General features: G+C 37.1%; 1 protein-coding gene and 2 non-coding genes across 3 annotated transcripts; all 3 read left to right on the top strand.

Annotated features, from left to right (window-relative positions):
- The first annotated feature begins 60,312 nt into the window (after nt 1-60,312).
- On the top strand, nt 60,313-63,492 carry LOC114276392 (zinc finger protein GAI-ASSOCIATED FACTOR 1). Its single transcript, XM_028218186.2, has 3 exons — nt 60,313-60,819; nt 61,386-61,782; nt 62,148-63,492. The coding sequence occupies exons 1-3, from the start codon at nt 60,606-60,608 to the stop codon at nt 63,238-63,240; spliced, it is 1,704 nt and encodes a 567-aa protein (XP_028073987.2). The 5' UTR covers nt 60,313-60,605; the 3' UTR covers nt 63,241-63,492.
- Nucleotides 63,493-65,713: 2,221 nt separating this feature from the next.
- Nucleotides 65,714-65,806, top strand: LOC114276404 (small nucleolar RNA R41). The gene has a single exon (XR_003634201.1). It is a non-coding gene; the product is annotated as a small nucleolar RNA R41 (small nucleolar RNA).
- Nucleotides 65,807-65,882: 76 nt separating this feature from the next.
- LOC114276405 (small nucleolar RNA Z155) lies at nt 65,883-65,963 on the top strand. The gene has a single exon (XR_003634202.1). It is a non-coding gene; the product is annotated as a small nucleolar RNA Z155 (small nucleolar RNA).
- Nucleotides 65,964-72,089: the final 6,126 nt, after the last annotated feature.

Below are 72,089 nucleotides of genomic sequence, written 5' to 3'. Positions count from 1 at the left end.
TATTGAATAAATTGGATGGATTATTATAAATTATAGGTTTATTTTGTTGGATGTTGGTGACTATAATTTGGTTTTATTTTTCTAGTTTTGGCGACCAATTGATCAGTCGGGAAAGATAAGTTATACTTTTGCCGACTAAATAAAGTAGTCGGTGTATCACCAAGCACATTTAGCGACTAAATAATTAGTCGTTAAAATTATTAATTTTGGCAACCAAAAGATTTGGTCGCGAATAGGTCTATTGCTGACTAAAGTTTTAGTTGCGCAAGCATTTCTTTCGGCGACAAACATGTTTGGTCGTGGAATGTGACAATTGGCGACCAAACTAAGAGGTCGTAGAATGTCACAATTGGCGACCAAAATTTTTGGTCGTTGAATGTGATAATTGGCGACCAAATTTTTTAGTCGTGGAATGTGACAATTGACGACTAAGATATATGGTCGGCAAAATATCACTTTTCGCGACCAAAATGTTTTAGCGATAAAATGGATTAGTCGCAGTGATGATATATTTAGTGACCAAAAATTTAGTCGGCAAATTCAACTTTTTCCGACCAATCAAAATTTTGATCACGAATTACTTTTACCGGCTCTCAATTAGCGACCAAAGTTGTGACCAAAAAAATTAATCACGGATAACTTTTACTGCCTAAAAATAAACTTTTAACGATCAATTTTTTAGTCAGCAAAAGCGTTAATCCTTGTAGTGGCTAACGAACTCAGACACACATTCTTGCATGGTTTCTTTAGCTTCTTTGGACACCTTGGCATGGGGAGCCACTATTTGCTTATTGGAAGTAATTGATCTTCTTGCTCCTTGTGGCATTCTCTATTAAAGTTGGAGCCTATATTATCAACCATATTTCCACAAAGAAAGTCAACTGATTTTGACTCTCTCAAAGACAGACACGTTGCTCTCTTGGGCACTAAACATCCTATTTATAGATAAATACAAGCAAGTTTACGCCCGTTTCCATATATGTATGTATGTATGTTTGCAGCATGTGGGAGAGTAAAGTTTGGTTGGCATTACGTGGCATGATCATGTTTGGTGTCGAAAATTATATGATATTACCTATGCAGGACTCCAAATAAATGAAAACTCAAAATATTTAAAGGAGAATAACTTATTTTAAATTAGATGTCAATTCTTCAATCATTTTGAGAAGAGTGAATGAATTATTTTGTCTCGTGATTTTAGTTTAATTTCTATAACGATGTTATCAATTGACCTAAATTGACCAAATGTAAAAATTCAAAAATAAAATTAATGCAATAAAAATTATAAAGATCAAATTAATATAAGAGACAAATTATAGGTACCATAAGTTAAATTTTCCTTTCATTTTTTTTTTTTTTTTGAGAGTTCCTTTCAAAATGTTAGGTGTAGAGTTTCTATTTATTGTTTATGAGTTCAAAATAACTTAAATAAATTGAAAATGTTGATTATTGAAAAATTAGGAAGAGTATGCTTGCTCAAAATAACTAAAATAAAATTTTAAAAACTATTATTAAAAAATTAGAACGTATATTCTTTTAATTTCCAATTTAAAATTACGAATTTTTAACTTCTAAAAAACTGCATCAAATATAAGCAATGTGACAATGCCAACACCCTAGGAAATTTTCCATTGATGGTATGAGTTAGGTATTAAATTTTATTATATATATATATATATTATTTAGGAAAATTTTATGGAGCAAGAAAAAAATTCAAAAATGTCTCAAAGTTTCAAATCTGTACGAGTACGAAATAATATTCTCGTATAATTCCGTTGATTAAGTTTGCGCTCCTCCAAACGTCGCCACTTTATTCCCTGAAAACACAAACGTGAGCTAGCCTGCGGGTGTGTGCTGGATACCTCTCTGATGCCTAAGTCAGCAAAATAGACAAATAAACAAAAGCTCTGTGTCTTCCGAAAATTAAAATTGTGTTACCTCTACATAGGTTATGTTGTGAGCTTTTATAGTTTTTGCCTGACACAATCCTAGTAGGACTCTTATTCCTCCATGTAGAGTCCTTATCAGAATTACACTTCTGAAAGATAATGTTTATCCTTCAACATCCCCCTCACTGCTTAAACCAAGTGAGATGTTTTTACCTTAGTTGGATGACAGTATGACCGAGCTAACACTAGCCCTTTGTCATACTTAATCCAGCATCTTCATATGCAACACATAGCTCGGCTCTTTGTTCACTTGTACCTCAATTTTGTCTGTTGAGACTGAGCTAACTACAGCAAGCTCTGATCGAGCTAACAAGAGCAAGGTCCACTATAAGAAGCCCAAATACCTCGGCTTTGAATTCTATGACCGAGCTAATTATCACCACTCTGACCGTGGTGACTGTAACTATATTTGGATTGAGCTAACACTAAGGTCCACTCGTTAAGCCCTTTCCACCATGGCCCATAGAACGGCCTATTACTACGCCTGGGCCTAGCTCGGCCCTAATGCTCATAAAAACTCCCTCTTAATTGCCCCTTAATTCCATCTGCGTAGCATGATTGGGATTACCTTTTTACCAACCGAGCTAAATTGATACCGGGCTGCCAATTTGTCTGGTCAAAAAATGTCTTTTCAGTCGTTGCATAACTGAATCGCTTACGATTCTTTTGGACACGTGGCAAGCCCTTATTGGTCAAATACAGCTGCCATCGCCACCTTCGTACCTCGCGAAATTTGAACAGTCCCGCCCAAATTCACGCTTTATACAAAAAACCCTACTCTTTGAACAAAACATACCACTACTCATCTTCTCTCTCTTTTTCCTCCGAGCCTCCATTTTCCTAAACACTGCATTTGCAAAGCTTGTGCTTCTACCTGACATCTTCATCGTTTGGAACTTCATCCTCTTCTTCTAAGACTGTAAGTGACTCAAATCCTCACTTTTTCCGTTTATTTTGTGAATATGTATAGTGTAGATGTACATACTCTTATATTTTACAAAACACTCTGTAATTTTGCTGAAATGGATAAGAACAGTTAGTACCTAAAACCGAACCCCCAAACCATAGGCTTGTGCTTAAGAACATACCGCCTGGATTCAGAAAACATGAAGTTTGAATCTAGAATCGTGCTGTAACCGAGCTAAAAACCTATTTAGGCAACTCTAGGCTTCAACACAATCGAACTAGAGAACTCCACCCAATAACCGAGCTAAAATTTTTACACTTCACCTTAAGTTTCAACCGGTCTAAGGATCTTCCGTTTAGTTTAGCCGAGCTAAAGTCCTCCGCTCCAACCGAATTAGGAAAACTCCATCCAATAACCAAGCTAAAAACTCGTGTCCTAACCGTGCTAAGAAAACTCTACCCATAATGCTCATTGGCAGGGCTAAAAACTCGCACTATGACCGAGCTAAAGGTTGAAACCCACTTAGCCGATCTAGAGTTTTTATCATTTGCTAATCCTTCTTATTTAGCCCAGTGTAGTTGTCTGGGCATAACACTTTTTATCTTCACTTTGCAGACTGACTAGGTTTGGCCAGGCACACCTTTGCACGCTCAACCGAGATACTCATCGTAATCTTAACACCGAGCTAAGGCTCCGAGCTAATTTATACATAAGTTAAGCGAAATAGGTAAATACCGGTTTTTAGTAAATTCCCCTAGCGCCATCGCCGAATTCCGTAAGGACTACAACATCCCTGACGACGTCCACCTTTCGTTTCCTTCTCCTTCATATCCATTGTAGAGGCCGGTCTTCGTTTTCCCGTTCAGCCACTTCTTTGTGAATTCCTTAGGCAGACAAGACTTTGCCCCCCCAGCTTTCCACAAATTCATACAGAATAATAAATGGCATCGTCGAGCTAAATCGCCGACTTGGCCTCAACCTCGGTTTAGCCGAGCTATTTCACCAATACTCCCTTGGCCAGAATGAAGACGGTTGGGTATACTATTTAAGAATAAGAAGATGCCAAGAGAAAATAATAAAAAATACATTGGACAAAGACGTCAATGATGATGACTTCTTTTGGGTTTCTGGCAACTTTGAAGACTGAGAAGCCCAAATACCGGGCTACGGTATTAATTAGAATAAGGGAGTAGCCGGTATGAATACCTCGGCTAAGCTTGTTCGTTTTTTACTCTTTTCTGTTTATGAGTTTTGCATCGTGCTAACCGTTGCCTTTTTCTTTATGCAAACTTGAACCATCTAAAGTCACAATACCAATACCCCAACTTAGACGCTCTCCGCGCCGCTCTTCGATATCGCGAACGAGGTTGGGCCGAGCTACTCAATTTTGAACCGACATACAGATACAACAGTAAGAGGAAGACCAGGGTGACAGATTTCCTTCTGGAGCCTTCACCTGAACCAGATCCCATATTACCCTAAATCAATCTCATTCCACTAACAGAAGAACAAGAGGTAGCCAAACGCCGAGCTGTACGAGCATTGATTACCGAAACATCAACTCAACCCAAGGTACAAAAGCTGGCCAAACAAATGAGACGGTGGTGGCCCTTTCGACGGCCCGGGCCTCGTCATCCCGATCGAGCAAGCGTGCTCACACATTTGCAACCGAGCCTCAACAACTCATTGACGAAGATGATGCCGTGCTTCCTCAATCCATCCGACTAAGCCCAGAACCAGTGCGTTCAAACCGAGCTAGTCCTTTAGAATGGGCACCAAGAATGAGTTTCAAGGACCGAGCTATAACCAACATCGACTCAGTGGTTGCAGAGAAAGACCATTCGCTGGCTTTTAACCTTGTTAAGAGCGTATGTCTGCCAGTCGATATGGAGCATCACGACCATCTCACTGAGTTGAAGGCCATCCGCTCGGCAACAAAATCGATGGTGCTGGTAAGTTCTCTCTTTGTCTGTCTTTCTAATTTGTTCATCTGTTTGCACGGTTTTAATAATACTTATCCGCTCCCCTCTTGTAGGCTATGCAGAAGAATCACGTTGCTCACAAGCGCGTGTTAGAGCTGCGTAAGACAAAACGGCTGGCCGTGGCCGAGGCCAACACTAAGACGGCCGAACTAGAAGAAGCCCAACGAAAGACCACCGAGTTACAGACTGAAATCGCCTGACTTACCGGGCTGGTCAAATCGGCGGAAGCTGACAAGCAGAAGGCTTTGGCTGAACGGAAAGACAAATATCTCTACGAGCTGGTCAAGCTCGAGAAAAAGAAAGACGCCGAAATAGCCAAGCTAAAGAAGAACGCGGAAGACGCTGAAGACCGTGGCTATAAGGAGGGGGAAGCCACCTACATCCTGCAGTGCGAGACTGGAAAGGACATATTTTTCAAAAGCGGATGGAAGGTGGCTTTGTCACAGCTCGGTTATGGCCACGAGACCGAGGTCTTCTAGAACCCTCCTCCCCACTTCATTCCGAGCTATATGGCGGACTACGCCAATGTCATTCAACAAAAATTTCTTCAAGTAGGGGAGGAAGAGGAGGCATCTCCAGAGCCCAACAACACCCCAGCTGCCACCAATGATCCCGGTCTCCAAACTGCCCAGTCAGCTCGGGTGGATCCGCCGGCGTCCATTACGGTTGAAGATGTGGTAGTGACCGACCTACTTGCCAACACCAGGCTATCGAGTGGTGAAGCTCGGGTTGACTTGGATGCCGATTTGGATGACCTTTTTGCTTGATTCTGTAATTTCTTCTTTTTACTTTTGAAAAGAATTTGTAACCGGGCTAAAGTCCCACTTCTTGTAACTTTGTTTTTGAATCTTGAATGAAATCTTCTTCTTTCTGCTCGGTTTATTCCATACCTGTATTTATTTTTCAACTATAATTTGCATAAAGTTTAGCATTTTCCATACCTTGTAATCTGTTTGGTCATACCTGCCAACTCTCTTCAGCCTAGATCCTTATTTCGGCTGAAGAGAGATAAATGTTGGTTTTTCCTGCCAACATCTTCAGCCTAGATCCTTATCTCGGCTGAAGAGAAATAAATGTTAGTTATTCTTGCCAACCTCTTCAGCCTAGATCCTGATCTTGGCTAAAGAGAGCTCAATGTTGGTTATTCTTGCCAACCTCTTCAGTTTAGATCCTTATCTCGGCTAAAGAGAGATAAATGTTAGTTATTCCTGCCAACCTCTTCAGCCTAGATCCTGATCTCGGCTGAAGAGAGCTCAATGTTGGTTATTCCTGCCAACCTAGAGCCAAGTATTTGGTTATTCCTGTCAAACTTCTTCAGCCTAGATCCTTATCTCGGCTGAAGAGAGCTCAATGTTGGTTATTCCTGCCAAACTTCTTCAGCTTAGATCCTTATCTTGGCTGAAGAGAGCTCAATGTTGGTTATTCCTGCCAACCAAGAGCCAAGTGTTTGGTTGTTCCTGCCAAACTTCTTCAGTCTAGATCCTGATCTCGGCTGAAGAGAGCTCAAAGTTGGTTATTCCTGCCAACCTAAAGCGAAATGTTGGTTATTCTGGCCAACTCTGCTTTCATTGCTCCTAGCTCACTAAAATAACTCTTACAGAAGAAAAGAATTGTGCTGAAAAAAAAACTACTTGTTTTATTGAAAAAAGAAAAAATTAAAAGTACTTTAATGAAAAGTTAAAAATAAAATAGTTTGAGATTGACAGTGTTCCATGTCCTGGGAATAACCTTGCTATTTCCGTCTTCCAAGTGATATGCCCATTTTTCCGCTAAGCCAACCATAAGCCAAATTATAGGTACCATAAGTTAAATTTTCCTTTCTTTTTTTTTTTTTTTTTTTTTTTTTTTTTTTTGAGAGTTCCTTTCAAAATGTTAGGTGTAGAGTTTCTATTTATTGTTTATGAGTTCAAAATAACTTAAATAAATTGAAAATGTTGATTATTGAAAAATTAGGAAGAGTATGCTTGCTCAAAGTAACTAAAATAAAATTTAAAAAACTATTATTAAAAAATTAGAACGTATATTCTTCTAACTTTCAATTTAAAATTACTAATTTTTAACTTCTAAAAAACTGCATCAAATATAAGCAATGTGACAATGCCAACACCCTAGGAAATTTTCCATTGATGGTATGAGTTAGGTATTAAATTTTATTATATATATATATATATATTTTATTTAGGAAAATTTTATGGATCAAGAAAAAAATTCAATAATGTCTCAAGTTTCAAATCTATAATATATAATTAAAGTTGTTATTGTAGGGTCACATCATCAATAAGGTCAAGTTTGGCAACTCTAAAATAATTTATCTTTTTATTTTTTTATCTTTTTTTTATCACATCACTTCTCTACTTTTTTACACTTCTTTTCGTAAAAAGACAAAAAGTACACTTATTTAAGTCATCCCAAACAATCCCTAAGTCTTTGATTTCAAATTTTAAACTATTTTTGATAAAAAAAATTTTTTTATTGAATTTCTAAAATTTTTATTTTATTCAATATAAACAAGAATGCTTAAGTGTTTGTGAGAGCAATATAAACCCTCAAAAAATTCAAGAAAAGGACTTGCATTTTATATGGTACCCTTTGGTCATTAAACTTTTAATAATCTCAATAACTTTGGCCTTAAGTATGCCCTAAAAAATGTTGTAAATTTTGAAGTTGTGGATTACACAAATACACGTGTCCATGTGGCAGCGTGCCTGCCTGCAATCAAACAAGACCTAAAAAACAAAATAAAATAATTTTAAATGCAAATTGGGGAACCGTAAGCTAGCTAGTGTTGGATTACCTGCTAAGGATTTATCATGAGGATTAGGTTTTCTCTTCTTAAAAAAGTAAACAAAACAAAATAAATACAATGTAGACCTAGCTACCACCAATCTAGTACCCCCATGATCTGTACTCATGTGTATGGTTGACATGTGTCAGCTAGCAATGGCATTGTGATTATGTGTATCAAGTATACTAGCATTAATTAGAGTATTATATGATAAAAAATAATAAAATAAATTTTATTTGTATGTGTCAAGTATTTAAATATTTAGTAAGCGAATGGATATTTTGAAGAACTTTTTTTGGAAATGTTAATGTGTTAATTAGTTAGATTATTATTTTTTGGATTATTAATAAAATTCTCCTCTAAAAAAAAGTTAGATTATTATTATAGGATTGGATGTTGTTCCATTAACTAAAACTCAGAACTTTTTCACACCAAGTGTAGTTATAAGATCATTGGACTATCACCCAAGGTCAATGAAAATGTTAAAATATGTGTTAAATTAGGATGGGTAAAGTCTATACGAGTGTAAAATTTAAAAAATAAAATGTATAAAAACTATGTGAGACTCTCTCTCTCAGCCACTTAGTTGTTAACAACCTCACCACAGTTGATGGATTAATAGGCAAGGTAGCATCCAACACGATTAATGTATGAGTTGACTGTTCCATTGGAGTAATTTTGCACACCAAACACATCAATTGTTTAACGTCTGACACAAGTGCACTTGTTAACGAGTGCATTGTAAATACCCTAATTATTGGTGAAAATTAAATTAGTGATTGGTATTTTTTTTTTCCTCACTAGAGTGTTCAGAGGTTCATTTAGACTAAGGGATTGTTTGGGATAAGTTAAATAAGTGCATTTTTTATTTTTTTACGAAAAGATGTGCAAAAAAATAGAGAGATGATGTGATGAAAAAAAGATAAAAAGATAAAAAGTGTGTACTTATTTAGGATAGCCAAACTTAGCCTAATTCTTTTAGTGCATATAATTTCTCGTGCTATATGTAATTACTGGCCCTCTATACCTTGAAAATGACATTATATATCCTGGACCCAAAGCTTTTCAATTAGGAATTTGAGAGGGTAATTTGTAAGTAAATTGGGCCGAACTAGAAAAGTGTTCTTTGAAAGTTGGGCCGCGCAATGGGCCGAGATAAAAGCTGGTGTAGCTCAGGCCAAGAAGACATCTCATATTACGGATTTGGGCCGAACTATGGGCCGAGGTGTTTGGGCTTCGCAAGTTGGATCTCGTCTTTATTAGTTCGGTCGGAGACTGCTGCAGTTAGTTCGGTCTAAACAGACAAAACCGAGGTATCAGTGAGGAGAGAACCAAGCTAAAGGATAGCTCTGCAGGGCGTCATCTCGGAGTCAAGACCGACAGTGGTGCTTAAAGTATCACCGAGCCGAAATAACTTGGTTGACCGCAATGTCAGCCGAGGTAAAGATGTCAGCCGAGATAAAGGAGGTAACATCAATGGCGAGGGCTGGGTTGTGTATAGCTCGGCAGGGTGGCATTCGATAGATTGACTTTCGATCACACGGTCCGAATGGCAGGGGATAGAGATAAGGCAGTTCGGTCAAAAATGTATAACCGAGGTAAAAGGTTTAGCCATCTCACTTGGCTTGCAGTGATGAGACTCTTAGTAGAACTCTACTAAGGAGAGTTAGAGTCCTACTGGGATTGTGCAAACCATCTCACTTGGTTGGTAGTGAGTAGGAGTATAAATCCTAGAAGGACTCTGCTAAGGAGAGTAGAGTCTTACTAGGATTGTGCAAAACCATCTCACTTGGCTGGTAGTGAGTAGGGTGTGTGATTCCTAGGAGGACTCTCATAGGAAGAGTTGGAATCCTACTACGATTGTGCCAAAGTAAAGTCTATAAAAGCTCATGACCAGACCTATGGACAAGTATCCCAATTCTTACTCTAGAATACACAGAGCTTATTGTCTATTGTCTAGTTGCTGACTTAGGCATCAGAGGGGTTTCCGGCACACACTCGCCGGTTAGCTCACGTTTGTGTTTTCAGGTGGCAAAGCAACGTTGTTTGGAGGAGTGCAAACTTAATCAACAGGATCATACGAGAAGAATTATTTCGTGCTCGTACAATTGGCGCCGTCTGTGGGAATTTCATAAAGAGCAAAACCTCTTGATCAAGTTTTTCTCTCTAGTTGAAAGCGATGGCACACAATGAAGACTTGTCGTAATCTGCTATTGATAGGCAAACACTGGAAGGGGGTGGGAGGCATAAAGATTTAGCTTCTATCCCACCCATGGCAGAATTAGATCCCTAGCAAAGAAATCCGTGGAGAGAAGCAAGAGAAAGACAGGGCTTAAGTCCACACCGCTCTCAAAGCCCTGATAGACAGAGGCAGAAGATGGATCCTCAAGTTCTCGAAGATCGCGTAAGGGAGCAAGACGAAGTAATAAGAAGAATGGCAGCTGACATAGAGTCAATGAAGCACTAGATGAAAGGCAACACACACTCTTGCCACTCAGAAGATCGTGACAGATAAGTCACGCTATCACAAACTGAAAGTAGAAGCCTCAGGTCGAGCGATACACAATCAAAGACTTCCAGGACACACTACTCCAGGCCTGAGAGAATAAAGACTAAAAGGGCTCGAAGGAGAAATGATACTCAAGCTCGCGACCCCCGCAGAGTCTCCGCACTGCAACGATTGGTTCCTAGAACACATGGAAGTGTCGAGGTTGGAATTCTAGAGCCACGCCTTGCCTATAAACTAGCAAACAAAGCGTTAGCAAGGTTACAGAGCTCACTGTTCGTTCCGACAATAGAGAACGCACCATTACCCTCAGCCTTGGTGACCTGGGTTTAACGTGGTTTGAGAGGTTGCTAGAAGGTAGCATAGCTTCGTGGGTGCAAGTAGCAGAGGCATTTGTGACCAGATTCAAAACGAACACCAAGGTGGAGTTCGGCACAAACAGCGATGTCGAACAGAACACCTTCGACAAAAGTTAGCACGGTTGACAAGAAGGATTAACCAAGTAAAAAATCTTTGCCCAACTGGGGGCAAAATGGATTGGCAGGATTGACCAACTCTTTCTAAATAAAATCAGAGTTGACCGGAATAACCAACTTTGAGCTCTCTTCAGCTAAGATTAGGATCTAGGCTGAAGAGGTTAGCTGGAAAAATCAACACTTCTCCTAAGCCGAGGATAAGGATCCAGGCTGCAGGACGTTTGGCTGGAAAAACCAAACACTTCGCTCAGAGTTGGCCGAAATAACCAACTTCGAGCTCTCTTCGGCTAGGATTAGGATCTGGGCTGAAGAAGTTGGCTGGAAAAACCAACACTTCTCCTAAGCCGACGATAAGGATCTAGGCTACAGGACGTTTGGCTGAAAAAACCAAACACTTCGCTCAGAGTTGGCCGGAATAACCAACTTTGAGCTCTCTTCAGCTAGGATTAGGATTTGGGCTGAAGAGGTTGGCTGGAAAAACTAACACTTCTCCTAAGCCGAGGATAAGGATCCAGGCTGCAGGACGTTTGGTTGGAAAAACCAAACACTTCGCTCAGAGTTGGCCGGAATAATCAACTTTGAGCTCTCTTCAGCTAGGATTAGAATCTAGGCTGAAGAAGTTGGCTAGAAAAATCAATACTTCTCCTAAGCCGAGGATAAGGATCCAGGCTGCAGGATGTTTGGTTGGAAAAACCAAACACTTCGCTCAGAGTTGGCCGGAATAACCAACTTTGACCTCTCTTCAGCTAGGATTAGGATCTGGGCTGAAGAGGTTGGCTAGAAAAACCAACATTTCGCCTAAGCCGAGATAAGGATCTAGGCTACAGGAAGTTGGCAGGTTTGACCAACAAGTCTTTGCCCTACTGGGGGGCAATTAAGAAGTTTGGCAGGAATGGCCAAGCATTTAGCTCTTCTTTAAGCCGAGATAAGGATCCGCGCTGAAGAAGTTGGCAGGAATAACCAACATTTAGCTCTCCTAAGCCGAGATGAGGATCTAGGTTACAGGAAGTTGGCAAGTTTGACCAACAAATTTTTGAACCCTTTGGCCGGGATGATGGTTACCTCGGCCAAAGCAGGTTGGCAGGTATGACCAACAAAATTTTTGGAACTCTTTGGCCGGGATGATGGTTACCTCGGCCAAAGCAGGTTGACAGGTATGACCAACAAAATTTTTAGAACTCTTTGGCCGGAATGATGGTTACCTCGGCCAAAACAGGTTAGCAGGTTTGACCAACAAACTTTTGCACTCTTTGACCGGGATGATGGTTACCTCGGCCAAAACAGGTTGGCAGGTTTGATCAACAAATTTTTGAACTCTTTGGCCGGGATGATGGTTACCTCGGCCAAAGCAGGTTGGCAAGTTTGACCAACAAATTTTTTCCTAGACCGAGATGGTTATTTTGGCCAAAGCAGGTTGGCAGGTTTGACCAACAAATTTTTTCCTGGACCGAGATGGTTATCTCGGCCAAAGCAGGTTGGCAGGGTTAGTATAAACCGAGTTAGTCTACTCGGCGAGACACAGAAAGAACGACTCGCCGTACGATTACAAACTCGAAGAATATATACGTTGAAGGCAAAAAAGCAGGGCTATTCAAATTTTTGGTATGACGGCTGTAATAGGAGAACGGGGATAATGGGGGCACGCCACCTGTCCTTGGGATAACGTCGTATCAGACATGCTAGATTAGTGGAATGACGTGCTGAGCAACTGACCAGACTTGTTAGGACTGAACAAGTTGTGAGACTGAACAAACTTCTCTAGTTCGGCAGAGTTGAGGGTTTTTAGCTCGGCTAGAGTAGAGTAATCCCAATCATGCTGCACAGATGGAATTAAGGGGCAATTGAGAGGGTAATTTGTAAGCAAATTGGGCCAAGCTAGAAAAGTGTTCTTTGGAAGTTGGGCTACGCAATGGGCCGAGATAAGGACTGGTGTAGCTCAGGCCAAGAAGACATCTCATATTACGAATTTGGGCCGAACTATGGGCCGAGGTGTTTGGGTTTCGCAAGTTAGACCTCGTCCTTGTTAGTTCGGTCGGAGACTGCTGCAGTTAGCTCGGTCTAAACAAACAAAACCAAGGTATCAGTGGGGGGAGAACCGAGCTAAAGGATAGCTCTGCAGGGCGTCATCTCAGAGTCAAGATCGACAGTGGTGCTTAAAGTATCACCGAGCCGAAATAACTTGGTTGACCGCAATGTCAGCCGAGGTAAAGATGTCAGCCGAGAAAAAGGAGGTAACATTAATGGCGAGAGCCGAGCTGTGTATAACTCGGCAGGGTGGCATTCGATAGATTGGCTTTCGATCACACGGTCCGAATGGTAGGGGACAGAGATAAGGCAGTTCGGTCAGAAATGTATAACCGAGGTAAAGGGTTCAGCCATCTCACTTGGCTTGCAGTGATGAGACTCTTAGTAGGACTCTACTAAGGAGAGTTAGAGTCCTACTGGGATTGTGCAAACCATCTAACTTGGTTGGTAGTGAGTAGGAGAATGACTGCTAGGAGGACTCTGCTAATGAGAGTAGAGTCTTACTAGGATTGTGCAAAACCATCTCACTTGGTTGGTAGTGAGTAGGGTGTGTGATTCCTAGGAGGACTCTCATAGGGAGAGTTGGAATTCTACTAGGATTGTGCCAAAGTAAAGTCTATAAAAGCTCATGACTAGACCTATGGACAAGTATCCCAATTCTTACTCTAGAATACACATAGCTTATTGTCTATTGTCTAGTTGCTGACTTAGGCATCAGAGGGGTTTCCGGCACACACCCGCCGGTTAGCTCACGTTTGTGTTTTCAAGTGGCAAAGCAACGTTGTTTGGAGACGTGCAAACTTGATCAACAGGATCATACCATAAGAATTATTTCGTGCTCGTACAGAATTGTGTTGCTTATGTAAGCCAACCATAATCAGATGCTCATTCTTTAAAATATTATATATATATATAACTACATTTCCATCTTCTTACACAGCAATAAAAGTTCTTGAGGAATATATACTATCCACAATTTTAAATTGATAATCTTCATAAAGTTCCAAGATTAGCGCTAATGGTGAAATGGTCACAACCAAATTGCTTTACCCTTATTGTAATGTTGTATTATTAGTAATATAAGTTTTTTTTTTTTTTTTCCTGATCAAAATTGTACTCCTCAGTGTGAAATCACTGTTTCAATTTTAAGTTGTGCTTAAATTTTGAATTTGTACAAAAATTTAAAAAAGAGAAAAAAAATTGAAAAGAAAAAGTGAATAAAATGCATAATTTTTTTTCACAAATCTTTTTTTTTTCCCCTCTGCAAATTTAAGATCTAAAATTGCCTCAAGAATACCATTTGCAGTCCATGTTGAGTGAACAAATACAACTTTAATAAAAAATAAAAAAAATACTAAGATTGCATTTGAATAAGTATTTAGGAAGAAAAAGAAAAAATGTAAATGAAATGTAAAAAACATATATATATATATATATATATATTGAAATTTTTATCTAAATTCATGACATATATAGACATAAAATAGTAGAAAAAATAATAGAAAAGATAGCTCAGACGTCTCACAAATAAAACTAGTGTTTGTTAGCCGTTACTATAAAAAATTAAGGATTTAGAGACCAAAATTTAGGGATAAAATTATTTTTTTGAGACCACATGGTTTTGTTGCGAAGAGTGTCATTATTTTATTTTTAGTAACAAAAATTGGACATTAGTGATGAATTATTATTCTTTTGGGACCAAATTTTTTGTTTCAAAAAATAAACATTTTGAGACCAAATTATTTTGTCCTTAAAAGTCCATTTATTAGTGACATTTTTAAAATTTTGTCACTAAAAGCCTTATTTTTGGCTTTTCAGGGCGACTTTTTAGCGACTATCTTCATGACGATGGAAATTGATCCCTAAATGTCTTTTGTAACAAAATTTTCACTTTTAAAGATTAAACCATTTGATCTCTAAAACTCTTATATGTTATTTGGAAAATAGAAGTGGATACCTTGGTCATTAGCTATTTTGGAATGGCATGCTATGGTTTGTTGTCTTGGACCAATTGTAGGTAAAGTGATCATTCAAGATTTGGGGTGAGTGGGGATTCCATCACAATTAGGTTATGTGTGTTTGGATCGACATACTTGAGATCAGATTAATAACTTAATAAAATATATAATATGATATTTGTTTTAAAAAATTGAGATTTCAATTAATAATTCATCTAGATATCTTATATGGGGATTATTGAATCCTAAGAGAGAAATGAGATACAAAAAAAGAGAGAAATTTTATTTTTACATACCTACTTATCTCAGTGAACACATTTAATAAAACTTTATTTTAATGACAATTGTACCTTAAAGCAAAATCACTATAATGGACATTAAAACACACCCATAATATTATATCAATATTTTTTCTATACACATTTTTTTAAAATAAAAAATCTCAATGCACAGCTTTTGAGTAAAAAAAAAAAATCTAAACCCTAGTTTTTCTATTGTTTGTCACTTATTTCATTATTTCTCACTTAGTCTCTTATCCATTGCTTGCTACACACTATATAGTCCTTTATTGTTTGCAAATCAATACTCTCATAACAACTCTCATAGGGCTTTACTCTCTAAATTTATACTCCTTTGTTTTTATGTCGTTTTCTCATTAGTATCCACAATTATTCTTGATTTTGTGATGGAAGAATTACAAACCAATGGAAGTTCAAATTCAAATAAAAATGTTTGGTGACAGCAAAAACAGTGATAAAAAAGTTACAAGTTAATTTTTTTTTTTTCCGTTCGCGATTTTAATTCAGCAAACTAGTGTCGAAAAATATTGCTCTTTTCAGATATCAAAGGCCGATAATAATAACTATATTCTAAAATCAACAATTGATTTTATAACTATTATTCGATAATAAACTTCAGAAAGTATGAAAATTATTCGGTTTTAAACTACTGATATTTTTGTTTTTTTTTGGGCTATAAAGTGCTGAACATATATGTTTTATTCGGCTCTGAAGTGTTGACTGAAATTTTTTTTCCTCTTTAGATTGCATGCACTCGAAAAATTGAGGTTCAATCTCATATGATGGTGGATTATACTAGTTATTTTATAGCTAAATAGGTAACCTTTAATAATAATTTCATAACTTAATAATTTTTTATTTGTTAGTGTGATAAAGTGGTTTGGAAATACTCTTTGATCCTGGTAGACACTCTTGATCCTCTGGATGCTGCCTGAAAAAGGAATGAACACTCCAGTCGAGGGTGCCGAAATTAACACTATAATGAACAAGTCAGTATTCTCTCAAGTCTAACTTTTATTTCAAGTTATCTCATTTTCCTTCCTTTTTTTTACATACCTCAGTTTGACTGAAGCTCCTCATTTTTATACTGCACTCCAGGGGCCCACTTTCCCATCATCACCTTTCGCCATCACATCCGTGACCCCCAGATGTGTCAGAAGAATTTTGTAATACTTGGCCTTTAGATAGGTCTGGTCATGCCGAGTTATCCTCTCCAGTGTTCATCTCTCGGCATCCTTTGAGCAGGTCCTAAGCAGTCACTTTAACTCGGCCCCCACAATTACCCCCCAAACATCCGAATTATATATTTATTCGGCATGTTTGGTTTCTCGACTAGCAGATCCGACAATCCTCAAAAGTTAGAGATACGACGGTTGCACTACTTTTCATGCTGATTCGTCAGAGCAAACACGTTAATCATTGCAGCTTCCCACCCCCTTCATATTTGGCATTCATTTAATGCGATTTAAAAATATGTACATCTGTATATTCTTGAAACGGAAAGCCATCCTTTGAGCATTCTTCATTCCAACCTTCTTCAAGATCTCTACAACCCCGCTTCCCACTGTTCATCTTCGTCTTCATCCTGTAAGTGCGCCTCTCTCTTCTCGCTCTATTCTTCATTACAGTTCTCTGCGTGTTTTTGTTTTGTTTTATATTACACTTTGTTTTCATTCCTTCTCGAATGGCGAGGCACTTGAAAGCTCTCCTCTCAAAGGATCGAGTTACAGCCTTTCGTCGTCACTTTTCGATTCCAAACGACGTCCACTTATCCCTTGTCACAGATAATGTGGTAGATATGGAGAGGATTGACATGAACATGATTAATTTACCACTCTTGGCAATCGCTGAGGGTGGAGTCCGATTCCCCCTTCACCATTTCCTTAAGATTATCCTACATTATTAGGGGCTAATTCCCTCCCAACCTAATGTGAACTTTTATCGAATAATCATGGGTGTAGTAGAATTGAACCGCCGACTAGGTCTTAACCTAGGGATCCCAGCTATTCGGCATTGCTATGTCATGGCGAAATCAACCGGTCGATGGGGCCGCTACTTCTTGAGAGCCAAAGACATTGATCACCACTTGGTGACTATACTCGTCAGCTCTGGCAAAAGGGTTGACGACGTTATGGTCGCTGTTCGAGGTAATTGGGAATTCAGCGAGAGAAAAGATCGCCAAAACCCAGTGACAAGGCAAAAAGGCGAGCCAGGTGGCCGACTATTATGTTTTGCATAAACAATTTATTTGGCTTAACTATTAGATGCTGAATTCATTCTGTCTTTGCAGGCAACGACTTAAAACGAACATTGCATCGGCATACGAAACCGTCCTTGAACAAGTGAAGGAGGTTCTTAATTACAAAGGTCGTGCAAGCCTTCAAGTTCAAGGGCGAGCAACCCACGTCTTGCTGAAGTACGATCCTACTTACTCCACTTTCTCAGCCGTAGATAATATCCCCGTGTCGAGAGACGAACGGAAACTTACTGCACTCATATTCCCTAGTTTCAAAAGCCTAAGGGATATTGGTGCCGAGGGTTTCGATGTTGACGCCAGCGAACAAGTCGGCGAAGACGCACAATCAGAAGGACTTGCGGAGGACCAGGAGCTGAACAGGGAAATTGACTTGGCATTTGAGCACATCAACCCTGGTCGTTCTGATCACCCTTATACTTCTGGCCAAGTAGACTTATCCATTCCCGAGGATGATATTTTCACCGGTTTAGAGGATCTACCAAGGGCCGAATCAGAAACCGAAGAGATGGGAGGAGAATCTTTCGCCTAACTCGCTAGAAAACGGAATGTCGAAAGGATAGTAGCCAGGTGACAAGGCGACAGTTTTGGGAGAAGCCAAGTAACTCCAATGCGCGAGGTCCCTCCAGAAGAGATGGCCTACCAAGAGATTGTCGCCGAATTTGCTCCTAAGCCACAAACACAAGTTATTGAAGCCAATCTTCAAGGGCAGAAGCGATCTGTCGAGATTGAACCAGACCCATCTGAGGCGTCGATTGATAAATGGCCTAGGTTAGAGATGTCGTCCGTCACTAATAGTTTATCCGAGCCATTCATCATTTAACCATGAATAAAGAATGTGTTGGCTCCATCTAGTGGGTCGGTCATCAAAGATCTGGCTGTGGCCCTTAGTGTGGCTTCGGCTCTCTCGCTTCCAATAGATAGGGCAACTTTTCATGCCAAACCAGATGTAATTATGATTGCTCTGGCAGCGTAGTGGGCCACACTGGTAAGTTTTGATAAAATGTCAGACTTTGTGAAATTTCTTTTTTGAATTTGACTAAAGTCTTGACTTTATTGATGTCACATCAGACGGCGGAAAGGCTTGCCAAGATCAGTCGGCGGCATTACGATGCTGTAGAGCGACTCGGTATACTTGAAGGCCAGTTTGAAGCTGAAAAAGACAAGGCCGTTGCAGCAACGGTCGATTTGTCCGTGGCGATAGCTAAGGTAGAAGAAGAGCAAACGAAGGTCGTTGCTACTAAGAAAAAAGTGCAGCACGCCAACTTGCTTCGTAGGGCGCTGAAGAAAGGGAAAATTTTATAGACAGTTCCCTGAAATCAACTCAAGAGGAAATATCAAAACCAAAGGCCGAACTTGAGGTCGAGAGAAAGGCGATGGAGCTTGATGTGGTAGATACGGCTAAGGCTTTTGATGCCGGAGAGACTAAGGAAAAGGAATTATATGTTGACGAAGCCGTGAAGTTCGAGAATCGCGGTTTTAAGCACGGATGGCTCAAAGTTTTGGCAGCCGCCAACGTGACTCTCGATCAGTCGATTTCCTATGAGCAGTTGGAAGTTGAATCGCTGGAATCAGATCCAGAGGAATTTGACTTCTGAGATGCCATTTTTGTAATAGATATTTTTGTTTTCAACTATTTACTTTGATCGGTTGTTTTTGTAATAGATGCGTTAAATGATTTAGGCTTTGTACTAGGGCTATTGTCATGTATAAAGTGTCAAATGTATCAGTGCAGTTTATTAATGAAAATGTCTATTTTACTTATAAATTTGTGAGTATGCCTTGTTTGGTTAGTGATAATAGGGATAATAAAAATGAGAAAATTACCAAGTGGGGCAATTGTACTAATTCGGAAAAACTAATAGAGAGCCGAATAAATCTGCCCTTGCCCCAGCTAACCACTGAGCGTAACTGCCGAATACAGTCTGCAAGTAGCTCATGGGGTCAGGTGGGGCAACTATCTGAATTTAGAAAAACTAAAGAAGAGCTGAATAGATTAATAAATTTACCATTGCCATAGTTGACCAATAAGCGCAACCGCCGAATATAGTCTGAAAGCAGCTCATGGGGTCAAGTGAGGCACCTGTCCGAATTCAGCAAAACTAAAGGAGAGCTGAATAGATTAATAAGTCTGCCCTTGCCCCAGCTGATCACTGAGCATAATCGCCGAATACAGTCTAAAAGAAGCTCATAGGGTTAGGTGGGGCACCTGTCCAAATTCGGCAAAACTAAAGGAGAGCCGAATAGATTCATAAATCTTCCCTTGCCCCAGCTGACTACTGAGTATAATCACTGAATACATAAGTAGGCAAAGACAGCGAGTGCTTCATAATCGTACCCGTAATTAATATACAGGGTAGCCAGGTGCATGTGGGGCCTATGGACTCTTTAAATAGACGCTGGTGAGAGTGTGACTCAAAAAAGGAACACTGGTGCAACCTTAGCAGTTACATATGTCTAGCAGAGTATTCTTCAACAGCTGAGGCAAGAGAAAAACACTAGCTGGTCTAGAGGCAGAAATGAACCACAAAACTGATGGAGAATCTTTCCGCATGGAAAAAATGGTATTGGAGGAACAAGAGAGACGTCGGTCCCCCCGTCGTCGAAACATGTCCCCAAGAGGGGGCGAGGTAGAAAAGTCACCCAGTAGGGGGTCCCATGCCTCTAGGACTGGGAGTGCCCTTGCCTCAACACAAAACGAACCACCTAGGCCGCCACGCCTGCTAAGTTTTTCAGTGTTCGTTGGGAACAAACCAATGACCGAAGCAGATTCAATTATCCGTGATCCAAATATGGCGGTAGAGTTTACTCAGTAAATATTTCCATCTGAAGTACAACAATCAATGGTTGGTCGGGCTGATTATGAAATTTTTTGAGAGGGTGTCCATGGAGTGGTCAAAAGACTATATAACTCCTATAAGATCGACATACGCCTTCGCGCTACACGAAGAGAGATCGAACAGAAAGACAACCGCATTCACGACTTGCAGTGCTGCGCAGAAAACACCGAAGGTGAGCTGAGAAAGGCCAAGGCTACAGAGACGCAATCAGCGGGTCAGACGAACCCGATCGTTTTGGATAGAGTAAACCAGCGCTTCCTTGATCATGCCATAGCCGATCGGGATACGGCAAGCATGTTCGCAAAATAGGTGATAAGAATGCGGGCTTATGAGCAAGGCTTTTTCGACGACCGAAAGATCAATATTGAGAAGATCAAGGAAAAGTTGGCGGATGACATTTGCCAATGTGAGAATCGCAGCTTTAAACACGAATGGATTAAGGCTTTGCAAGCCGCAGGTGTCGATTCGGCATCTTCGTTGTACCAAAGTTACAAGTTCCCCTTCGAGGCATATGAGGCCGAAAAGACTGATGATGAAGAAGAAAGTGCCGTCAAGGAATAGGCCTAGATAATCAGAAAGACATTTATCTTTCCCAGTCTATCGATACCCATGTATTTGTATATATTTTTGTAAAGAATAAATATCCTTCATGCTTATTTGTATAAAATTATGGTTGTCCCTGTTAGAAATATGTGTTTGTGGTCTCATGCCATCTTCTTGCTCTTGGTTTATTAATGCATCTTTAGAATTATTTTTTTATTGACCATTGCAGTTTAATTACTAACTTTGGCCTACTTAAGCAAAGCTGATCTAATAAACCTTGCAATGAACGCACCGAATTCGGTGCCGATCGTGATAATAAATGAAAAGTGCTCCGAATTCGGAGTCTTTGGTGTGGCCAATTGTGACATTCACGAAGGGCGCTTCGAATTCGGAGGCTTATTCAGCCTAAATGTGAGCATACACAAAGGGCGCTCCGCATTCGGAGTCTTAGTTATGGCCAATCGTGATATCCACGAAGGGCGTTCCGAATTCGGAGGCTTTTTCGGCCCAAACGTGAGCATGCACGAAGGGTGCTCTGAATTCAGAGCCTTGGTTATGGCCAATCGTGATATCTACGAAGGGCGTTTTGAATTTGGAGGCTTTGTTGGCCCAAATGTGAGCATGCACGAAGAGCACTTCGAATTCGGAGTCTTAGTTATAGCCAATCATGATATCCACGAAGGGCGCTCTGAATTTGGAGACTTTTTCATTATTCAACCATTTTCAATGAGATGGCAATAAAAAAGGCATACTGTATTGCAGAATACGTAGATGCATACATGTTTGTATAACAGTAGAAATCAAAAACGAACTAGTACGTTGTACAAGTTAGCTCAATGATAAAATTTACGCAAGTGGGTTGAATTCCAGGGGTGTGGTAAACTTTTGCTAGCCATGTCTGAAAGCCGATACACCCCCGTTCCAGCAATTGAATCAATATGGTAAGGACCGTCCCAGTTGGAGCCTAATTTACCGTCTACCTTTAGTAGGAGGAAACACTTTCTTGGGGACCAGTTCTCCAAGTGCGTAATGTTGTACTTGCACGCGCTGGTTATACGACTTGGTGAGCTACTGCCGATACCGCGCCATGCACGTAGAAGCACTATCTCGGCATTTTTCAATCAAAGTCAGATCTAAGGCCAACATCATGTCATCATGCCCCATGTCAAAAGCCTTGGATTTCAGTGTGGGCAGGCCGATTTTGAGAGGGATAATAGCCTGCGTCCCAAAGCATAAGGCGAACGTCGTTTCTCTAGTAGACTGCCTTAGAGTGGTGCGATAAGCCCACAATACATTGGGCAACTCTTCAACTCACTTGCCTTTGGCCTTCTTCAATCATTTCTTGATGATGTCCAGGATCACTTTATTGGAGGCCTCAGCCCGATCGTTGTCTTGCGGGTACGTCATTGAGGAAAAATAGGGCCAGATATCGTATGTATTGCATAACTCCCGATAGACGCCACAATCGAATTAGGTGTCGTTGTCTGATAACAGTACTCTCGGTATGCCGAATCGAGTTATAATGTTTTTCTATACAAAGCATTTAACATCGACATCTCGGATATGTGCCAATGCCTCTACTTCGACCCACTTCATGAAATAATCTATTGCAACGATCAGGAATTGTTTGTTTCCCCGAGCTCGCGGTAATGGCTCGACGATGTCAAGTCCCCATTGAGCGAACGGATAATGAAATTAATTATTCGGTAGGCAGATGAGTTAATGGGAAAAACTTTTGGCATTATTCGACATTTCTTCCCTGCGTTACGGCTTGATGAGCTAATGAGCGTCCTCCAGAGTGAGCACCGCAACTACCTTCATGTATCTCGGCCAAGAAGTCCTCAACTTTGTCTGGGTGAACACATTCTAAATACGGCCTAGAGAGATTTTTTGTATAGCTTTCCCTATGGATCTAGGTAATATGGCAGGGCTTTATTTTGCAATTTGTTGGCTTCTTTCTTATCTATTGGGAGCTGCTCTGAGGAAAGAAATGCTGTGTTAGGGTCCATCCAACTCGGTCCTGACTCAATGATGTTAATCTGAACTATTTCAGAATAAGTGATACTCGGCTCTAGGACGAACCCTACTTCGATGGTTCATTTGACTTCTGAGTTAATGGCGGAAGCTAGGCAAGCAAGGGCATCCGCATGTGTGTTTTGATCCCAAGTTATCTGATTCAGCTCGTGGTGGTCGAATTTCATGAGCAAGGAATTCGCCTTTTTCATGTAGGCTGCCATTCGATTATTTTTAGTCGCATATTCCCCTTTCAACTGGTTGATGACTAACTTTGAGTCACAGAAAACATGTAACGGTCGTGCACCAAGATGCAGTGCGTTGCAAAGGCCAGTTAGCAATGCTTCGTATTCGGCCTCGTTATTTGATGCATCGAAACCTAGTTTGACTGCCTGCTCGATTATTGCCCCTTCGGGGGTCATGATTACTATACCTGTCCCGCTGCTACGTTGGTTGGATGATCCATCACAATACATTTTCCAAATGTCTCCAACATATATTCTCCAGTCGGGTTGAGGTTGAAGGGGGACTTGATCAGATTTGAAGTCAGCATGGCATCCTGTGAACTCAGCTACAAAGTCAGCCAGCACCTACCCCTTAATGGCCATTCTGGGCAAAAACTGGATGTTATACTGGCTAAGATCCAAAACCCATTTAGAGACTTGCCCAGTGTTTCCGCACTACGGAGTGCTGCTCAGATAAGATAGTCCGTTAATACCTATATGGTATAAGCCTAGAAATAGTGCATCAGTTTTATGGTAGCCACCACAACAGTTAGGATGAGTTTTTCTAGTGGTAGGTATCGTGTCTTGGCGTCAACGATGGCCTTACTTACATAGTAGATTGGTCGCTGCACCCTAAGTTCTTTCTTCAGTAACATGGAGTTGACCGCCTGGTTGGATATTGCCAGATACAAGATAAGCGGATCGCCTAGCAATGGGGTTACCAAGAGTGGCACTGATCGGAGATAAGTTTTCAAGCCGTCCAGCGCGGCCTGGCACTCCAGTGCCCATTCAAATGCTTTGCCCTACCGAAGTGTGTGAAAAAATGGTCGACAGGGATCTGAGGAATGACTGATAAACCTATTGAGGGAGGCGGCCATTCCCATCAACTTCTGAACTTCTTTGGCTGACTGAGGGGAGCCAAGTTCTAGAATTGCTCTGATCTGCTTTGGGTTGGCCTCTATTCCGTGATGGTTCACAATACAGCTGAGAAACTTACCAGATCTGATGCCGAATGCACACTTTGAGGCATTCAGTTTCATCTTGTACTTTCGAAGAATGCCGAAGGTCTCTGATAAATCGGTTAGATGGGCATGTTTTTTCTTGGATTTCGCCACTATGTCATCAATGTATACTTCCATGGTGCGGCCGAGTTGGTTCTTAAATATAGTGGTAACTAGCCTCTGGTATGTTGCCCCGCATTCTTCAGTCCGAAAGGTATGACCTTGTAATAATCGGTTCCTCTTGGGGTGAGAAATATGATTTTTCTTGATCTTCTAGATGCATGGCAATTTGGTGATAACCCCAGCAGGCATTCAGGAAGCTCATGCGCTAATGATGCGCCGTTGCGTCCATAAGTTGGTCGATTTTGGAAAAAGGAAAGCAATCCTTGGGACAGGCCCTATTCAAGTCCATGAAATCCACACGGACGCACCAAGATCCATTCTTCTTCTTTACAACCACAGTATTAGACAGCCACGTGGGATAAGTTACTTCACGAATTTTCCTGGCATCAAGTAACTTATTAATTTCATCAACAACGGCCGATACATGCTCCGTGGCTGACCGCCGACTTTTCTGAATGATTGGTTTGACTTTTGGGTCGAAGTTTAAACGGTGGGCTACAATTGGATCCACCCCCGGCATTTCATATAGTGTCCATGCAAACACGTCGATGTTGCCAAGTAAGAAGGAAATCAACTTGCGTCTTTCAACTTCATTCAAGGAAGTGCCGATCATTAAAAACTTGTCAGGGTCCCCATTGATTTCAACCCGATCAAGGTCTTCATTGGCTTCTCGCTGGGGATTTTCCCAATGTCCTCGAGACTTTCTCGATCTGGTACTTCAATCAAGTTCACTTCCAATTCCTTTGGCCTTTTTGCAACAGCAATAAGATAGCATGCATGTGCCAATTTCTGAGAGTCCCCGAATCTGCTCTATGCCATATTCAGTTGGAAAGCGGAGTAGATGATGGTAGGTAATTAGCACAGCCTGCACAACATGTAGCCAAGTCTTTCCCATGATAAGATTGTATGGTGATGAGAGTTTTACGACCAAAAATTCTACGTCGACTGATCTGGTACTCGCATGTACTGGTAGTGTGATCTTGCCCAAAATGTACTTGGGATTAGCGTTGAAGCCGAACAATACGTAATCGGCCGGTAACAGATCCGAATCAGTGAAGCTGAGTTTAATGAATGTCTTGTAATACATTATTTCTGAGGTGCTTCCCTGATCGATGAGAACACGCTCGACTGTGAATCTATTTACACGTAGCTTGACGACGAGGGGATTAGCGTAGGGGAGAGTTACCCCGTCTAGGTCGGTGTCGTCGAAGCTAATCTTGCCAGTTGCATGAGGTCGTTTGGCTGGTGTGATTGGCTTGGACGGGCTAGGTTGCAACTGAATTGTATGTATTTGGGCTGACGACGGTAGGCTGTATATCATGTGAATTACACGAAATGGAGGTGAATCCGGCCGTAGAGTTATCGTGTTCGATGGATTATTCTTTCGGATATTTTGCACCAGCCGACCATCTTGCACTAACTCCTCCAGGTGGTTTTTCAGTGCATAGCTGCTGTCAATGTAGTGGCCATGGTGCTTGTGATATTCGCATAACCTATCCCTTCTTCTAGTATCGGGGGCCCCAACATCTTGGACGGCCATTTAAAGAACCGAAGATGCTGGACTTTGGGTAGGATCTTATTAATCGGCTTTACCATTTCTATATACTTCTTATCCGAACGTCTGGTACGCCTGCTATCCACTTGATATTGTTCGTTCGAACAATGCGAACACTACCCGCTTGATCGGCGCGAATCACACCGGTTGTCTAGTTTAGCCCAAATCTGAGGCTCAAGGCTGCTTGGTGGCACAGCGTTTATTGGTTGAACCAAACCAGATGGTGTCGATTTAACGACTTTATGTATGGCCTTGACGCAAAGAGCATCATCTTCCACCTTGCTATACTCCTCAACTTTCTTCATTAGTGCCCTGACTATTTTGGGAGGCCGTCTGGTCAACGAACTTCAGAGAGGACTATCGGGGTGTAATCCTATCTTAAAGACAGTAATGGCCATGGAATCATTGTAGGCATCATCCACCAAGTTGAAACACTCCCAATAATGCGCTGAATACTCACGGAGGGTCTTTTCTAGTTTAATCTGCATTGCCCAGAGAGAGTCAGCTTGTTTTGGTTGGACCTCATTGGTGATGAATCTTGCCCTGAAGGATTTTTGGAGCTGATGAAAACTTTTTATTGACGCCGACTCCAGTTTATAATACCATTTGACGGCCAATGGTCCCAGGCTACTTGAAAACATTCGACACATGAGGGCCTCATCATCGGCATGCAATGTCATCGCTTGTTTGTAATGACGAATGTGGTCCATGGGGTCTGACTTTCCGTCGTGCAGGGTGAATGCCGATGCTTTGAACTTTTTGGGCAGCATAACCCTTGCAATGCGTTGTACGAAAGGGTCGTGCTGTCCTCTTCATCTAAACCATCACTTCCTTTCCCTCACATATGTCGTACATACAGACTGCCCTCGGATGAGCTGGATATATCAACTCGTCCCTTCTTTCTGGGTTCCTGAGATGGCGAATCAAAATTACTGCCACTATCATGTTTCCTATGTCGACGCCGTGATCATTCTTTTTTTTCTCTAGCGATCGACCCCGGTCATGATGTACGGCCTGTTAGGATTTGGCCGCCTCCAGGGCCAATCCCTTACGTAAGCACTCGTTATCGGCCGCCATATCTTCCTGACATTGTTCGTTTCGTTTTGCTTGATCCATGATCGTCTACATAGTCTTTTGCATAGAGGTTGAAGGTGAGGTTTGAGCTACTGGGTCGAAGTTCAGGGCCCTTCACGCGGTGATATTTTCCGGTCCAAGCATGTTTCTTGGAATAACATCATCTTTTGGTGTAACATCGTCAATAAAGAGTGAAGGATCATCTGTTAGGCCTACTATGAATGCACTTGAGTATTCCCATAGACGGCGCCAATTATGGTAAAATGGTTTGAAAATACTCTTTGATCTTGGTAGACGCTCTTGATCCTCTGGTTGCTACCTGAAAAATGAATGAACACTATGGTAGGACAAGTCAATATTCTCTCAGGTCTTACTTCTATTTCAAGTTATCTCATTTTTCTTCTTTTTTTTTACATATCTCAGTTTGACTGAAGCTCCTCCTTTTTATACTGCACTCCAGGGGCCCACTTTCCCATCATCACCTTCCGCCATCACATCCGAGACCCCAGATGTGTTAGAAGAATTTCAGAATACTCAGCCCTCGGATAGATTATATTCGGCCTTCAAATGGGTCTAGTCATGCCGAGTTATCCTCGCCAGTGTTCATCTCCCGGCATCCTCTGAATAGGTCCTGAGCGGTCACTTTTACTCAGCCCCCACAGTTAGTTTGTTCTTATGAAAGTTGTGTGACATTATATATAAGTTTTCGACAAAAAATAATGAATTGCTTACTTGGATACGTGATATTTGAAGGACCAATATGGTTTTATTATTATTATAAAGACGTCAAACTATGGTGGTGACCATAAAAGACTGAAAATTTATTTTGTTTGTGAGAGGAGTGGCCAATATAGATCACGTAACAAGTTGAAAAATAATTCGAAAAACTTGTTAAGATAAACTAACAATTTTAGACTTGTTGAGAGGTTAGGATTCAAACATGTGATGGGATATACCGTCTAAAACAATTAATAATGGCAAGACTAACAACTTTAGAAATAATAATCATCCATTCTATCCAAATAAACATGACCTTAACTTAATGAATGAAAATTTTATACAAATCTCATAAATTAATATTGCTTGTAAATGTGGCTTGCTATCTTGAAGTTTTGACATTTAAAATGAAATTCGTTAAAATAACATGATACAAGCAATTCAACTGTCATCACTATGAACAAAAATTAGTAATGAAATTTGTATATTTAAATGTACGTAAGTGAGTGGGTGGAGAACTAAATTCATATAAGAGACTTGAAAAACCTTTGGAGTTTCTGAAGGTTCCTTTTTTTTTTTTTTTTTTTTGAGGACCTTGAGAAATTTCACATTCTCTGTTTTTTAAATTTCTCTTCTTTGGAGGCCACCTTCCACTTTTGTTGAGATTCCCCCTCACCATCTACTTTAGTGGGCATCACATGTATACAAATAGTATTTTCAATCTAGGGTTTTGGTACAATAGATTTAATTTGGACCAATATGCTAAGAAGTCCAAATGTAGTAGTACATCTATATTAAATTAGATATTGCAATGCTTTTTCTTGTTTATCATTTTTCATTAACTCTATTTATTTATTTATTATGCCTATAGTGTATATCATTCTTCTGTCAATTAAGTCTACAAACATAAAAATCAATCACATTAAAAAATCTATTTCTCCACATCTGGATCATGTAATATATGTATCCATTCCATTATCAAACATCAAAAAATTTAACTTTCGACATCAAGTTTAACTATCATGTAAAACAAGGGAATAACCTTCATATAAGCCACAATATCAACTTTCTATTCATGTTAATAAACATAGTTCGTACGTATAGAAGATTGTTTTTTTGCTGTTTACAACCATTTTGTAAATTGAAGATCATTTTTTTTTCTGGTGTAAATACACTACTCATGTCCCTTGTTATTAATATGTTGGGCCTCACAATCTAAATTGTAGAAGGAATTAATTAGTTTTATTACATAGCCTAAGTAATGCCTCAATCTTGGGAGTTTAAAAAAAAAAAAAAACTAGCTTGAGAATACAGGTTCATCCACCCACTTTTCCTTCGCTGCCTGCAGCCTCTTCTTTATCCCATCCAAGATAACTTTGTTGGATGCTTCTGCTTGTCCATTGCTTTGGGAAAAGCTTGGGGTTGAAAACTAGTTCTTGATTTTGAAGTTTGCACAGAAGTTCTTAATCAGTCTGTTGTCGAATTGTGTTCCGTTGTCGGCAACTATTGCTCTTGGAATTCCAAATCTGGTGATGATGTTCTTCTATATGAAGCTCTTTACATCAACATCTCGGATTTTGGCAAGAGGTTCAGCTTCTATCCATTTGGTGAAGTAGTCTGTCGCCACCAGCAGGTATTTTCTTTGTCTAGTTACTTCGGGTAGTTTCCCAACGAGATCCATGCCCCATTGGGCAAACGGCCAAGGACTGGATACTGGGTTCAGGTCTGCTGCTGGCTGGTGTATCAGAGGTGCAAATCTTTGACATTTTTCACACTTCTTTACATAGGCTTCTGCGTCTTTCTGCATGTAGGGCCACCAATACCCTTGGGTAATGGCCCTATGGGCAAGTGATCTGCCTCCAGAGTGGCTTCTACAAATTTCCTCATGAATTTCATATAAAAAATCTTTAACTTGTGAAGGATGTACACACCTCAAAAGGGGTCCAGTGAAGGATCTTCTGTAGAGGTGTCCCTCTGCTGTCAGACTGAATCTTGCCGACTTCAATCTGATCTTGTGTGCCTCCTTGTGGTCGTCTGGCAGCTTTCCTTCTTTCAGGAATGTAACAATTGCATCCATCCAGCTTGGTCTCATGTCCACATACATCGCTTCACGCTCTGTGGTCAGTGGTTCGATGCTCGGGCCCGACAAGTGATCAACCATTATGGTCCTTGCTTTTCCAGGTTGTACCGAACTAGCTAGGTTGGCCAACGTATCGGCGTGACTGTTATCATCTCGGCTTACCTGAAGTAGTCGGCAGTTCTGAAACAAGGCTGACAACCTGTTGACCTCCTTTGCGTAGGCTGACATTCGTTCATCTCGGGCTGCAAACTCACCTGTTGTCTGGTTAACTATCAGTTGTGAATTACAAAAAACTATTACCTCATCTGCTTGCACTGCTGTTGCCAGCTTCAGCCCTGTAATGAGTGCTTCGTATTCTGCTTCATTGTTTGAGGCCATAAACCCCAAACGAATCGATTGTTCTATTATCTGCCCATCTAGAGATATCAAAACTACTCTTGCCCTGCTTCCTGTAGGTTGGAACTCCCATTAACGAACAGTCGAAAGGAGTCGCCGATGTAAATACTGTAGGGTCTGAGTTTTTCTTCTTTCTTTTGTTCTTTCGCCTTTACCTGGGCTTCTCCTTGCTTGTTTGGACATCGTTCGTCTCGGCTCAACGGAGCCCGATGTGCGATGGATTCTAGTGTGAACTCGGCCACGAAGTCGGCCAAAACTTGGCCTTTGATTGCTTTTCTGGGTCTGTACTCCAAGTCATACTGTCCCAAGGCCACTGCCCATCTGGCTATTCTTCCTGTCAAGTCCCCTTGTTGTAGCAAAGACTTCAAGGGGTGTTCAGTTAGCACCACAATTTTATGGGCCTGAAAGTAATGGTTCAGCTTCTTTGAAGCCATTACTAAAGCCAGTGCCAATTTCTCTAAGGATAGGTACCTTGTTTCTGCATCGGCCAGGGTTTTGCTTACATAGTAAACAGCCCTTTGCTCCCCTTCTTCTTCTCGGATTACCACTGCGCTGACTGCGTGTTCTGAAACTGCTAAGTACAGGAACAGCTCTTCTCCAGGTTCTGGATTTGAGAGGACCGGAACTGTGGTCAAGTACTTCTTCAGGTCAGCCAGAGCGGCCTCGCATTCTTCTGTCCATAAGAAATCTATGGCTTTTTTCACTAAGTTGAAGAAAGGTTTGCATTTGTCTGAGCTTCTGCTTATAAACCTGTTCAGGGCTGCGGCCCTTCCAGTCAACATTTGTACCTATTTTGCCGACGTTGGGCTTTTCAATTCTATGATGGACTTAATCTGATCTGGGCTGGTGTCACGACCCAAACCCGGCCCTATGGGTTTAGCACCGTAACCGGCCAGTAATCCGAGATTACCGAAGGCCTGCTTAACAGAAATACAGTAAAACAGAGTACAGGGCCTGGCGGAAGCCAATACAGTAATTAAACAATGTCCAATGAGCTGTGACAGTCTGTATGCAAAAGATTTTCCATGCATTCATACATAAACGGTACAGAACAGTATGAACAATATTCACATCCATTCAAACTAGGGACTCAACCCTACATAACAGTACAGAAAACATTCCGTCTGTACAAAACAGTACGGTCTATACAAAATTTACAGTCACACAGTACAGGGACCTAATCCCTGTATAACAGTACAGTAAACAGTCAGTCTATACAGAACAGTTAGACAGTACAGAAGACAGGTGGGGGAAACAACCAAAACACCCCCAAGCCATAGCATGGCAACTCGGAACCTCGCAGTGAGGCGCAAAGGCTGGCTTGACAAAACTGGAGTAACCTTGACGCTCCTAGCTCCGATCTGGTGCCTGTACACCTACATATATATATGAGCAGTGAGCTAAAGCCCAGTGAATAACACAATATGTAAAGAGGTTAAGAATGAATGTCCTTACAGTATGAAAACAGTTCATTTCAATCAGTCATTCAGTTGTTCAGTACAGTAAACAGTCATATGTGGTACATCCATTAGCACAACAGTAACAGTAGGTCTTAAAAGACCGAACAGTAATGATGGCCATCAGTCAGTAAACAGTAGTGGTTCCACGAGGGAACCGACAGAAATCTCTGTAACAGTAACAGTAACAGTAAACCGTAGGTACTAAGGATGCCACAGTACAGTTCAGAAATAAAGGACATACATTCATTCAGTAAATAATACCAGTTCAGTAAACAGTTCAGTTCAGTATTCAAAAGATAATCAGTTGAACATATCTTTACACAATTGTTACTCACAGAGTTCTGGGCTACAGTATGCTAGAGCGTGTCTCCCCAGTTGCCAACCCTACACAGTTCACAGGTTGAACACACTAAGCTACACAGTTGGGAAATATCATAACTTAATCCCTAATTTGTCTTGGTGTGTTCTACAACGATATCCTCATCTAAATGTCTTAAACTAGGCCTAAGAATGCCTAGGATGGGATGAGGATGCAAAAATACACTTAGAAAACATTTTGCAAACTTTGCTGAAAATAGGGGCTTCGCTCGAGCGAGACTTTCTCCGCTCGAGCGTAAGTCCAAAATCAAAGGCTTCGCTCGAGCGAGGAGTCCTTCGCTCGAGCGGTCTGCAAAACAGTAAAAGTACTGGATGCTGAAATTTTACGCGCGATCGTCGCTCGATGGTCGCTCGAGCGGAGCCCTGGACAAAGGTGCTCGCTCGAGCGGGGAATCCTTCGCTCGAGCGAGGAAACCAAATCTGGAATTTCCAGATCTGCCTCCCAAGCTCAAACCAAGCATTCAACCACTCCAAACTCAACCTCTTGGGCCCAAATTCTGGAAAACATCATTAAATTCAATGTATAACAAGTTTCAAAGCTCAATTTATGAATTCAAGCCCCAAAGGTGAGTCAATTAAAACCATATTCAAACCCATTTTCAAGAACAACATTCAAACATGTCATGCATGAGTTTCAAACCAAATTAAATCTTCAAAGCTTGTTCAAATGGACTCATTTCTTCAAGAACATGATGAATTCATGGGGTATGACCAAAAGATGGACATGCATGTAACCTTTTGCCATGGAAACAACTCAAATATCTACATTACAAACATGCATGCATGAAATGAGTTCCAAATCAACACAATGAACCAATTCTAGACTTGAATCACTAGAGGCTCAAGAATCTAACATGAATGAGCTCAAACACATTACAAAGAGGGGTTGAATTCCTTACCTAGAGCTTTAGTTACAAGGTGTGGAAGTTAAATTTGCAACCTATGTTCCAATTCCTTCAACTTCCAAGCAATTCACAAGGTAGAACTCAATTTCTCTCCCTCTCCCTCTCTTGGTCGGTTAAGCACAAGAAAATGGCTGAGCAAATGTGTTTTGATTCAAGTATAAGGCTCAAGTGTGTGTATATGAGATAGTGGCAAAATGGTAAATATGGTAAACTCTTTAATTGGCTTATTTTAATCTAATTTAATCATACCTAATCAGTTTTCAGATAAATATACCATAAAATCACATTAATTATGAGGGTCACGGAACATCAATCGGTTTCTAATTCGGCCGCCGATAAGGCCTTCAATTAGCAGTTTAAACATATAAACATGAACAGATAATCAGACAATCAAACAGATAGAATGCAATTAACTAACATATACTCAGTCAATTCAGTTTCAATTTCAGTCAGTCAGTTCAGTATTTCATTCAGTTCGATTATCAGTCAGTTATCAGTTCCGTTTAGCAGTAATCGGTGATTATCGGTAATCGATCAGTCCTTAATCAGTAAACAGTATGAGGGTTGTTACAGCTGGCCTCAATGCCTCTTCTAGTCACCAGGCATCCTAAAAACTTACCAGATCCTACTCCAAATGCACACTTCGCTGCATTGAGTCGGAGCCGATATGTTTTAAGGATGTCAAAGACTGCTTTCAGGTCGGCCAGATGACCTTTAGGTTCCTTGGTCTTCACGACCATGCCATCAATGTAGACTTCCACCGTTCTACCAATCAAGTGTTTGAACATCTTGGTTACCAGTCTTTGGTAAGTTGCTCCTGCGTTTTTCAACTCGAAAGGCATTACTCTGTAGCAGTAAAGCCCTTTGGGAGTGATAAACGCAGTCTTCTCTTCATCTAGGGGGTACATGGTTATCTTATGGTACCCCATGTATGCATCCAGGAAGCTCATCCTTCCATGCCCTGAAATGGCGTCTACCAGCTGGTCAATCTTGGGTAGAGGGAAGCTGTCTTTGGGACAGGCTTTGTTCAGGTTAGTAAAGTCTACGCAGACCCTCCATTTACCATTCTTTTTCTTTACCACTACTGTGTTTGATTGCCATGTCAGGTAATCTATTTCTTGAATGGCCCTGGCCTCGAGAAGTCTATCTACTTCCTCCTCTACTGCTTTGACGTGTATCAACGTCGGTCTTCTTGCTCGTTGGACTATCGGTTTGGCCGATCTGTCAACGTTCAGGTTATGGCAAGTGACCTCAGGGTCAATGCCAGGCATTTCGTAGGGCGTCCATGCGAACACCTCAATATTTGCTCTCAGGAAAGCTTCTATCTCTCTTCTTTCTTCTTCGGCTAGGCTCGAACCGAGAAGAAAGAAGCGTTCTTCATTCCCCTCTTGGACGAGGATTTTCTTCAATGTTTCTATACTCTTTTCGACCGGCTCCTTGCCGACATCCTCTACGACCTCCATGTCCTCGTCTTCGATTTCTGTCTTCTCTGGTTTTCGAATGCTGCAGGTGGATTTCATTGCTGCCATGCAGTAACTCTTTGCCTACAGCTGATCTCCTCTGACTTCCTCAATCCCATACTCTGTTGGGAACCGCAATAGTTGATGCAAAGTTGAGGGAACAGCCCTCATTGTATGCAACCATGGCCTTTCCAAAATGATGTTGTAAGGGGAGGGTGTGTCAATTACGGTGAACTCTGTTGTTATCTTCCTGGTGCCTGCCTGCACCTCCAAGCTGGTTACTCCCAGTGGCCATGTTGGCATTCCATTGAACCTGACCATTGGGCTATTGGATTGCTCCATATCGTCCGGGTGAAGGCCAAGCTCCTTGTAACATCGGACGTACATGATGTCACAAGAGCTGCCTTGGTCAATCAAGATGCGCTTTACTTGACATTCCCCAACCTGGAGGGATACTACCAAGGCATCATTATGTGGATGCTGCACCGTCTCAAGGTCGGCTTCAAAAAAGGACACTACTGGTTCTTGGCACTCCTCTGCCCGATGTCTCTTTTCTTCGACTTGGTAGACATGCTGCAGATGTTTTACCTTCTAGGTCTCCCCCCGAATCTTGTTTTGGTTGACTCTCGAGTGAATTACATTAATTACCCGAGGTCCTCCTGCTTGTGGTTGCTGTGCTGGGGGAGGTGGAGCTGTTGTCGCCTGAGGCAGTCTTGCCTGCTCTTCCCTTATCCTGGCCTCATCAACAAGGTCTCTCAAATGGCCTTGTCTCACCAGGTCTTCCAAGTGTGTTTTCAGGGCTTTGCAGCCCTGGGTCATATGCCCATTTTCATTGTGGTAAGCACAACGCCTACCAAGGTTTCTTCCCATAAATTCTCCTGGATCCCTTGCTGGTGCTCTGAAATAAGGTTGATTCCGAATTTGTTTCAGGACTTTGTGAATTGGGATTCGGAACACAGTTATCACTGCCTGTGCAGCCCTTAGTTCTGTTTCTTGTTTGCTCGATCCATTGTTACCTCGGCCTCGCTTCGGCGAGCCGTTTCTTTTTTCTTGTTTTGCCTCCTTAGTCCCCGATGTATCTTCTTCGGCTCTGGTGTACTTCTCGATTCTCGCCATGAGTTCTTTCATGCTTTTTGGCAATGTCTTTGCCAAGGATTTTCGTAGTGGACAGTTGTCTTTCAGGCCGTTCTTGAAAGATACGACCGCCACCTCTTGATTACACTCTGGTATTCGGTTGAACACCTCATAGTACCTTTTTGCATAGGCCCTAAGGTCTTCTTCCTTATTGATCTTTAGAGCCATCAATGCGTCCACCCTTAATGGCTGCAGCTTGTTTGTCACGAATCTGGCCACAAACATCTCGGCCAGGCCTTCCCAAGTCTCCACGTTTCTCTTTGGTAATTTGTGGAACCAATCTGATGCAATCTCCCCGAAGGATGAGGGGAACACTTTGCAGAGCAACGGCTCGTTCCCACTATACAACGCCATTGAGTTCAAATATAATCCAACGTGGAAGTTGGGGTCTAACTTACCATCGTATATTTGAAACCTCGGCATACTGAATCTCTTCGGTGCCTCAAACCTGTCCAATTCCACCGAGAATGGTGTCCTCGGCTTATCTGGGGAGGTTACCTCGGTGTCGACGTTCTGTTGCTTCCTCTTGAAGTAATCTCTTAAGTCCTCCTTCGTCCGCCCAGGAGCTCGGCTATCTCCTGCTTTCAGTCTTTTTGGTGCACTACTTTCAGCTTCGTGTTGGGTCCTTTTCGACCCTTCTCCATGAGTTGTGTCGAAGCACAGCACCTGCCCCTGAACATTCCGATGTCCTTTGGGGTCTGCCTCCTTTGTGCGATGCGTCTTCCGTGATTCTTCTCTTCTTGACTCTCTTTGTCCGACCTCCCTGGAAGGTCGATGAGAGTATCTTTTACTCCCGTTGTGCTGAGGGGCTACGGGGATTGTCTTCTGCCCTCCCTTCTGGGCATTGGCCGCTGGAATCGGCGTGTCCTGCAGCGGGAATGGTGGCTACATGACATTGTTTTGCATCATGAAATTGACGACCGATTGCAGGTCTACCAATTTGTTTGCCATCTCCTTGACCTCTTCATCCCTCCGCAGGCATCTATCCTTCTATACCTGGAGGTCATCCTCATTGTAGTACCCACTTCGATCTGGATTTTTTGGTGCGTCGCCATCATGGCCGACGTCTTTCTTGCTATGATTCTGGTCATGAGTTTCTGTGTTGCGGTTGTCTCCTTCGACATCAAGGTCGATAGGTCTGCCACTCCCAGCGGGAGTGTCGTCCCTAATCTTTTCCTTCTGTCCGTCACTGGCCATCTATTCTCATATCTTTTCCACAGACGGCGCCAAATTGTGTGAGTGATTTTCCGACCACACTGCCCGACTCAGTAATCAATTGGAGGGCACTGGCAGAATAGATGACACCTGGCTGACCTGCAACAGAAAATGAAGATTCCGGCGGTGGTTCGACCACCCGGGGGCACTCCGACGATTAAGTCAGTATATCTCTCAAAGATAATCAATAGTGCTAAACTCACTATTCATAATATAAATTACATACTTTAAACCCACGGAGGTGCCTCTCTTTTATAGCTAACTCAATCCTTGTCCCAACAGAAGCCTAGCTCTAATGGATTTAGGATTACTATTAATCTTGGACTCCCAGTAGGATTGGGATAAACTCCCTAAGAGTCTTATTCTTTTCCAACTATAGTCTTCCCCCTTTTTAGGACTCTTGTGCCTTATTCGCTTATCTCGGATTCCAATATCTTCGGAGGTAACCTCGGCCTCGCCGAGATAACCTCGGCGTCATGACCAGGACACGTGGCACCTCGGCTGACACGTCGGTGTCACCTTAGTCACGTGTTGGTACTCAGAAAATATATTCTCACACAAATATATATAAACAATTCGAAACCCTCTACTCTTGCAAGTGTATTCACATAGGTAAAACTAATTATAAATAATCATTTAAAATGTTTTTAGGTTCTTGTTGTAAATATCACAAGGTCTCTAAAAAGGTGGTAACAAACGAACGAACAGTGTTTTACCGGTTCGGATTGATTAGGTTTGGTTCTAAATTCATGAGACTCTATCCTTGGTTTACTTCTAAATTGAACCAATTCAAAGCACACTCACCCATAAACGACAACAATTATAATAATAACAATAATGATATAATTACTTCCTGCAGCCTCATATCAAATGATAGGTCTCTCCACATTGCAACCCCAAATAGAATACAAAGAAGCAAAATCTCGAGGCAAATTCACATAATCTCAAGAACTCACCAGAGAGTAAATTGCCTTTTTCAAAAAAAATTGTAATAATTAAGTAAATGGCCCCTAAGCATTAATCATGCTCAGCAATTGTCAAATTAACAATCAGTTATTACTTTTCCTCAAAGCATATATAATATGTATTAATCAAATTAACGCATAAGACTTACAAAACATCACAACGAAGTTTTTTAATACTCCTCAATCAATTCGACCAAACATGAATTAAACCATAAGAAAGACGTGAAAATTTGCAGACCTAATTTTGGTAAGTAGAGTTCGTGGCCCAGCCACTCAAAATAAAACTGCCTTCTTTTCATGGCGCGAAATATTTTGTCATTCAACTGAATTTATTTATTTATTTATTAATATATTTTTTAGTATTTAGTGATTTTTTAAATTTTTTTAATATATATTTATATATTTTAAGTGTATCTAGATTGAGTGAATCTAAAATTTAAAAAAAAAAAAAATTGTATATTTGTTAGAATTTAATAATTTTTAAAAATATTTTTTCATAAATTTTAACATTTTAAGTATATTTAGATTTATTTAAAAATTTGGATAAATTATTGGAAACTCCCATTTTGGAGAATTGTAGTCTACCAAGTCCCATTTTAAAATTAATAGACGTCCAAGTCCTATTTTTTTGGTAATGTGATCCGAAGGATCCCATTATGTAATTATGGAATGATTTTTCTGACTAATGTACCATTTTATTTGTGGTTGAAACGTGTGGGTCATAAATAACGTGGACACCCCTGCATACATTACTAAACTCAAACGTTACATACACCCACATCATAAAAAAGCTATAGTCACTACAACAAAAAGCAGTTTTAGCGACCAAAAATGTAAATTTCGTCGCTGAAAGTAGGACAATTGGCGACTTAAAGACTTTTGGCGACTAAAACAGTTTAGTAGCCAAATGTATATCTATTGGCGACTAAAAATCAGTTTAGTCGCTGATTATATAGGTTTTAGCGACTAAAACAATTTTAGTAGCCAAAAGTGAAGGTTTTGTGACGACTAAAAGAAATTAGTAACCAAAAGCATAGGTTTTGGCGACCAAAAAATGGTTTGGTCGCCGATTGTAGGTGTTTTACCGACAAAAAAAAAAATTGTAGCCAAAAGTAAAGGTTTTTGGCTACTAAAAAAAATTTAGTAGCTAAAAGTGGACAATTGGCGACTAAAATTGAGTTTAGTCGGCAAAAGTGGAGGCTTTGGCGACTAAAAATCAGTTTAGTCGCCGAAAGTGGTTACTTTTAGGCGGAAATTAATTTTTTTAGCGACTAAATTATTGGTAGTAGCCAAAACTAAGGTTTTTGGCGACTTAAAAAAAATTTAGTCGCCAAAAGTGGCTCCTTTTTTTTAAATAAATAATTTATTTTTTACATAAATTATATTGAATAAAAATAATTATGTTTATGTATATAGTTTAATATTAATACGGGTCAATATACTATATAAATAATATATTTTGCATATATATTTATATGGTGTTATTGTGGCATAGTGGAGAGAGTGTGTTGGTAGAGGTTTAGAATGTGGAAGGTTGGTGGTTCAAAATTTAGGAAGAGCAAAGGGTAATTCTTTTTTTTCCCTGACATAAGCTTTTGGCGACTAAAACGGGTGGTTGCCAAAAGCTTCAGTATTGAAGACGAAAAAAATAGTCAGCAAATGTATAAATTAAAAAAAAATAATTCACTATTGGCGACGAAAATTTTAGTCGCTATAGACTTGGTTTTTGGGCGACTAAAAGTTTGTTAGTCGCCAATTCCTTTCACGACAGTTTTCCAACGACCAAGCCGCAACTAAAAAATTTAGTCGGGAAAACTTAAAACCCAACTTTTGGCGACTAAAAATTCACTTTTGGCTAATGTGTTTTTTCTTGTAGTGAGTAAGCTTTTCTCAAGCGTTACATACACCCACATCATAAATGTGCTAGTTTTTTCTAAACGTTACATACACCCACATCATAAAAAGGCTATAGTTAGCTTTTTCCAAACGTTACATACACCCACATCATAAATGTGCTAGCTTTTCCAAAACGTTACATACACCCACATCATAAAAAAGCTATAGTAAGCTTTTCCCAAACGTTACATACACCCACATCATAAATGTGATAGCTTTTCCCAAACGTTACATACACCCACATCATAAAAAAGCTATGGTAAGTTTTTCTCAAACGTTACATACACCCATATCATAAATGTGAGTGCTTTTCCCAAACCTTTACATGCACCCACATCATAAAAAGGCTATAGTAAGTTTTTCCCAAACGTTACACACACCCACATCATTCAAACATAATATCACCAAATCCAAAACAGTAAGTTCATGGGCAAAACTGTCCACTCCTAAATAATGAGACATTTGGGTGTACAAAATTAAATATGAAACTGATTAGATTACAATCCCACCTTTTAGGATTTATGGGTCAATTCCCCTTTTTTGGGGGGATATACTTGTTAGTATTTATTGATTTTTTAAAAGAATTTTTTATAAATTTTACACATTTTTAGATTGAGTGGGTCTAAAAATTAAAAAATATTGATTAAAATATTTAAAAAGTTCAATACAAACAATAAAATACAAATTGCAACTCAAAACTATTTACAAAAACTCCAAATCCAAATAAAATTTTAAAAATTATTTCAAAATCTGAAAACCAAATAAGTTTTAGATTTTCAAATTTCTAAAAACTATTTTAAAAATATACAATTAAACAAATTTTAAATTTTATCAACTCTTTTCAAAAGATTATCTTTTAAAATTGATTCTAAAAATCAAACCAAACGGACCATTGGAGATAGCCATCCTGACAAGTCGGTGAGCAAGCTCGTTTCCATTACGACATCCATGTGGTGGTGTTGGGGAAGTTTGAAACTTGGGGGTTTTTTTATTTTTTTTTACAAGAAGACAAATTTTTTATAAAATTAAAAAAAAAATACATTTAAACAAAATATCACATCAAATCTCATAATTATTTCATTTTTTCTCTCACAAACATCACATCTAATCACAAAAAAATCTAACTACCTTTCCAAACACTAAAATTTTTTTATCTAATAATATTCTACAACTAAAAAAATTTACATAAAAATTCACTTTCCAAACACTCACTTTAAAGGTGCGGAAAGAGCAAAGAACGTACAATCAGCTCCCAAAATGGCCTTGATCATAGTCTGAGAATCTCCCTCCAAATGAATATCAACTAAGCCGAGGTCCTGAGCAAACCGAACAACCTTGAGTGCCGCAATAGCCTTTAGGAAATCAACATCAGTAATTAAGCCCCTCTGTTCTGATAACGAAGCCACTATTATAAATAAATATATCTTTAATGATATTTTATTTTAAAGTGAAAAGTTCACAATAAATTTTTATCATTTTTTGAAAAATATTTGACATGTCTAATTTATCACATTTAAAAATCACTCCTAATGATGTATCTAGCAATTGTCAACATTTGATTTATCAAATATTCTATCATATGGGGTCTAACCCCTAAGTATATGTGGTTTATCTGAGGTTATTCGTTGATCCTGGAGCAACCCAAGTGTGTTCTGATTGGTGGAGAGGGTGGAAACATGATTTTGTGTTGGGTGATTGAGAAATATGAAAGGATATGAGAGTTTGTAATTAGCTAAGGGTATGGCCACGTAGTGTTCCTGAAAAAACCAATTTTTTGTAATTTAGAGATAGTAAATTATAACGTTTAAGTTTTCTGTTTAAGTTTACAAAAATTTTATAAACTGTTTTTGTTTATTTTTAGAAAATATAAACTACAAACGCGCTTGGTTTAAACAAAATGTTTAAAAAATTTTAAAAACATAAACTAAAAAATATATTTATTCAAGCCTAAAATATTTATATTTATTTTTTATTATTTATGACAATGAAATCATACACATTATAATTGGAAAAAAAATTAATTAAAAAAATTAATTGAAAAAAAAATTGTTAGTCAAAATTTTAAATTTCTATTTAAAAACCATCGTAAACTTATTTTTTGAGTTTACGTTTTTTTTTTTTTAATTTATAAACTGAAACAACTATTTATAAACCAAATAAATTATCAAACAAGTTTTTATTGTAATTTTTAAAATTTTTGTAAACTGAAAATTGAAAACGAAATGATTATCAAACAGATCCGTAATAATATTGATCATGATATATGAAAATTATGTACAATTTCTTGGTCAATAAGGAAATGTCAAACTAACTTGAGTAAAGATTCTCTCCTTGGATCCTCTCTTTGGTGGGCTATTGGGCTCATTTTTTGATCTAATTTTGATGATCTGAACCGTTCACATTTTAGAATTTATCATGTATATCATATCTGTAAAAAATTAAATTGATTGGATATTAGAAGAACTAAAAATCGTTTATTAAAAAAAATTTAATAAATAGTTTTATTGTTTAATAAAACTTTTAGTTCACGTAGTTTTCGATATTTCATTGACTTGATTTTTTATAGGTATAATATATATGACAAATTCTAAAATATAAATAATTCAAATCATTAAAATTAGATCTGAAAGTGGGCTTAATAACCCACCAAATAAGAAGTCAAGGTGACGATCCTTGCTCAACTAACTTAGCCCACGCCTAATTAATGTTAATGGATCGAAATTTCAAGGAAGGGTCACAAAATTTACCATCAGGCTGCCTAATCAGGGCCCATGGACCAATCTTGGCCCAGTCCATGGGCAATTCTCTGTGTTCCTAAACATTGCTCTTGAAGGGTTTCCTTCAAACCATACCAAAGGGAGAAACAGAAGGATTTCCGTGGGCATGATATAAATATAGAATACAGAATAAGTGCACAAAAAATGAGTGTGACGTGGGTTATTCTTAAAATAAATCTCATTCACATACTATACTTTTTTTGTGTTTTATTTCTATGATATAGAATTTAGCCTCTGATTGTATTTTTCAATAGTATGGGACTAATTATATGTTTTTTATAAACCTCTGGAAGTATTTTTGAAGGCTCTAATTGTATTTTTCAAAAGTTTTGAAATTGGACTTATATTGGGGCCATAAGTCCAATTTTAAAAAATTTGGTGCAATAGCTTCAAATTCTTTTTTTTTTTTTTTTTTTGGGTCTAAAAGAATAAAATAATTTGAAAAGATTATAGCTGTGTTTGGTGAAACTTTGTAATCATAATTCTATCCCTCCATTTGGATGAAGTTTTGAAAATGTGATTCCATCACACATTTCACAACATATTTCTCTTTCACGTTTGGCATAACTCTCTCTTTCGTCTTCTCAATTCTAAAAAATATAGAAGTTTTTGAATTTTGTGTCTACCCAGTCATATTCCCGAACGTCCCCCGAATGTCTGGCCGGTTGACCAGAATAGTGTAAATTTTTTTTTTCAATTGTCAATCGTCACCTATTATTTGGAGGAAAAAAAATTATATTTGTTTTTGATATTTTTTAAATATAGAATTTATTTTTTTTAGACTAAAATGACAAATTACTTTTTTGAATTGAATGTTAAAAAGAGTTTGGTTATGAATTTTGAATAGAATTTGTAATAGAATTTTGAGTTGTGCGTTTGATTATGAATTATAACTTTTTGAATTAAGTTCTAAAAATTCTTTTCAAAATTCATAACCAAACAAATTTTCTTAATTCATGTGTCACATCAAAAATTCAAAACTTAATTCAAAAATCTTTTCAAAACTCATAACCAAACAAATTTTCTCTTTTCAAATTATAATTCTAAGACTCACGAACTCAAAATACAACTTTATTCTCAAATCATAATTTTAAAACTCTACCAAACGCAACATATATTACTTCTACTTATTTGTCTATTTATCTACTATCTACATTACCTAAGTGTTATCTATTTATTCATATGTCATCCCTTATATTTGTCCACTTATCACCTATCTATTTATTTAATTTGTCTATTTGTGCCAAAAAAAGGTGACCGCACGACATCAAATTGACAAAATTCTTGCTTGTAATGGAACTACAACGCCAAATATCCCTTTCTTTTTCTTCTTTCTCTTGTTTTCATTTTTATTTTTTTTAATTTTAAATTTTTTGCATACAAAGTTACAAACATGTTCAAATCAATTAAATTATAAACAAGAATGAGCAAATAATGCAGTTCTTTTAATCAAAACGAGAATATTAATTATTCATATGGCTGTCTCTTATGTTGGTTTTATCCATAGGGATCCTTTGTTATTGTCCATTAGCGGTTGGACTGGTGTTTTATAAGGGTTTTCTTTTCTTCTTATGACTTCTCTCAAATTGAAATATTAATTGGATCATGCAAAACTTGACATGAGTTTTTTTTTATAATTCAAACTATTTATTTTATGAGATCTTTTGTATATATTATTTATAAAAAAAAATTAGATCGATCCGATAATTATAGCCTCCTCATTTTATGACGTTTGTCTCTGAAAAAATAAATGACAAATGTGTTTTTGAAAATCGATCATCATTTTTTTTTGATAAAATGAAAATGTTTCAATTATTCAATTGATTTAATTTTTTTCATATGAAGAATCTTACAAAATGAACAATTCAAATAATTAAAATGAAACTCATAAATATGATCCAATTGAGATTCTCAACTTGAGAGAACCCATTTTTTTTCATAATATAATCAAGAAAAATATGAGAAAATCATGTTAGAATATGCCTGTCATTTCATTAATTGTTGTTGTGCTATTGTTGTTTCATCAAATTCATCGATATTAATCGATATAAACTATGGTGAACTTTTGTCCCTTTTTAAGTAGCCCGCAATGGGAGAAAATAGAGAAATGTTATTATGTGCATCTCTAAAAACAAATATATTGTAAGAAAATTAAGATTTTTAGTGATAAATATTATGAATTTTGGGGTGTTTTTTTGATAAAAGTTGCAAATGACAAATTTATAATAGATATCCTAAAGTTACAAATCATAATGTTATGCTACTTTGTGATAAAATTTACACTTTTTTGTGGTAAGCAAAAAATTAAATAAATTACACTTTTAACTTTTATAATTTGACTTAAATTTTATTGTTTTAAATTAAACAGTTTGATCCTTACACTTTAAGTCTAATTTCAATTTGATTGTTCCATACAAATTAGAGGTTAAAAATAATGATTTTTTAAGCATATGTTAGTCTCTTAAGATATATACGTAGAAAAAATTAATGAAAAATTGAATAGAATAACCAAATTAAAATTAGACTTAAAGTATAAAGACCAAATTATTAAAAATAAAATAATAGGAATTAAAGTGAAATTGGGGTCAAATCTTAGGATTGAAACTTGTTATTTATCCCAAAAATTTATATTTTTTGTGATAAAACTATAAATTTTACAATGTTATAAAATGCATATTATATGCACACATTTAAGAATAGGAAAAATTAGTGAAACATCCCTCTTTAACTTTGCGTAGTAGGAGAGATTGAAGATGTTTTTTTTTTTATTAGCTAAGATCCCTCAACATTTTTATAGAGAAAACTTGACTTAGAAAAATTTTACCTAATTCAGAGAAATTTCATCTGACTCTGAGAAATTTTGAAATTTCTTTGGTATAATCATAGAAAAATTTCACCTGACTTTGAGAAATTTCAACCCCAATTTAAAGAAATTTCGAAATTTCTCTAGTATGGTCATAGAAAATTTTGAAATTTCTCTGGTATGGTCACAGAAAATTTTTGAAATTTCTCTGAATCGAATTTTCTCTATAAAATGTTAATAAATCTTAACTACTATAAAAATATTATATACCTTTTATTTTAAAAAATCTTAATATTAGAAATATTAAAAAAAAAATCCACTTACAAATACACCTAATAGCTTTTTCATAGAAAATATTTGAAATGTTAGATTCATGGTGGTCTTTTAATAATAATTTTGACCACAATTTTGGAATTTAGTCCACGTTTGATATTCTAATTTATGTCTCCTTGTTTCTGACTTTTGGCCGACTACGGCCTCGTTTAGCATTCAACCAGTTTAGCTTAAAAATTAAAAAAAAATTATAATTTATACGAAAAAGTTAAAGATTTTATTTTTTTTATATTTTTTTGGATATCGTTTCATAAAAAATTATAAGATCATTCTAAACATATTAATTTTTTTACCTTATATTTTAACTAAAAAATTAAAAAAATTCTAAAATACCACATCCCAAACGTCCTGTTTAGGAGTCTACTAATAGGAAAATTTATCAACCGAATTGAACACAATATATGGTGATAGATAAGATATTCTATTTTAAAAAAACATTATCAACAAATCTTATAAAATTTTGTCTATTTATTTATATTTTGTTTCTAAATTTTATGATTAAGTTATGTGTACACTGTTTTTAGTAAACTTGTGGAAGCTTATAATATTCGGAGAGAATAATTTTAAGAAATGAATCCCTTCAGTGTTGTGTTTCATTATATATTATATATTTTTATGATAATGTTCAACAATAAAGACAAAAGAAAGAAAATTCAAATCACAGCACAAACACAAGGGGCTAATTTAATTGTTACACTTGCAAGATGATTAACTGAATTAGAGCATATGCACATGAAGCTAGCTAGACCTAGCAGTGCACAAGAGAACAACAAAATGGAACGAAATTATTTTTAGTCTCTCTATTTAGATTTGATAGGATTGACTATTTTTTTTTATAATGATGAATAATAATTCAAGTTATAATATATTATTCATCATTTTTTTAATAAAACAAACATAGAAATGAACCTTCTAAAACATTTTATTCTTTTTCTATTCCAATAAATTAAATATTACCTTATTATTTTGACCTTTTAATTAAAAAATCATTAGACATTATTACATCATTTAAATTTGAACAAAATTTTTTATAAAAAAAATAAATAAATAAAAAATAATTAAAATAGTCAATCTACAAATGCAGTCCTTTAATCTCGATTAAGTGACACGAATGCTTGATCTAGTAAAGCAGCTACGTAAAATCCATATAGCAAACAAGACCTCCACTTAATTCAACAAATCCAGCTCGGAAATCACAAAAGCCAAAATCATCATCATCATCCTAAGACGGCTACATTCACTTGAGAATTTAAACTTTTTGACAACATTTTCAGGAAGAAAAATGCTAAGTTATCAATATTTTTACTAGATGGGTGTAAATCACACGTTATGCGGACTTTATGTGAGTTTCCTATTTATTTAAAATATTTAATAAAAATATTAATAAAATATTTAAAATTCTTAATATTACTCTTTTCAAAAATATTTACTTAAAATGACATTGAAGGTGTTTTAAATTGATTTCTTTTAACACTTATTATTTAAATTTGAAAAACTAGCGTTTGAAAATTTATTTAATTTTTTTTTTTTTTCCAGTGAAGAAATTAATGTGATGTTTGACATTTTGAACTGGTAACAAATAATTTTTTTGACTTTTTGGTCTATTGACTTTTTAAGCTAAAAAATTAACTTATTTAGTATATCTTAAACATCTTAATTTTATGTCATTACTCGTCAAGAAAAAAGACCTTCTGTGTCGCTACTACTAAATTATACCAAAGGTTAATGTTAGGGAAGTGCTACAGACCCCAGTGAGCCGACCCGCACTGACAACCCCCAATGAGGTGTCGGCTCCCCATTGACTGAAAAAAAAAAAAAAAAAAAAAAGTTTTTTTCTCCCATCAGAGAGGACCCCAGTACCCCCACCGGGGATCCAACGCATTTCCTTAATGTTAAACCAAAGATAATGACTCATTTGGTTTCATTTAATTGTTTAGATCGAATGAGACAAAAGGGTTCGGCACCATTCAACTTGCAAGGCTTATTTTGTTTGTTAAAGATTGAGGGGGAAAATAATAATAATAATTGATTTTCGTGTTTGAATTCAAAGTTATAGTATTATGTAGGAGGCAACTTTTAATGGTATGGATTCTACAAAATGAATATAGACAAGGGTGTCTTGAAGATCATGGAACACTAAGCAATAGTTTCAATTTTATACAAAAGTTCTGGTTATAAGAAATTGATGCTTCTTGTTGCAAACAAAAAAAATTCTTGTATGGATCATAGATCCCAAGGACAAGAAGAAAATTATCATATTCTTTCTTAGATTTTTGTGAAGAGATTAAATATGTGTGTATATATATATAAATAAGGGTTTAATTATTCTTAGCATTCTTGCACTTTCATTATAATTTTACTTCAATCCATTCACTTTTAATTATAACGCACAATTTCTTATATTTTAAATCAAGTTATAATGTCATTTTTCGTCCATATATTATTAGTAAGGCTGATGTAATTTATCATGTAAGCTAAACGTAATTTTTTTTTTTTTTTTTTTTTTTGTCTTACTAGTGCCCCTTTACATTCATCAAAATCTTATTTAGGTTCTTGCATTTTTATTAAAATCCCGCTTTAGTCATTTTATTTTAATTTTTATAAACACATTACCGTAGATCAACAGAAAGGTAATATTACAACTTGACTTAAAGTGTAAGGAGTTAACTGTCATAATTAAAAGTAAAGTGACCAAAGTGAAATTACAGTGACAGTGCAAGAGTGGTAAATGTAAATTGTAATTAACCCATAAACTACCCAAAAAAAAAATTTGAAATTCGTATATATATTTTTATTACAACAATACTACATCCATACAGTTTCTTCTCCCACAATCCCTCCAATAAGCCTCCGTTTGGAAAGTTGGTTTGAAGGCTTTTTTTGCTAAAATAGCCACAAAAAATAAAATAAACTTTTTAGCCCAATAAGACAAAACATCACATCTAATCCATAATCATTACATTCTTTCTCTCACAAAAAAGTCAAAAAAATCAAAAGTCCTTCTCAAATCAAGCTTTTTAACCCCAACTTAAAATAATCAAAAAAGCCAAAAAGCCAACCCACTTTTCAAACGAACTCTAAGGTAACAAGACAAATGTATGTAAAAAGAATTTTGAATTTTATTTGTTTATTTGTTACAAACTTGATAAATTTTTCAAGTTTAGAAATTCATTTCGGAAAATTAACAACTGAACCTTCTCAAACCATTTTCACTTTAAGAACCAAAAGCAAAAATTGTGGCAAAACTGTTGGGGAATTTTCAAAATGGATTTTCAAATTTATTGTCTAATTTTTGGATGTTTTCAAAACCTTCTATGTTTTTCTTTGGAAAGTATGAAATAAGCTTGGGGATTTTGTCTCATATCGGAAAAAGAGGAAAACATTGAGTACTTAATATAAAGTGTTACATAGAATATTCCTTTAAATATGGTATTGTGGGATGGATGATAGTATGTATGCACTCACACCTCAAGAATGATGCTTCGCACCATCCGCACACGCACGCGCGTGGCGTAGGCAGTGTAGCGTTTGATAGCGCACTTGGCACGAATGCATCAGCGCAAGGCCCCATGAGGGCACTTTCCTATTTGTATCGGACAAGTTGGAGCGATGACGTGGATCCAACGTGGCATGGGTGACGTGGAATACAGTCAGCTCCACATGGCAGTGATGTGGCGTCCGTTGGTAATGAGTCAGCCAACTGATAGAAAACAATTGCGTGTCCAATCTGGAGCAGTTTGATCATAGCCGTTGATTGGAAAATGTGCGTGATTGTGCAAATACGATGGCACTCGATCGTGATCAAGTATGATCAGTTAATGCATCTGTTCGGTGTATGAATGATCTGCACCATAAATCGTCGATTCAACGGTCAGATCTGATCGAAGGCGATCAAGGGACATGACCATTCGATCAGATGCATCAAGGCTTATAAATAACCTGCGAAATCATCTATTTCAATCCATCCCAAATTCAGAAAGCATTCCTGCAAATTCTCTCTCCCTCTTAATTTAGATTTTTCGATCAAGACTTTCTTAAGCAAGTTTCTGCTTTTCTTACTAGTAGTTAAATTCTGCAGACTTGATTATTAGTGTCTTGGTTTTCTTGATTATATCAAGAGTATTCTGATCTACTGTCGCCAGTGCAGACATTGATAGACTTGATTTTTAGATCAGGCTTTATTGTATCCCGGAGGCGAATTTGTTGTAACCCTCTGCACACCTTTTGGTGGGTGTAAATATTATCTTTAAAAAAGTGACTAGGTAACGCGACTTGAAGCATCAAATTTCTGTTCTACATAGACAATATCATCGCCAAGTTTTGAAAACCTAAAGACCACCAACAGAAGAATTCAAGAAGATGGATTGTTCCAACAATCTAAAGACAATATTTAGATATGGCAATGTCTATTCAGAAAATGACTCAAGATTTCATGAAGCTTGACCGATTTCATGAAGGAAATTTTCGACGCTGGCAAAAGAAAATGCACTTTTTGCTCACCACTCTCAAAATGGTCTATGTGCTGACTATCCCCTATCCGATGGAGCAAAAAGACGAGACTATGGAGCAAACCCGTACCAGAACAAAATGGGAGAATGACGACTACATTTACCGAGGAGATATTCTGAATGCGCTGTCAGATTCTTTATTCGATGTGTATCAACATCTGGAAATGACAAAGCAACCCTGGGATATATTACAGTCAAAATACCTCACCGAGGATGCCACCAGTAAGAAATTTCTTGTTAGTAATTTTATGCGTTTTACTATGATTGATACAAAGCCCATTATGGAACAATTCCATGAGATCCAACATATTCTGAGTCAATTTCGACAAAAGAATATGAACATGGATGAATCTATTGTAGTTTCGTCTATAATAGAGAAACTACCATCTTCTTAGAGGGATTTTAACAAAACTCTGAAACACAAAAAGGAAGATCTAACTTTAGAGGAATTGGCTCAACAACTCTAAGTTGAGGAAGAGTCAAGACTTCTTGAAAGTAAAGATAACTAATTGGCTCAGACTTCCAAGATTCACACGGTGGATGATGGCAAGAGGTTCAACAAAAAAAGCATAAACGCAACCCCTAACTTGAGAAAGATGTTAAGAAATCAAAAAGCGCTTGCTGGCATTATGGCAAGCCATGGCACTTCAGAAATGAATGCCAAGAAGAAACCAAAAGCATCAAATGCCAGGAATAAGTTCGTGACTGTTGTATCCAAGGTAAACATGCTCGAAGATGTTGGTGACTGGTGGATTGAATCAGAAGCAACAAAGCATGCCTACAACGACAAGAGCCGTTTCACTACTTATGAACAAGTGAGTGATGGAACAGTTCTCTACATGGGCAACTCTTTAACTGTTGTTATCAAAGACAAAGGGACGGTGAATTTAGAGTTCACATATGGAAAAGTCTTAAGTCTTAATGATGTTTGTCATGTACCTAATGTCAGGAAAAGCCTTGTATCTGGAAGCCTAATTAATAAGCATGGTTTCAAGTTAGTATTTGAGTCAGACAAATTTGTCCGGTCTAAGGGTGGGATTTTTGTTAGGAAGGGCTACATGTATCAAGGAATGTTCAAACTTAACATTTTCAATAATACATATGTTTTTATTTATATCATTGATTCTCTTTCTTTATGGCATGCTTGTTTAGGTCATATTAATATTAGGAAAATGCATGATATGGTTAATTTAGATTTAATTCCTAAGTATGACATTGATATGTTTGAAAAATGCAAATTTTGTGTGCAATATAAGATTATTCGCATTCCTTTTCCTAAAGTGGATAAAACCGCATCTCTGCTTGAACTTGTGCATAGTGATGTATGTGGTATGCATAGTACCCCCACTAAAGGTGGTAAGAAACATTTTGTAACATTCATTGATGATTTTTCTAAGTACTGTCATATCTATCTTTTGCATTCAAAAGGCGAGGTGCTTGATAAATTCAAGATTTTTAAGACAAAAGTAGAAAATCAATGTAATGTCAAAATAAAGAGACTTAGGTCTGATAGAGGCGATGAATACCATTTTCTAGAATATTGTGAAAATGTTGGTATTATTCATAAGAAGTCTACACCCTACACACCACAACAAAATGGAGTAATTAAAAGAAAGAATAAGATATTAATAGAAATGATTAATGCTATCCTTTCTTATTCCAATTTAAGTTCTGGTTTTTGGGGTGGAGCCTTGCTCACTACCTGTCACATTCTCAATAGAATTCCTCTCGAGGGAAGAAATGTTACTCCTTATGAACTATGCAAAAACAAGAAACCTAATCTAGGTTACTTGAAATTATGGGAATGTAAAGCAATAGTCAGATTGCTTGAACCTAAAAGGAAAAAATTAGGTGAAAAAGGAATTGAGTGTGTGTTCCTTATCTATGCTATACATAGCAAAGCATATAGGTTTCTGGTAGTAGAGCCTAATGGTTCAATGGAAACAAATACCATCATTGAATCACGTGATGCGGTATTTTATGAGAATTATTTCACAACCATTTCAAGGTTTGATTGTAATCAAGGAAAAGAATCAACTCCTTTGACGTCTACAGAGGAAAGTGAAAGACATGAACACATTGAGCCTAATGAACCTAATGAACCTGTTGAGCTAAGTAGTCATTTGGCCCTGATTTCATTGTTTACCTTGTAGAAGAAACTAAGAAAGCTTATTGTAAGCAAACAATGATTTCATTGAATATGAATTCAGATCCATTAACCTTTGAGGAGGCTATGAACTCTCAAGATGTTGTTTTCTGGAAAGAAGCAATATACAATGAGATGGATTCTATCATAGGTAACAATACCTGGATATTTGTTGATTTACCACCTGGATCCAAACCAATTGGTGATAAATGGATTTTCAGAATAAAAATGAAAGTTGATGGCATAGTTGCCAAGTTCAAAGCAAGATTAGTGACTAAGGGTTTTACTCAAAAAGAGGGTATCGATTATTTTGATACATATGCTCCGGTGGCTAGAATCGCCACCATTCAAGTGTTGATTGCCTTAGCCTCAATCTACAAGCTTGAAATCCATCAAATGGATATTAAGACCGCTTTCCTAAATGGAGAGTTAGATAAGGAAATGTACATGCAACAACCGGAAAGGTTTGTTGTATAGGGTCAAGAACACAAAGTGTGTAAACTAATGAAGTCGCTATATGAACTGAAATAAGCTCCAAAACAGTAGCATGAAAAATTTGACAAAGTAATAGTGTCAAATGGTCTTAGGATACATGAATCTAATAAGTGTGTGTATAGTAAGTTTACTGGCAATAAAAGTGTAATCATATGCCTATATGTAGATGACACGCTTATTTTTGGTACTAACAATGATGTCATTGAAAGTACTAAACGTTTCTTGTTGTCTAGCTTTAGTATGAAAGGCATGGGCTTGGCTGATATAATTCTGGGTATTAAGATCAAACGAGAGGACAATAATTCGATTCTTACCCAGTTGCACTATATTGAGAAAATTCTTAAGAAATTTAATCATTATGATTGTACACATATGTCTACACCTTTTGATTCAAATTTGAAATCATATCCTAATACTGGAAGAGCTATTGATCAACTAGAATAGTCAAGAGTGATAGGGAGCATGATGTATTCCATGATTTGCACTAGACCTGGTATTGCTTTTACAGTGGGAAAACTTAGTAGATACACTAGTAATCTCAATAGTGTGCATTGGCATGTAATTAACCGAATACTTAGGTACTTAAGGAAAGCAACAAACTATGGCATATATAATGGCTATCTAGCAGTGCTAGAAGGACTCACGGATGCTAGATGGATAACTGACCATGAAGATCACTCGTCCACGAGTGGTTGGATTTTCACTCTTGAAGGAGAAGCTATCTCTTAGGGTTCTAAGAAGAAAACATGCATAATAGACTCAACCATGACGTCAGAGTTTGTAGCACTGACTTTTTGTAGCAAAGAGACAGAGTGGCTAAGGAATCTCTTGTTAGAGATTAAAATATTGCCAAAACCTATGCCATCAATATCTTTGTATTGTGATAGTGAAGCAACTCTATCACGAGCCTATAGCCAAGTCTATAATGGAAAGTCCAGGCATATAAGACTGAGACATAGTTGTGTCAGGCAGTTAATCGTAGAAGGTGTGATTACTATTAGTTATGTAAAGTCAAGCAAAAACTTGGCTGACCCCTTAACAAAGGGACTTGCAAGGAATTTGGTGTGGAAAGCATCAAAGGGGGTGGGTCTTAAGCCCACTTAACATAATCACTCCTGGTGGAAACTCGACTCAACGCTTAAAGAAACATCAAGTCTTGAGTTCAATGAGCCCAAGTACACTGTATGTCGTGATTGCAAACACTTAGTTTTATTTCATTTTCATTCCAAGGTTGAAGTGCTTAGTACCTGTAATGTAAAAAAAAAAATAGGATAAGTTAACAAACTCTTAGTAAGCTTACAACTGGGTTGTTAAGGTATTGTAAATTACAGGAGTACTCTCAGTAGCTTACCTATTTGAGTGTAGGAGGTGGTCTCGCTTCCTATGAGTCCAAGGGCTTGACTCTAGGATGCTCATGAAACAGGATATAAACACAAGGCTAATCCACGTGTCAGTTTGTTTCAATACTTGAGGTAACCTGTACTGTACGTGAGACATGTCCAGTTAATCATATAAGATCGCTAGTTCAAAGATAAGTCTACTATGTCATCTTGACTAACTTTGAGGTGTCTTCACTAAGTGAATAATTCAAATCGTAAGATATTTTCACCTATGCATAAGGCTGCCAAGTAAACTAAGAGTCATTTTCTGGTATTTTGAAATATGGTAGGGGAATGTCGGGGAATTTTCAAATTGGATTTTCAAATTTATTGTTTAGTTCTTAGGTGTTTTCAAAACGTTCCATATTTTTCTTTAGAAAGTATGAAATAAGCTTGGGGACTTTGTCCCACATTGGAAAGAAAGAAAAACATAGAGCACTTAATAAAGTGTTACATGGAATATTCCTTTGAATATGGTATTACGGGATGGATGCTAGTATGTATGCACTCACACCACAAGGATAGTGTTTCGCACCATCCGCGCACACACGTGGCGTAGGTAATGGGTTGTGTGGCGTTTGATACCGCACTTTGCACTTGGCATGGATGCATCGGCGTAAGGCGCCATGAGGGCACTTTCCTATTTACATCGGATAGGTTGAAGCGATAACGTGGATCCAACATGGCATGGGTGACGTGGAATACAATCAGCGTCCATTGGAGATGAGTCAGCCAACCAATCGAACGGTTACGTGTTCGATCTGGAGCGGTTTGATCATATCCATTGATTGGAAAATGCGCGTGATCGTGCGAATGAGATGGCACCCGATCAAGATCAGGTATGATCAGTCAATGCATTTGTTCAGTGTAGAAATGATCTGAATCATAGATCAACGATCCAATGGTTAGATCTGATCGGATACGATCAAGGGACAAGACCATTTGATCAGATGCATCAAGACCTATAAATAGGCTGCTAAATCATCCATTTCAATCCATCCCAAATTCAGAAAGCATTTTTTCAAATTCTCTCTCCCTCTTGATTTAGATTTTTCGATCAAGACTTTCTTAAGCGAGTTTCTGTTTTTCTTATTAGTAGTCAAATTTTGCAGACTTGATTATCAGTGTCTTGATTTTCTTAATTATATCAAGAGTGTTCTGATCTATTGTCATCAGTGCAGACGTCGGTAGACTTGATCTTTAGATCAAGCTTCATTGTATCTTGGAGGCTAATTTACTGTAACCGCTACACACCTTTTGGTGGGTGCAGCTGTTGTCTTTAAGAAAGCAACTAAGCAACGCGACTTGAAGCATTAAATTTATATTCTACATAGACAAGATCATCACCAAGTTTTAAAGATCTAAAGACCACTAATAGAAGCATTCAAGAAGATGAATTGTTCCAACAATAACAATATATATATTAAGAAGTATAAAAGACCTTGATAGATGTTCAATATATATATATAAGACCTTGATAAGATGGACTCATTCATGGTATTTACCTACATATGCAATTAAAGAACATATACAATAATTGTCAAAATCACTATAAAAAATCAATAAAATACATGTACTTGGTGGTTTTATATAGTAGTAGTTAAGACTACAAACGAGTCAAGTTTTGCTAACCTCGAACTCGACTCGTTTACTTATCAAGCTTGTTTATTGAGTTTGAGCTCGGCTCGAATAAGTAACTGGACTTGAACTCGGCTCGGCTCATTAATATTAATGAAACTCGAACTCAACTTGATAAGATTTTTTTAATATTATTTAATATATAAATAATATATTTATTATATAATTTAAATAAAAATAAACGAGCCGAATTTATTCGAGCTTGAGCTCGGCTCGTTAAGCCTATTCGTGAATAGTTCGGTTCATTTGCAGCCATAGTAACAGCGACTTGTCCATTACATAAGTGGGCCCATCACCAAGATTATGTTTGGTTGGAAGATTTATAAGAGAAATGAAAATGAAAAGGAAATGTAATCCCACTTTTGTTTGGTTATAATGGAAAACACAAGAGAAAAGAAAGTGAGATGAAAATACAATGGCGCTTTTTGTATTTTGGATTCACTTATGCTTTTTTATTTCTCTATTTCTCAACTCAACCAAACATAACTTGGAATTCGAATTCCATCAATACTTTCTCCTTCTTTTTTTTTTTTTTTTTTTTTTTTCCTATTTCCACGTCCCTTTTCATTTCCTTTATCAAATCTTAAAATCAAACACAGCCTCTCCTCATAGAGAAGCTTTACATTTTTATTTGCTTTTAGTATTTTCTACTTGGTAGAAATTTTTAAATTAAAATTAATAACATTTTATCTACGCACTACAAGAAAAAGCGTTTTTGGCAACTAAAACTTCATTTTTCGTCGCTGAAAGTAGTAGAATTGGCGACTAAAATGGAATTAGTCGCCAAAATTGAACACTTTTGCCGACTAAAAGAGTTTAGTCGCCGAATACAGGGGTTTTAGCGACTAAAAGGCAGTTTAGTCACCGAATGTAGGGGTTTTAGCGACTAAAGGTTGTTTAGTAGCCAAAAGTGACGGTTTTTAGCGACTAAAGGTTGTTTAGTAGCCAAAAGTGACGGTTTTTTGCGACTAAAATAATTTAGTAGCCAAAAGTGATGGTTTTGGCGACCAAAAAACATTTTCGTCGCCGATTATAGGTGTTTTGCCGACTAAAAACAGATTGGTCGCTGAAAATGAAGCTTTTTGGCTACAAAAAAAAAATTAGTAGCTAAAAACAGTCAATTGGCGACTAAAATTCACTTTAGTAGCCAAAAGGGGACGTTTTTGGCAACTAAAAACAGATTTAGTCACCAAAACTGCTTATTTTTAATTTGAACTTATTTTTTTAGCGACAAAAAATTAATTAGTAGCCCAAAATAATAGAATTGGCGACTAAATAATGGATTTAGTCACCAAAAGTGGCCTAAATTTTTTTTTAATAAATAATTTATTTTTTACATAAATTATATTTGAATAAAAATAATTATATTTATATATGTAGTTTTGTATTAATACCGGTCAATATACTATATAAATAATATATATTGCATATATATTCATGTGATGTTGAAGTGGCATAGTGGAGGGAGTGTGTTGCTAAAGGTGTTGGCGGTTCGAATGTGGGAGAGGTTGGCGGTTTGAATCTCATAAAAAGTAAAGAAATTGGTTTTTTTTTTTCGCGGAAGGACCTTTGGCGACGAAAATTTTAGTCGCCAATAGTGTTTATTTTGGGCGACTAAACCGTTTAGTCGGCGATTCATGGACTATTGGCGACTAAAAGATTAGTCACCAAATGTGTGATTTTAAAAAGTGTAAATCACTATTGGCGACTAAAAAGTTGGTCGCTAAAGAGCTATTTTTTGCCGACTAAAAAAATTTTAGTCGCCAATACCTCCGACGGCCATATATACGCGACAAAAGAGGCGACTAAAAAAAATTAGTCGCTGAAAGTAAAAACTTGACTTTTGGCGACTAAAACGGACTTTTGGCGACTAAAAATTTAGTCGTCAAAAATGCTTTTTCTTGTAGTGATGATTGATTATTTTATAAGAAACATTAAGTGGATTAGCCATTATATTAATTGTAAAGGATAGATTAGGGAAAAAAATGAATATGAAAAAACTTAAATGAATTGTATTCGAAATTTTGAATTTGTGAATGAAACATAATGGGAAAGAAAAAGTGTATGAAAATTCGTAGTTGAAAGTTTCAAACACAACATAATTTTTCATCTCAAAAAACAAGATTACAAAAATTATTAAAAAAAAAAAATCACTATATAAAATAGGAAAAATTATAATTCAGTGTAGATTTAGAAAAAAAATTACACATCTAAAATAAACCTTATAAATATTAACAATTAAAATGTTAAAAATTTTCATATATCTATAAATATTTTTTGAAAAATCAACTAAATTATAATTTTCCCTATAAAATATGACCTCATTTAAAATTTTCATTTTAGAGCCCTCATAAAATTTTGATATTCAGTAATTTCTTTCGGTCTTCCTAATGGTTCTTAGCTGTATGAAACAAAAATACATTTAAAAAAAAAAAAAAGAACTTACATGTAGGTCTTAATAGATAGATTTATTATTCAATAGATTCTATGATAATTAATGATATTTTTCATCAAATACTACTAAAAAAAGTCACTAATTGTTAATTTTCAACGGCAATTCACTAATTTTTAACAGCAATTTAAAAAATTCGCTACAAAAAAAGTCACTAATTGTAGGTTTTAACGACAATTTATAAAAATTGTAACAAAAAAAAATACTAATTGCCAATTTTTAGCAACATATACAAAAAAAAATAGTCACAAAATTATTTTTAGTGACTATTTTTTGAGATTTATTTTCAATAAGGCTTTATAAGAATTAAGTTCAATTATTAAAACCTATTAGACCATCTCCAACCGTGTATTAAACTTATCATCAAATTCAAATTTGATGAAAATGATTCATTTTTCAGCTCCAACGATTTCATCAAATCAGTATCAAATCGAGAATATCAAAAATGTTTCACCAAATAGAGGACATCTGGAAGCTTTCAGCATTTCACTATTTGGTGCTGTTAATTTTGCAGAACCGAACGACCAACTGGATGTCCAGCCGAATTTCCCCGTGGTCATCCGTTTACTTGAAAAATTTCAACAGCAAAACATACTCTCGGAATCGATGGATTACTCTTGTCAGTCAACCAGTCGAACTTCTACCCTGTCATTCTCCCGAAGCAAAAAATGCTCCGTTGGAGTTAGGGGTGTAATTTTGGCCCGTGGCCCGCGGGCGCCCCGAAGCCTGCCCGGGCCCGAGGTGGGCCCAGTTCGTTAAAGCCCGTTTAGGACTGGGCTTGGGCCATCGCTTTGAAGCCCGGCCTATCGGCCGGCTCAAGGTTTGCCCAAAAGTCCGGTCCACCCGAGGCCCAGTGTTATTTTTAATAGAAAATAATAAAATTTTGGTGAAAAAAATTTAAGAAAATTTAAAAAAATTGTTTAGTCCTGCCCAAAGCCCCAGCCTAAGGGCCCGGCCCACTGACCTGCCCAAAGCCCGAATACCCTAGGCCTGGGCTTGTGCCCCAGATGGGCCAGGCCGGGCTAAAATTACATCCCTAGTTGGAGTGCTGGATATCAGATGAAATTTTTATTTAAATTTAGGCCTCGTTTGAGAATAAGATATTTTAGTAACTTTTTGAATTTTTAGCTAAAATATGAGATAAAAAAAAATTAGTATGTTTGGGCTAACTTTTTAATTTTTTACGAAAAGATGTGCAATAAGTAGAAAAAAAATAAATCTTTAACTTTTTGGTATAAATTGTTAATTTTTTTTATTTTTTTAATAATTTTTTGACTTTTAAATTAAAAAATAATATTACCAAATGAAGCCTTAATGAAATAAATGATCCACCGCTAAAAATGTTCTTAATAATTTAAAAAAATAAAATAGAAAACAAAATTAGACTGATTGGAAAGCAACATAATATTTGAAAAATAAAATATAGAACCATTTTCAACTTTAATAAATGCATATTATTGTTTGTTGAAATATTTTATGACATGACATTTTAGGGTTTTATTTTATTTAATAAGATGGCCCACAATCGTGTTCATTCATTTCACCATAACCTTCGTAGGTCACATCATTGAGACCCTGGATGGATTTATATTGACTTAAGGTCTTTGCATATGCAAAAAAAATGAACACAAGATTCACAATATATTCTGTGGGTCTAGTTTTAATTTTTCGAATTTAAATTTTCAGAAATTAATTTATTTTATTTTATTTTCTATGTTTTTTTATTTTTGATGATTATTTTTAAAATTTTAAGTAATTTTTTTTTTAGATACACCTTATTTAAATGTATCTAAATAATAAAATATTTATAAAAAATATTTTAAAATTTTAATAAATATACGAAAATATGAAAAATACACTGAATTTTCATATTTTGTTTGTATTTTTAGTATTTAGTTAATTTTTTAAAAAAATTCACAAATATTATATTTTTTAAGTGTGTTTATATTAAGTGTATTAAAAAAATTAAAAAGAAATACTTAAAATATTTTTTAAAAAATCAATAAATATATATATATATATATATATATGAAAATTAAAAAAATAAAATTTTCTAAACAGTAACTTTTGAAAATAAAAACCTAAACACAGTGATTGTTGTTTTACTTTCCTTTTCCCCACATCAGTTTTCTCGTTGTTTCTCAACAATCAAACATAAGTTGCGCTAGACAGATAAGAAAGTTTTACATGAGAAACAACTTTATAGCTATTTTTTACAAGGGGTTTTTTTTTCCCTTTATAGCTATTTTTTTTGTAGTACAGAAATTTTTTTAAATATCTGCAACCACTTGTAAAATATAGCAATAGTCAAATTCAAGACATCTAAATTTGTAACTTATTTCAAAGTTGAGCTAAACAAATAACATTTACACCAATTTTTAAATGAAGGTTTTAAGCAAATGAATTAGTACACACTGTACTACACAGCATCAAAGTTATTATCTTCCTTGAAGCTAGAGAGCCTTTCACCAAAAGGGTGTTGCATGCATGTAATAAAGAAATGGCAAAGGGTTTTTGTGTTTTTTGTGGGGAGGAGGGATTGTTAAGGGTTAGGGTAACACTAATACTACATATTCAAATTTTATTCAAAAATATTAATGTGTTGTTTAAATTTATTATGTACATGGATCCCACAACATATCAATTAAATCACTATATATATATATATATATTATATAAGCCAAATAAAACCAAGCCAAATAAAACCAAGTTCATGGGCACTTCTTATGGCAGCAATAGCTCTCAAATATAGAGAAGAATTCCCTGGTTTTTGTCTTCCTCTAGAGAGAGCAACAAATTCCTAGCTTTGTGTTCACCTAAAAACAAGCCCTCCCTTTTAGAGTGCACCAACAACAAGAAAGAGAAAGAAAGAAACAACACAGTTTTGGAAAAGCAAAGAAAGGACAGAAAACACAAACTTCCTATAACTATCTCCATACAATCTCTTTTCTAATATGTCAAATAATACAGGTGATGATGGAAGCTTTTCTTCAGGCAATACTGGGGAAGAAGTCCAACGGCTTCAAGAAAATAAGATACAAAACCACTTCCAAGGCTCAAGTTCAGGACCATCCACCGCCGCTGCAGCAAATATCAATGGCTCATCTACCCAACCGCAACCACAAGAACCACCAGTTAAGAAGAAAAGAAATCTACCGGGAACTCCAGGCAATTTCAAACCACCCCATCAACCTCAATTATACATGTTTTCTAATACTTATCGTCACTTTTTTTTTTTTTTTTTTTTTAACACAAAAGATAGTACAATTTTCATTCATAATGGTTAATATAGTTTAAACTTTATCGAATTTGTGCATGCTTCACCCGTGAGAGTACTCAAGCACCAACCATACATAAAGAAACTCTATTATTATTTTTGATTTTGGAAAGAAAGATCATTGTCTTGCTAAGGGTTCAATAATTGCTTGGAGATTACAATAATTGCTTGGGACTATTCTTAATTACACTTCTTTTTTTTTTTTTTAATTTAATTTCTTTCTTGTTTGTGACTGTACTGGGCTGGGGTCTCATGGATTTACTGTTCATGAAATTTGCTAGATTTTGAGTTTTGATTGTGTTTTTCACTCTCTTCCCTTTTTTTCGTTTTTTTTTCCCTCTCTTCCCTTATTAGACAATATCTTCTTGTATTCATGACTCTTTAAAAGCATGACACCATTTGAATTTTTTTCAAGGTAAATCTTTTTAGCTAATTAAATTTTTTATTTTTTATGTAGATCCAACCGCAGAAGTTGTTGCTCTGTCACCAACAACACTTATGGCGACAAACCGATTTGTGTGTGAAATTTGCAACAAGGGGTTCCAAAGGGACCAAAACCTCCAACTCCACCGGAGAGGTCATAATCTTCCATGGAAACTGAGGCAAAGAACAAGCACTGAGGTGAGGAAAAGAGTATACATATGCCCAGAGCCAACATGTGTTCACCACAACCCAGCTCGTGCATTAGGTGATCTTACCGGCATCAAGAAGCATTTTAGCAGGAAACATGGAGAGAAGAAATGGAAATGTGACAAGTGTTCTAAGAAATATGCAGTGCAATCTGATTGGAAGGCTCATCAAAAAACTTGTGGCACTAGGGAATACAAATGTGATTGTGGAACAATCTTCTCCAGGTCTGGTGGCTTCAATTCAACGACCCAAATTCTTATTATTTATTAAGATCTTTAAAAGATTTTAAATAGCAATAGTGGGAGATGAATTAGTATCAGTTGCGGTATAACAGCATCGAGAATATTGAGCAATGTTTCAAGAATTGAGAAGCGTGGCTTTGAATTCTCTTAAAATCATCAATCTCAAAAAATTGGCTATGAAGCGATATGTATCACGAACTAGCAGATACGCGTGCAATTTTTATTCCCATTGAAATTCTGAAATTTATCAGGAGTCTAAAAAACCAATATGTAACTGTCAATATGGTACAATCCATAATTAAGCATAATGAAAATTGAACTAATTCATTGTCTTTGCCATTGTGCAGGAGAGATAGCTTTATCACTCATAGAGCTTTCTGTGATGCATTAGCTGAAGAAAACAACAAAGTAAACCAAGGAGGAATAATTCCCAGCATGGGATCAAACATACCAGGCCAAATGCCTGACCTCATGGCTTCAATGCCCATAGATAGCAACACCAACACATCTGTGGGAATATCAGAATTCAACAACTATGATCCCAAAAACCCACTCAAATCCCTCCCTCAAGAACTCATGCCATTTAAAACCATGAACATGGCAGGTGGCATGTTTTCAACCAGTTCAGGTTCACTATTTGGCAGTCCAAGAAACATTTCTTCATCTTCTTCTAGCCTTCAACTCAGTCCAAATAGCCCATCAGGCATCAACTATTTCCAAGATAGCAAAACTGGCAGCCAACTTTCTGGGTCGGCTCACATGTCCGCTACCGCCTTGTTGCAAAAAGCAGCCCAAATGGGTGCAACAGCAAGCAATAGCATCAACTCACCCATGATGCAAAAGGGCTTTGTTAGTAGCATGGCTGGTCCTGATCAGCTCTCAGGCATGAGAGCAATTCAGCAACATGACAACTCATTTGAACGCTTCCAAACACAGTCTGATCAGTCCACTTTAGTAGGGATCAATGGTGGAGGATTCACCAACCCACTCCTTCAAAAAAGCCCACAAGAAATCTCTCAATTGTTCGAGTCTGGAACTGGTAGCTCAGCTATGAGTGACATGGGAGGGTTTGGTGGAATGTTCAACATGGGAGGTGGAGACCAAAGCCAAGGGTTTGTGAAGAATATGGAAACTGAGGCTAGTAATAGTTCTAATCTGATGCAGGGAAGATCTCCGATGCCCACGGGTCGGAGTTTGACAGGAATGTCGAGGTTTGGAGGGAATGGCAGCGGTAACAACGATATGATGACAGTTGATTTCTTGGGAATTGGAGGTTCGAGGCCTCCGAATTTCCATGAACAACAACAGAGGCAACAACAGCAACAACAAAGATTGGAAATGGAAGCATTGAGTCAACAGAGAATGCAAGTAATGAATCCTTTCCAACAACATCTCTCGCAAGGCGAACCAACCATGGAAAAGTCCATATGGGATGTCTGAGAGCAGGGATGTTTTTCCACTCAATAGAAGGATGACAGAGTCTAGGAACATAGAAATCAAACATAGAACTGATTTGTGGTGAGAAACTTGGTCTAAGCTCTTCTAGAAACACTGAAATTGAACACGGAACTGGATTGTGTTCGATTTTTTGTTTAGTTATTGTGTCCAATTCTATGGAACTGGATTGTGTTCGATTCTGTATTCAATTATTATGTCCAATTCTATATTGGGTTGTTGTGTTCCTATAAGAAATTAGACCAAATTTCTTACTACAAATTGCAAATCAAGATGGTAAGAAACTAGCTAGACAACCATATAGACATGAAGGGCATTGAAGCCTAGAAGTTAAAGTGAACTGACCTTCATGATCTAAGTAGATAGATCTTTATATAATCTTTGAATAAGCTAATTTAATTAGCAAGAGTCATCGGTCTTGTGACAAAGCACAAGCACCAAACTCTTAGAGGTTAGACAAACTCACTACCTGAGTTTGAACCTTGGTATAAGCCACATTTTAATTCAGAGATTTTTTAAGGATTTTAATTTGTCATAAAAAAAAATAAAAAAAATAAAAAAGTAAAAGTGAAGGAAACTGTCCTTCATAGTGTTTGAATGTTAATGCTCATAAGAGTGCACTTTGAAGTAATTCCCATGAAGAATGACTTTATTTTCTAATGGGATAGAATGTGTTGTGTGAATAATTAACAAATGATATGAACTTGTTTTTCAAGTGAGTAATTTTTTTTAATCGGCGAAAGTTAATTATTGGTTGTTAGATTAGTATTTTGAGAGAATTGAAAGTCACACCTATATATCTTGCAAGAAAATCTTACATACCCTCTTATTACATTTCTAACACTATGTTTTGTTGGAGGATTTGGAGAGGATTTGGGGGGAAAAAAAGGAAAAATGTGTATGAAATTAGATGAAATATAAGTATATTTTAATCACATTTCACCTACTTTTTCCATTTCACTTTACAAATTCCTCCTCAAATCTCCCAACTAAAACACAGCGTAAAAGTGAAATCCAAAATCTTCCCCTTAGAAAAGACTTGGTGGCCAAAGGCTAGCCAACTAGGCTAGAGTGCCTTGGCTTTTTCAAGTGAGTAGTTACCGTAGATTATTGAGTAATGGCAATGTATTTGGGTATCATGTGACGTTATATGACAATATTTGTGTAGGATGATTCGTCAATTATATCATTCATGCAAAAATTTATGTTGATCCAACATTGATAGTCACGTGATCTAATTACATTTGTGTCAACTTTAAGTATAAATTTAAAAATAAACTACTAATACAAATGCGATCTAATCAAATAGTTATCAATATGATAGCAATGTAAATTTTTTTATTTTTTTATAAGAATGACATACTTGACAAGTCACACATTAAAATTCATTTTAATTGTGATCAATGAATTTGAACCACGCATTTCTTTTGTACATTTTCTTATAAAAAAAAAATTTCCTGTGCGCGCGATTTGCCAACTGCTAATAAGACAATGACCATGTTTAGTGGAGGTAATTGAAACAACTTATAATTTTTATTTATTTATCTGTTTTAAAGTATGCGTTGGAGTATTTAGTGAAATCGCTGTTTATTTTATAACTTACAAGTCAATAATAACGAAAATGTGTTTTAAAAAAAACTAATTATCTTGAAAAATGTGTACTTTTTGTCTTTTATTTTTCAACAATGATTCATCCCCCCTTTTCCTCTCACCCCCTTTGACCCCCTCTCTCTCTCATTGGTTACATTTTCTTTTTCTTTTTCTTTTTTTTTCCTGCTCCTCCAATCACCACCCGCCACGTGGCAAAGGGGGGTGAGGGGGTGACCCCCAAAATGGGGTCCCAAGCATTATTCTTTATTTTTTTTAAATTCAATCTTGCTGGAGACCCCCAAGTGGGGGTCGCACCCCCAGTGAGGTGGCGAGCCCCCACTGGCTGAAACTCAAAAAAAAAAATAAAATAAAATAAAATAATTTTTTTTTATCCAATCACGGCACGCCACCTCACTGGGGTCGACCCCAGTGGGGTCCGAAACATTTTTCTTTTAAATTATCAACTATTGCACCAAACAAGCCCAATGGGCCTGTGATCTCACCCATGTAAAGACAACCACTGTGGGTCCAAGGATTCTGATGTAATCGGCCCTTATTGGGCCTGGGTTCTCCAGGTTAGTTCCTCTAGGGCTTCGGCCCACAATTGCACCCCTAAAACCAAAAAAAAAAAGTTTCTAGTGCTCCGACGAACATAAAGGGAAACCCTAACCCATGTCTCTCTCTCTATATATATAGACACAGAGAGAGAACCAGAACTATCTTCTTCTCTGGCTCTCCGCCGACTGGTCCTCTCTCCCTCTCTCTCTCTCTGTGTTCGAATAGTTTGTTTTAGTGATTGTTTTTGGTGTTTTGTGATTGTTTTTGGAGTTTTCTTTGATTTCGGAGATAGATTTGGTGAATTATAGTAGTAGAGGCGGTGATGATCAGAACTACCTATTTTCTGAGTGAAAAATTTTCACTTTATGATTATAAATCACCAATGGATCCTTCTGAGCCTCTCACTGTAATTTTATCCTTTCTTTTTTCCTTTTTTTTGAATTTCTATGAAGTTTGTTTTTGAAATTTATTGGTTGAGCTATTGATATGATGATAATCGATTCGGAAAACATGATGTCGAGTAAAGTAAATCTTTCCAGACTACAATTATCTGATCAATGGTTGTTGCTTCTCAGAAATTTTTTTTTTTTTAAAAACAAAATTAGAAATGAATTTGGTAAAAACAATAAAACATTTGTTAGTTTTCTTATTTTATTCTTAAGTGGGCAAGAAATAATTTATGAAAATGTAAATTTATTTTTTTTATATTTATTTTTTAAAATTAAATTTTATTTTTCAAAAATTCTGAAAATAATTTATTAAAATCAAACCAGTCTTGGCCTCGATTTTCCATAAGCTTTTATTTTTTATTTTGAGAATCTGTGGACTCATTTACAAGCCAATCAGAATGCAATACTAGACTAATAGAGAGAAAATTTAAAAACGTTGAAAAAATTATTGAACTATTTAATGGTAATAAAATAATAATGTATAAAAAATTATAGATTTTTAATTGTTTATACAAATTACCAATTGTTTACAAATTATTCTTGAGACAAACAATTATTGCCAGAGGATCTTTTGCCTTAATTAACATTTGTTTCATAAAATTTAAAATTTTAATCTTTTTATTAAAAAATATCTATAAGTAAATTTTAAAATAAAGATTGTCTGCGTTTGTCCTTTTAATATTATTGATCTATATATTGGTTTGTGAATTTTATGAATAATTTTATGGGCATTGACACTTACTGAAAATTTATGAGTGCAAGAGATGTTTAATATGATTGTATGTTATTCCTTCCGTTTCAAAATAAAATATTATTTTGGATATTTTTTTATTTTATTTTTTTTTGATAGTATATGGTTTTAGAAATATCAATTGTTATAACTTTTTTTTTTTTTTGATATTGTTAATGAATATAAAAGAAGGGCAAAATAATAAGTTCATATTATTTTATTTTTTAATTTTTGAAAATGAATTAATATTTTGAGACTTAATATTTTAGAATGGAGAGAGTATTACTGTTTATCTCATAATTTTGGATACATATTTTTTGATAAGAGTTTAATGTATTGATAATTATAATTATGAAAGAATTTAAAAAAGTGTAAGGTGGTGTTTGATAAAACTAAAAATTAAATGTTGAATTTTAAGGTGCCGTTTGGTAACACTTACGTTTTCAGTTTTCTGTTTATATTTACAAAAATTTTAAAAACTCAAATAAAAATTTGTTTGGTAAAATTTTTGATTTATAAATCAGTGGTCTCAGTTTATAAATTTGGCCAAAAAATGAAAACACAAAAAATGTGTTTCCATTTTGAGTTTTCAGTTTTTTTTTTTTATCACCCAACATTAGCCACCACCCGCCACCGTTTTCCACCATCGTCATCCGCCGCCACCACCCACCACCCACCCTCCACCACCACCACCTGCCGCCACCACTCACCGCCCACCACCCACCTGCCACCCACTTGCCATCACCACCCACCCCTCGCCATCACCACCACCACCACCACCTACATGTCATCCACCCGCTACCACCCACTACCTGCCACTACCATTCACCGCCCGCCACCACCACCCGCCACTTACTTGCCACCACCACTCACCACCCACTTGCCACCACCAGCTACCCACCACCACCGCCCACCTGCCACCCACTCGCCACCACCACCACCACCACCCACTCGCCACCCACTTGCCACCACCACCCACCACCACCACCACCCACTTTCTACCACTCGCCACCGTCACCCACCCACCCACTACCACCACCCCCCGCCACCCACCTGCCACCACCACCTACCACCACCGCCACCCACCATCCGCTACCCACCTACTATCACCACACACCACCCGCCGCTGCCACCACCACCGCCACCACCCACTCGTTACCACCCATCACCCGCCACCGTCACCCACCCACCCACCATCACCACCCACCATCCAACCGCCACCACCCACTACCACTTGCCATCCGTCACCCACCCGCCACCACCACCACCACCACCACCACCACCCACACCCACTCGCTACCACCTGCCACCGTCACCCACCCACCCGCCACCTACCCACCACCTACCACCACCTGCCATCCGCTACCCACCTGTCACCACCACCCACCACCCGCGCACCACCACCACCCGCCACCGTCACCGTCACCCACCCACCCACCCACCCCCCACCACCCACCGCCACCCACCGTCACCACTTTCCACCACCGTCTTCCGCCGCCACTTGCCACCACTTGCCATTTCTCACTCTTTTTTATATTTTTAAAATTTTTTAAACATTTTGTCAATTACCAAACGCGTTTTTAGTTTATGTTTTTCTAAAAATAAACAAAAAATAAACATAAACCAGTTTATAAAATTTTTGTAAATATAAACTGAAAACGTAAACGTTACCAAACACACCCTAAGTAAGTTATTTGATAAAAAAGTAAGTGCAGAATTATAAATAAGTTATTTGCTATGTGTAATATAAAATTTAAAATTTAATATTTTTAAGTTGTATATTTAAAATTTTATATTATGGTGGTGGTGGTGGTGGTGGTGGTGGTGGTGGTGGTGCCGATGGCATTTGGTGGTAGTAGCGGTGATAGTAGTAATAAAATGTTGGTGATGTTCATGACAATAGTGATGAAAGTGATGGTAGTGGTAGCGGTGGCGATGATGGCATGATGGCGGCTGTGGTGATAGCAGTAGTGGTGGCATAGTGTTGGTGATAGTAATAGCGGCAGTGGTAGTGGTAATATTGGTGGATACATGGTGGTGGTGGTGGTGGTGGTGGTAGTGGGAACAATGGTGATGGTGGTGGCGGTGGCATAGCTATAGTGGTGGCTATGGCATAATGATTGTGGTAGTAGTGGTGGTGGTAATGAGTTTTCATAATAATATATATTAATAACCAAATCAAACCAAACAAAGCCTTTAAGTCCCATCAAATAGGGTCGGTTACATAAATCTTTCTTCTCCACGCGGCCCTATCAAAGGTCATTTCATTAGTTAAATTAAGTAGATTCATATCTCTATTTATAACGTTAGCCAATGTTAATCTAGGCCTACCCTGTCCCCTAACACTTCCATCTACCATTACAGCATCGTATCTCTTTACTACTGCCTTTGTTAGTATCCGTTGAATATGACCAAATCATCTCAATCGATTTTCTCTCAACTTATCTTCTATCGGTGTTACTTCTATTCATTCCCGAATACACTCATTCATAATTCTGTCTTATCTAGTCTTACCACACATCCACCTTAGCATCCTCATCTTAGTCACACTCATCTTATCTACATGTTGTTTCTTGGGTGCCCAACACTCTCTCCCATACAACATTGTCCCATACAACATAGCTGGTCTAATAGATGTTCTATAGAACTTACCTTTTAGTCTAGTGGGTATTCGTTTATCGTACAATACCCGAACACACTTCTCCACTTACACCATCATGCCTTAATCTTATGCGCCATAACTGCATCAATCTCTCCCATTGTTGTGATAATCGACCCTAAATAATGAAAATGTTCACTCTTAGGCAGTTCTTGATTCTCAATCTTTACTTCTCCTCTGCTTTCATTGTTACTGTTACTAAATTTATACTTCATGTACTCTGTCTTAGTTCTGTTTATCCGGAATCCTTTAAATTCAAGAGTTGTTCTCCAAATCTCCAACTTTGTGTTAACCCCTTCTCTAGTCTCATCCACTGGCACAATATCGTCTGCAAAAAGCATACACCATGGCGCATCATCTTGAATATTTCTCGTCAACTCGTCCATAACTAAAGCAAAAAGATAAGGATTTAAGGTAGATCTTTGGTGTAACCCTACAGTGATAGGAAATTCATTTGTCTCTCCAGCTGACAATCTAATAATGGTCATCACCCCTTCATACATGTCTCTAATCACGTCAATGTAACCTTTTGTCATCCATTTCTTCTCTAACACCCATCATATTATATCTTGGGATACTTTATCATATGCTTTATCAAGGTCGATAAACACTATATGAATGTCTCTTTTCTTTTCTTTATACTTTTCTATTACTCTCCTCCAAAGATAAATCGCTTCTATTGTTGACTTACCAAGCATGAACCCAAATTGATTCTCTGGCACCTTTGTTATTTCTCGCAATCGGCGTTCCATCACCCTCTCCTACACTTTCATTATATGACACATTAGCTTAATTCCTCTATAATTGTTACAATTCTAGACATCACCTCTATTCTTATAGATTGGCACTAAAATACTCTTCCTCCACACATCTGACATGTTCCTAGTCAATAAAATTTTGCTAAACAACCTAGTTAACCAAGCAACACTTTTTTTACCCAAACACTTCCAAGCTTCAATAGGGATATCATCGGGTCCTAAAACCTTATTGGACTTCATTTTCTTAAGTGCAATCTCTGCTTCAAAATTCCTAATCTTGTGATAGAACCTATAGCCTTGGTTTATCATATTACTGGCTATTTCTTCCCCTATTGCCATACCTTCATGTTCCTTATTTAATAGTTTCTTAAAACAATTCTTCCATATTTCCTTAATCTCTTCATCATTTACCAATATCTTAGAATCTTCACTCTTGATACACTTTACTTGATTAAAATCTCTTGTTTTCCTCTCTCGTATCTTAGCAAATTTGTATACCATTTTCTCTCCCTCCTTACTATCTAATTTAGTGTATAGGTCATCATAAGCTTTCAACTTAATCTCTTTCACTACTTTCTTGACCTCCTTATTAACCAATCTATAGCTCTTAAGGTTTTCCTCAGTTCTATTATTCTGTTACTTTTTAAAGCACTCTTTTTTTGCCTTAACTACCGCTTGAACCTCTTCCCTCTACCACCAAGTTTCCCAAGAGTTAGGTCTCGTTCCTTTCTGTAACGCCCCCAAAATAAACCCATAATATACATAACATTGACATGCATTAATAAAAGAAAACCAACCGTTATTCTATTCATCAGAGTATTCTTATTAAAAAAAAAACATTACATGTAATATCAAATTAAATGCCTTACGGGCTAACATCTTTCCAAGCCAACACTTGGACACAAAATATGAGTGCTAACTCAAATACAAATAAAGCCCTAGGCTTGAATGTTTACATGTAATATCAAATAAATAAAGAACAACTAAACTAAACAGAGTCTTCAACTCCAATTCCTTCTAAGCTAAGTCCTTGGAGGTAGCTTATCACCTGAACCTGAAAATGATGTTCCCATAAAGGGTGAGCCACAGCCCAGTAGAAAAATACTAAACCAAATATAAGCATTGAATAAAGCTATAGCATTCAATAGATGGTTAACCAAGATAATCAATTGTGACTTAATACCGTCTCAAGACACTAATGTCTATGACATGTTTCAATTCCCATTATTATCAATATGGCTCAGAACCTGGCCAAACTTACAACAATGAACTATATATCACATTCACACTACTTCCAATATCAACAACATTAATGAGAATCAGGCTCATATTAAAACACTTCATACTTCCCGTTTGATACACATTTTAGTGTTGTATCAATAACATGTAAAACACTTCAATATAATAAGCACACATAATAGTGATGCTAATGGAGTCCATCCCCTATCTCCTCCCAAACAAAATTCCGATTTAGAGGTTCATCCCCTATCTTCCCCTAAACCGTGGAGTACATCCCCTATCTCCTCCCAAACAATATGCATATGCAATGCTCAATCAATACATGTATATTCTGTATTAATTCAATAGTCTAAATTTATGACTTAAACAATTTGATTAGTTTCAATTTTCCCTAATCCACATACAATGTCTACAACAAACACGACTATCCTCCACCGATAGCCCAAACAGTTATTTCTAGACTGGAAATAAATACATCAACAATTCAATAGGTGAGTGATTTAAATTATACAACTACACCATTTAATCAATGAATTCCTCAATTTCATGAATTTAACCAAATTTCCTAATTTCCTGAAATTAATTATACAAATTAATTCATTATTACAACTAGGGTTTTTCCTAAAATTACCAAAGTATTCCCAACATATCAAAATACCAAAACTTAGAACAAAACTTATAAGATGGAGTAGGAAATCCCTACCTTGAAGAAAATAACCCGAATGGAGAAGACGGATATGAAGACTCAAATTCCAAAGTGCTCCAAATCCTCTCTTTTTCAGATTAAAAGAAAGCTCTCGCGAAGCTCTACCTTTCTTTCAAAAAAAACTAGGGTAGAAGACCCCAAGGAA

This window comes from Camellia sinensis, chromosome 12, assembly GCF_055761805.1.
Source record: "Camellia sinensis isolate YWXY chromosome 12, ASM5576180v1, whole genome shotgun sequence".
Lineage (NCBI taxonomy): Eukaryota > Viridiplantae > Streptophyta > Magnoliopsida > Ericales > Theaceae > Camellia > Camellia sinensis.
The sequence above is the reverse complement of the archived record's forward strand: the minus strand, read 5'-3'. Positions and strand labels throughout refer to the sequence as shown.

What these genes read in the sequence shown, in the direction of transcription:
- LOC114276392 (XM_028218186.2), top strand. Translation starts at nt 60,606, where the DNA reads ATGTCAAATAATACAGGTGATGATGGAAGCTTTTCTTCAGGCAATACT. An exon ending in AAATCTACCGGGAACTCCAG is followed by an intron (nt 60,820 to 61,385) that starts GCAATTTCAAAC and finishes TTTTTTATGTAG; the next exon opens with ATCCAACCGCAGAAGTTGTT. An exon ending in TGTGGAACAATCTTCTCCAG is followed by an intron (nt 61,783 to 62,147) that starts GTCTGGTGGCTT and finishes GCCATTGTGCAG; the next exon opens with GAGAGATAGCTTTATCACTC.